General features: G+C 49.6%; 2 protein-coding genes across 2 annotated transcripts; both read left to right on the top strand.

Annotated features, from left to right (window-relative positions):
• Positions 1 to 11,514: 11,514 nt before the first annotated feature.
• On the top strand, positions 11,515 to 12,559 carry LOC133355500 (myb-like protein I; the record flags this gene model as incomplete). The annotated part of the gene is made up of 2 exons (XM_061572824.1): positions 11,515 to 12,199; positions 12,234 to 12,559. Coding segments are annotated over 2 exons (1,011 nt in total), but the record flags the coding sequence as incomplete, so codon positions are not given.
• Positions 12,560 to 43,364: 30,805 nt separating this feature from the next.
• LOC133355488 (caveolin-1-like) lies at positions 43,365 to 61,088 on the top strand. Its single transcript, XM_061572804.1, has 3 exons — positions 43,365 to 44,369; positions 49,902 to 50,090; positions 58,483 to 61,088. The coding sequence occupies exons 1-3, from the start codon at positions 44,358 to 44,360 to the stop codon at positions 58,825 to 58,827; spliced, it is 546 nt and encodes a 181-aa protein (XP_061428788.1). The 5' UTR covers positions 43,365 to 44,357; the 3' UTR covers positions 58,828 to 61,088.
• Positions 61,089 to 72,089: the final 11,001 nt, after the last annotated feature.

Below are 72,089 nucleotides of genomic sequence, written 5' to 3'. Positions count from 1 at the left end.
CGTTTCGGCCACAACGCAAGCAGCCGAAACGTCGTGAGAATTGTATTTTATTATGTTTTATTTATTATTATTTTATTATTTCCCTTCTACGTGACTTTACCGAAAGAACCAAGAAGATGAATCCCTGCAGTCACGAAAGCTTTAATCGAAAGAATCCCTGTAGAGCTCACTGAGTTATATAGGGGGCTATATAGCCCCCCTTTTTTTCAGAAGCGACTTGGCTAACCACCACTCACACACCCACCCACCAACCCACCACCCACCAACCCACCACACACAACCCACCACCCACCCACCAACCCACCAACCCACCACCCACCACACACCACACACCACCCACCAACCCTCCACCCATCACCCACCACCCACCAACCCACCATCCACCAACCCACCCACCACCACCCACCAACCGACCCACCACCCACCCATCAACCCACCACCCACCCACCACCAACCCACCCGCCAACCCAAGCACCCACCCACTACCCACCCACCAACCCACCCACCACCCACCCACCAACCCACCACCCACCCACCAACCCACCCACCACCAACCCACCCACCAACCCACCCACCAACCCAAGCACCCACCCACTACCCACCCACCAACCCACCCACCACCAACCCACCAACCCACCACCCACCCACCAACCCACCCACCAACCCACGCACCCACCCACCAACCCACCCACCACCAACCCACCCACCGCTCCACTCTGGAATTCCCATCCTCCCATCATCATCGCCATCGCTTCTCATCCCGAGCCCTGAACAACGATCATCCCTCGCTCAGCTACAAATGTTCCTGTTCCTCCTCTCTCATCCGCTCCAACATCGATCCCTCGTGCTGTGCCTGTGGTCGGTCCCCATGACTTTAAAGGTCCCTAAAACACAATTCAACCTTAACGACCTTTTCCGAGATGTCGTGGATCGGACCCTAGTCCAGCAGTGGATTAACAAACCCTGGGCCACGTGTGCCCCGCACACCCCGAGGGCAAATCGCACGACCGGCTGTACGCACAAACACAAACATCCCCGTACACAATGAGGCCTCTGTTTTTATTTATGTTTACCGAAGATAAGCATCTGCTGAAGGCACAACACGGCACAAACAAACCAGGGGTGGGACTGGGCCGGAATGAGCCGGTTGGTGGTGATTTTGTTTGATGGTCGGAGTGAAGAATCTGAGCCAGACGAGCCTGTTAGTCCCAGGGTTCGCGAGCGTAGCCAGCGGCGGGTAGTGATCGATTGAAACTGGTGGAGGCCAATCTGTTTCAAAATGTATACTAATCAGGGCATGTTCGCTTGCACGTTCACCACAAGTACGTGCCTTTAATGCAGGCGCGATTCCTTGCAACACCTCTGTGTTGTTGCCAGAAAGTGTAAAGGCAGTGCCGGATTAAGCTCGTGTAGGGCCTGTAACGTATGGTATAAAGGGGCCCTACATCTATATATATAAAATCGTTCATGTCTGTCTGTCTGTGTGTGTGTGTGTGTGGACTTTGGCCCATACGCACTTTCATTGGACGGCGGTTGCCCCTGGCAACGGCTAGCCACGCCTTCGCCGCTTTCATTGGACCTGGCAACGGCTAGCCACGCCTTCGCCAAGGGCTGCAATTTCATTGGACGGCGGTTGCCCCTGCCAACGGCTAGCCACGCCTTCGCCACTTTCATAAGCTCCGTATTTAATTAAATAATAGCCATTACACAGTATTGTTGGAGCGCTAGGGGGGGGGGGGGGGGGGAAGGAACGCCACCCGTACCCTGCCTTTTCCAAGCCGACAATTTTAGGCGAGGCCGCAGGCTTTGCACGCTACTAGGCCTCGACACCCACCACGCCACTCTGAGGTAAATTCATCAAAGTTTTTCCTACTCTTCACTACACCCCCACCACAATGTGTGCTATTAATATTACTTTTAAACCCAACGCGCCAACAATCGATTACTTTAATGTTCACTGTACAAATACTCATTAAGCTGGGTGAGCGTACTGCCAGTCTATCATGTACACTGTAGCCTGCTTATTAAGCTCGGTGAGCGTACTGCCACTCTATCATGTACACTCTAGCCTGCTTATGAAGCTGAGTGCGTGTACTGGCAGTCTATAATGTGGACTCTTGCCTGGTTATTATAATCGATTCTTTATATGTTCTTTGTACAAACAGTCATTAAGCTGCTTGAGTGACCCCAGTTCGATTCCAACTCACGCCCACCACCGCTGACGATTATTTGAAACGGACCTGGCCCTCCCCTAGGTCCACTCAGCCTCAAAAGCGTAACTGCTGTCGTGTGTGAACATCGTCACTGGGGAGACAAAGGCGGCGGGGCATCGTGGATCCAAGTCCCGGGCGAAGCCGGGTCATGTGTATGTGTGTTTGTGTTTATGTGTATGTCTGTGTGTCTCTATGTATGTGTGTATAATTATGTGTATGTATGTGTTTGTGTGTATGTGTGTGTTTATGTATGTGGGTTTTTTTTATGTCTTTATGTGTATGTCTGCGTGTCTCTATGTATGTGTGTATGTACGTGTGTGCATGTGTTTGTGTGTATGTATGTGTGTGTCTATGTATGTGTGTGTATGTGTTTCTGTGTATGTATGTGTGTGTATGTATGTGTGTTACGTGTCTGTCTGTGTGTCTGCATGTATGTGTGTGTGTATTGTGTATGTGTTTGTGTGCATGTATGTGTGTGTTTGTGTGTATGTGTATGTCTGTGTGTGTATGTGTGTATGTGTTTGTGTGTATGTGTGTGTATGTATGTGTGTGTATGTGTTTGTATGTGTTTGTGTGTTTACGCTCGCATTACACAAATGTGTTGCTGGTCTAAGGCGTTCCTCGCACAGCATTGCCGCTTTATTATTTCAGTCGTTTACTGCCTTACGCACCCTGAAAGTCGTGTGTGTTTGCAGCAAGCGCGTGTATGTGTACCTATGGACGCGCGCGCGTGTGTTGTGTAGGGGGAACGGTAGTGTAGTGCTTAGCGTGCTGTCTGTGTCTGTGTGTGTGTCTGTGTGTGTGTCTGTGTGTGTGCGTGTGTGGTGTGTGGGGAGCGGTAGTGTAGTGCTTAACGCTACGCTGCGCTACCAACCCGGCGAACCGAGTTCGATTCCCGCTCACGGCCACCACCGGTGACGATTATTTGAACCTCTCCTAGGTCGACTCAGCCTCAAACGAGTAACTGGTGTGGCGTATTAACATCGGCACTTGGGAGACAAAGGCGGCCGGGCGTGGTGGATCCAAGTCCCGGGCGAAGCCGGGTAGTACAGCTAGTAATACATAAATAAATAACCCATACAATTTAAAACACTACATTTTTAACTTGCACAGTTAATTGCATTTTTTCATTTGCTATACAGCCAGATAATACGACAAATCGCTCACTTTAAACACCCAGTCGTTCATAAAAGTTGAAGGCGGTATAGTACTATAGTAATAGAGCAAGTGCAGCATCACTGAACCGGAATTGACAGCTTGAAAGCATTTAGCGCGGAGCCCTTGAAAGTGCGGGACCCGTAGCTTGTGTAGCTACTTGTGCTACTGGGATAATCCGGCACTGGGTAAGACCTATTCTTATATATTTTTTTATAAATCGATTGCAACTATTAAACTATGTAGCTCTTTTTCGCAAGCGACCTGGCCACATATGATAGCTTAACGAAGCGGCTCATCGTGTGGAAATGCAAAGCAGTGAAATACCCCTAAACACATGTTCATTCTAAACGCTGGAGGGCGGGGGGGAGAAACCGGAAAACCAACGCGACCACGAGGAGAGAGACACCGCAAACTCCAAATACACAGCAGCAGGCATCAGGGTCGGGATCGAACTCACGACCATGTGGGTAACAGGCGAGTGGAGTTAACATCTCCTAGCCACCGCTAGGAGGACGCGTGGTTAGGAGGAACGTTTGGTGTGGTCATATTGTGTGAGGGTTTCCCAAACTCCAGTCCACGCCACCCTCCACCACGGCCACCACGCGCGTTTACCAATGTACTCCTCTCGTTCAAATACAAATGAACTCGCTCCACGCTACGCGCGCCCGATGATTGCTAAACACCTCGCACATGACGCACTAAGCGATTGACGGTGTCTGCAACACGTGGAACGCGTGCGCACATACACTGATCACGTGTTCACACACACTGGTCACGTGTACACACGCGCACTGATCACGTGCGCATACACACTGATCACGTGTTCACACACACTCTGATCACGTGTTCACACACACACTAATCACGTGTTCACATGCACGTTGATCACGTGTACACACATGCACGTTGATCACGTGCTCACACACGCATGTTGATCACGTGCTCACACACGCACTGATCACGTGTTCACACACACTCTGATCACGTGTTCACACACACCGGTCACGTGTTCACACACCGGTTTCCTGCCATCGCTAAAACAACAACAACCCCCTACAGACTGTGACTTGGTGTTGACCAATACCACTTCCACGCTGAAACGGTGACCTCCGAGTTCGTAACGAGGAACGCCGACACTGGCATTCACAATTCTGGCAAATCGCGCGCTGAAGCTGGTTGTGATCACCGGCGAAGCGTCGTCCTCAGATTGTGAGAGTCGTGGGTTTACTCTCCAGCACGCCGATGTGCTGAGATCGTCACTAATTGGCACTTTTTGTTGACGTGACAAACCCTACTAATTGGTAGTGTCGGGTGGTGGTGGTGGGTTAAACACATTGTCCTGCGGAGGGAGCTGGTAGGAACGTTGGGTTGCTCGGTCAATGGCCAGGGTCAACGGCGGCGTGGTGTATTCCGCAAATATGCCCGACTGTGAGGGCGGGCACAAGCCGGTGTGAGTAGGTTAAACGTTGAGTTTTATAAGGGCACCACGGGGTGAGCAGCCCCTCCCCACCCAGCCCCACCCCTCCCTCCCCCCACCCAGCCCCTCCCCACCCTCCCCACTCAGCCCCACCCTCCCCACCCAGCTCCTCCCCACCCTCCCCTCCCCACCCAGCCCCTCCCCACCCTCCCCACCCAGCTCCTCCCCACCCTCCCCACCCAGCCCCTCCCCACCCAGCCCATCCCTGCACGACGGACGGACACAATAATCCCCTGTGGGCTGGTGTAACCAGGAGGTTCCTACCAGTATGATACATTTATATTGACGCGATCATACCCCTCCCCAAACCCCCCCTCCCTTTATTGTGAATAACATTGAACGCGAAAGCCTGCCTACGTGTTCAGCTCATACCTGTCAACCCTGTATCAGTGCCCGACCTTATAACAGACCAACTCAGACCTTCTTGGTCACCCCGTGTCCCTAATACATCTCAACGTTCATCCCGCAATGTCCCATCATCACAAGGGAGAAACACAAACAAATGAACACATTTATATATTTTGCCCGTATTGAAACGGCTGTGCGCCGTATGGACCTGAAAACTCAATTTCCCTGCACAAGCATACGGGCTAAACCGTCTGGCTTGACGCGGTTGTATCGAACGTAATGAGTCCAACGTAGATTTGACATGGGTGGAAAAAACCCGATTTTTCCAGCGGCAGGCATCGGGTTTTTTTTCTTTCATACAATTAAACCCGATTTCGGGGAATTAAAACCTGGTTTAATGAACACGAAACTCTGATCCAAGGCTTAGGCTGCTTCCTCGTCGGTGCTGCTATCGTACTCGGGGGAGGGGCGTGGGGTAGTCGTAGAATGCGGCGGGCAGGTTGGTCTTGATGAACACGAGCTTCTCCTCCACAATCGTGGGCACCGCCAGTGAGTTCCTTAGCTTGGCATGGATTCAAGTTCATGTATTAGGTATAGCCCTGTGAGCCATTCGGCTCTTGAATCGGCTGCAACCGCAACAAACAGAAAACAAAAACATGAACAAGAAAACATCTTAAAGTGGATATGTGCAAACATAAAATCCAAGAAAAGACAGCAAAATGTTGCAGAAAAAGCACCGTACACCAACGCTGTGTTTGCAAAAATCCCAGTGGGATGCAAGTCAAACAACAACAACCACCACAAGACAACTTAGATGAAGCCCATCGTTGATAAGTTCCTCTCGGATGCCGCAATTAAAACCAATTAAACCGGATTTCCCCCAATCTCAGATGATCGGGTTTCATATTAAAAGACAATTAAACTCGATTGTAAAAAACCCGACTGTGCCACCTTTGACATTTGACCTCCTTCTTGCAAGCGACCTCAGCGAATTGCCACGCGCGGTGGCGCCTCCCTGTGGAAAGGACGCGGTACAGCGCCAAGACGAGGCCCCCTGGCCAGAGGTCGCAACCGGGTACCCGATACCCGTACCCTACCCGATACCCGGCTACCCGTACCCGGCCAGGTACGGGTACGGGTATCCGTTTGCGACCCTGGTGCGGCCGGGTAGACCGTGAGTCACTGGTGAGTCACCGTTTGTCACTCATTTCCCAACGTCTTGTCTCTTCTCACAATTCAAGTTCCTAGAATCAACTCACCCGCGCCTGCAACATGGCTTCATCCCAGAGGTCGCAATCAGGTACCCGATACCCGTACCCTACCCGTACCCTGGGTACGGGTAGGGTACGGGTACCCATTTGCGACCCTGGTGCAGCCGGGTACGGGTAAGGAATCAAAACCCGTTTGCGACCTCTGCCACTGGGTCCTGGGTGGGCCCATCTCAGTGGAGGAGGCCCGTGAAGGACGCTACGTGTTGGGGGGGGGAGAGGAGAGGGGGGTGAGTTGGAGGCAGTCGTCCTCCATCAGCAACGGAGGGCGGAGGAGCGACGCTCACAACAGCGAGCGGAACGCCGGGTGGTTTGAAATGCAGCGAGTTGGCACGGTATGGGGCCGTCCATAAATGACGTCACGCACCTGGGGAAGGGGGGGGGTCAGACATTTGTGACGATGTGTGATGAGAGGGGGGGGGGTGAGAAATGTGGCGTCACATCAAAATGCGCAACTTTAAATAAATATAGACAACACGTTCTACTTAATTAAATCGATATTTTAATAAATGTTTTCTCCTACAACATCAGAGTGCAGCGCCACATTAAATACGCACTACAATGACAATAGTGCATACATTATCAAGGACAGTGCATACATTATTAGAGTTGTGTTTTTTGTTTGCATTCCGACCGCAGGTATTGTGATCAATGCAAACATGACTCCTTGTAAAAAAAAGGTGTCAGTTTTGTTGCCAGATAAAAGGGTAAAAAAACAATTATCATATTTTGCTACTGGCAAAGGAGGTTCCAATGGTAGAATGACAATAGTTTAAAGCGATTTGAAGCATGTTTTTGGGGGGGGGCAGAGCTTTGTGACGTCATATTTGAGGGGGAGGGGGGCTGACTTTTTGTGACGCCGTGTGACGAAGGGGGGGGGGGGTCAAAAATCGTCCAAAATCGCGTGACGTCATTTATGGACGGCCCCTATGGGGCACAGGTGTTGATATCTGCCAAGTCGTCTCAGGTCAGTCAACCCACGGGGCACCTGGGTCTGTCCCGTGACCTCCTGTCAGCAACGAGCTTTCGACACTTCACGTGGCCTCAAGGTGCACCTAGCCTGGCACAGGCGCCGTGGGGACGTCACCGCCACTCTGTGGTGGAATGGTGGTCGTTGTTGTTGTGTTTGTCAGCCACTAGAGGCCGCTGTTCAACCACAAGGCGCTTCCTCCTTCCATGAGGGGGAGATAAGCCAGCCAGAGAAACCGCGTGGACTCACTCACACAGAGACTCATAGACTCACACAGAGACTCATAGACTCACACTGAGACTCATAGACTCACACAGAGACTCATAGACTCACACTGAGACTCATAGACTCACACTGAGACTCATAGACTCACACTGAGACTCATAGACTCACATAGATACACAGCCACTCACATAGAGACCCATAGACCTTACATAGTGATCCACAGACTCACAGAGAGACCCATAGACTCACATAGAGACCCATAGACTCACACAGAGACCCACAGACTCACATAGAGACACATAGACTCACATAGAGACCCATAGACTCACACAGAGACCCATAGACTCACATAGAGACACATAGACTCACACAGATCCCCAGAGACTCACATAGAGACCCATATAGACCTTACATAGAAATCAACAGACTCACATATAGACCCAAAGACTCACACAGAGCACAAAGACCCATATACTCACACAGAGACCCACATACTCCCATAGAGACCCATAGACACATATAGAGACCAATATACTCACATAGAGACCCATAGACTCACGTAAAACCCATAGAATCACAGAGACCCATAGACTCATAAAGAGACCCATAGACACACATAGATACCCGTAGACTCACCTATAGAGACTCATAGACTCATACAGAGACCCGTAGACTCACAGAGACCCATCAACTCACACCTCTTTGCAATGTTGCGTTAATCTCTCATTAAATGACTATAAAATGTGCAACGTAATTAAAAGCATTTTCATGAAAACAAATCGATTTAAACCGCGTCTTAAATAAGCGTGTGTTGTCTGTGTGTTGTTCTTTGACACTGTTGTTGAAAACACATTTCCAAAGCTGTCAACCCATACGGTTTACCCCGTATTCTTGTGCAGGAAAATTGAGTTTTCATGTCCTTACGGCGTACAGACGTTTCGATGCGGGGCAACACATTTATTGTCTGTTTGTTTGTGTTTCTCGCTTGAGATGATGGGGCTTTGTAGGATAAACATTGAGCTTTGTTCATAAATGACGTCACGCGATTTTGGACGATTTTTGCCCCCCCCCCCTTCGTCATACGACGTCACAAAAAGTCAGACCCCCCTAAAAATGACGTCACAAAGCTCTGCCCCCCCCAAAATAAAACATGCTTCAAATCGCTTTAAACTATTGATATTGTAGTGCGTATTTAATGTGGCCCTGCACTCTGATGTTGTAGGAGAAAACATTTATTAAAAAGTTTCTTTAATTAAGTAGAACGTGTTAAAGCTTTCGTGACTGCAGTGATTCATCTTCTTGGTTCTTTCGGTAAAGTCACGTAGAAGGGAAATCATAAAATAATAAAAATAAAACATCATAAAATAATTCTCACGACGTTTCGGCCACAACGCAAGCAGCCGTCCTCAGGTGAAGAACAGGTCTGTCGGGAAGACAGAGTCTGAATGACACACCCCAGGCTTGGAGCGTCTATTTAAGCTGGGTTAGAGAAGGGAAGGGCGCCTTGACAAAGGAATTTGCATATCAAGAGGAATTTAGCATATTTATAGGAAATGCAGATATGGGATTAGTCACTACTTGTGGAATGCGTAAGAGGTGGGGGGGTTCAAAGTCATATTATGCCCGTGCATTATGCATTATGTAGGATTAGCAGCATCAAAGGCAGGAAGTAGGGTTAGCAGTAATAGAGGGAAGGAATTTTAATAGTAAGGAGCTGCAGCAGCTAAACCACCACGTAAAAAAACTAAAATATAAACCACATCAGTATCATCAATATACTAAATATCAGAGGTGGGACAAAGTCATTGTTATGCAAGTCCAAGTCGAGTCTGAAGTCATCAAATTCATGACTCGAGTCTGACTCGAGTCCAAGTCACATGACTCGAGTCCACACCTCTGCTAAATATACTCTCCAATAAGCTGAGCTACTAACAGTAAGTCATACATTACAATTCTATGTCGCAAAAAATATCAAATATGCCTCCAGCTAAACTTTTTCCTCTTACATCACACGAGTCTACCCCGTACTATATACTGCGGACGGCTGCTTGCGTTGTGGCCGAAACGTCGTGAGAATTATTTTATGTTTTATTTTTATTATTTAATTATTTCCCTTCTACGTGACTTTACCGAAAGAACCAAGAAGATAAGTAGAACGTTTCGTCTATATTTATTTAAAGGTGCGCATTTTACGTGACGTCACATTTCTCAACCCCCCCCCCCTCATCACACATCGTCACAAATGTCTGACCCCACCCCTAGGTGAGTGACGTCATTTATGGACGGCCCCAAGGGGCACGGGCTGACCAACAAGGTCTGACTTTCTCCGCAGCAAAGGCACCGCTGAAGGTGTTGTCAAAGGGGGGCCTAACTCGTAACAGTAGGGGGGGGGGGGGCAAGGCACCCCTCCCTCGTTACCCCACTGAGCCGTGCCACGTGCTGCGTGTTTGGGGGGGGGTGGTGGTGGTGGTGGCGTTGGGGGTTCAACTCCGGGCGAGGGTTTGGAATGTGCGCCCATGTTCGTGGCGCTGCGATGAGTGGTGGTGGTGGGGTTAGCGATGGTGTCACGGTGGGGTGGGTGGGGGTTGTCTCATGGTGACTGATGGCCTCCGATGGTTGCTGATGAACTCGATATGGGCGTGCGAGTGCGAGCGGTGGCGCAACGGTTAGCACCTATGAAGGCCGGCACGGCACACGAGGTGATGGGTGGCCAACACCACGCCCGGCCGCCTTTGTCTCCCTGAGTGGCGATGTTTTTACACACCGCACCCCAGGTACTCATTTGAGGCTGAGTCCACCCAGGGGAGGCCCCTCACCGCTTTGTAGGTCACCCAGAACGGACCGTAACGACGCGATGGCCCCATCCACAAATACGAAGATGGAGACGTCATCACGGCGATGACGATGTGGTGGGGGGCGGGTGGTGGGGGGCTGGGGGGGGCAGGGTGGTAGGGGGTGGGGGGGGGTGGGAGCGGGGGGGGGCGTGGTGGTGGGGGGCGGGGGGTGGTGGACGGGGGGCGGATGGTGGGGGGTGAGCGGGGTGGGGCGGAACGGGGGGGGGGGCGGGGTAGTGGGGGGCGGGGGGTCTAAGTGGTGGGTGGTGGGGGGGGGGGCGGGGTGGTGTTGGACGGGGGGGCGGGGTAGTGGGGGGCGGGGTGGTGGGGGACGGGGGGGCGGGGTGGTGGGGGCCGGGGGGGGGGGGTCGAAGTGGTGGGTGGGAGGGGGCGAGGTGGTTTTGGACGGGGGGGCCGGGTGGTGGGGGACGGTGGGGGCGGGGTGGTGGGGGGGGGCACGTGGGGGGGGGGGGGGGCACGTGGTGGGGGGGGGGGGCACGTGGGGGGGGGCACGTGGGGGGTAATCACGACGCGAGTTCAATTCGTGATTCTAATCTCCGGCACAGCAGAGCCGACTCAGCTGTGCGCGCGCGTTCGTTTGTTTGGCGTTCCACGACGGGCACGCGGAATGCGCGCGCCCGTGCCGCTATTGTCTCACTGTCGCCTCTGCTGATGCTGCTGATGATGATGCTGATGGTGGTGGTCGTGCTCCCGGTAATGAGGGTGCATTATTATTCAGGATAAACATCAACATCGCCATCAGTGAGTGCGAATTGTTACAGGGATTGTTATTGCAATCTGACATTAATATAAGCATCATCATCACCTTTTTATTCTTTACCATTGTCCATCATCATCAACATCAACACGGCCATACGTATTCATCATAGTAAAGTATTACTATTATCATTACCATTCATTCATCATCATCATCGCAATCATCACCAATAAACTCAACTGCCCGATGATGTTGGTTGTAACTACCCGCGAAACGTCGAACTACCCATCCAGCATCAACAACAACACCAAAAACAACAACACCAACAACAACACCAACAACATCACCAACAACAACAACAACACCAACAACAACATCACCAACAACACCAACAACAACAACACCAACAACAACAACACCAACAACATCAACAACAACAACAACACCAACAACATCACCACCAACAACAACACCAACAACATCACCAACAACAACACCAACATCAACACCAACAACACCAACAACAACAACACCAACAACAACACCAACAACAACAACACCAACAACATCACCAACAACAACACCAACAACAACAACACCAACATCAACACCAACAACAACAACACCAACAACACCAACATCAACAACACCAACAACACCAACAACATTAACACCAACAACACCAACACCAACAACATCAACAACAACAACAACACCAACAACAACAACACCAACAACATCACCAACAACACCAACACCAACAACATCACCAACAACAACAACACCAACAACACCAACAACAACAACACCAACAACATCACCAACAACAACAACACCAACAACAACACCAACAACAACAACTCCAACAACAACAACACCAACATCAACACCAACAACACCAACATCAACAACACCAACAACACCAACAACAACAACACCAACATCAACAACAACAACACCAACAACAACAACACCAACACCAACAACAATAACACCTGAACAACAACAACAACACCAACAACACCAACAACAACAACACCAACAACACCAACACCAACAACATCACCAACAACAACAACACCAACATCAACACCAAAAACACCAACAACAACAACACCAACAACAACACCAACAACACCAACAACACCAACATCAACAACACCAACAACACCAACAACAACAACACCAACACCAACAACAACAACAACACCAACAACAACATCACCAACAACAACAACAACACCAACAACAACACCAACATCAACACCAACAACACCAACATCAACAACACCAACAACACCAACAACACCAACAACAACAACACCAACATCAACAACAACAACACCAACAACAACACCACCACCACCACCACCGCTGCTGCTGCAATAAATTGGCCTTGGTGGCCCACGTGACCACTTCGTTGGTTGTCTTTGTCGGGTGGAGAAGGGCCGTGACGACACACAGTGGCGTACACGAGGGGAGACAAAGGCGGCCGCGCGCGGTTTCTGTCGGCGCCGGCCTTCATGGGTGCGACTCGCTCGCAGCACTTGACCCAACAGTCTGTCGAGGCTACACGGGCAGGGGGGGATCTTTGTCTTTGTAAGAGTGGGGGGGAGCGGTGGTGCAGCGGTTAGCGCTACGCTGCGCTATGAACTTAGCGAACCGGGTTCGATTCTCGCTCACGGCCAACACCCAGTGACGATTATTTGAACCGGTCCTGGGCCTCGCCTAGGTCGACTCAGCCTCAACATGAGTACCTTGTGCGGTGCGTCAACATCGCCACTGGGGAGACAAAGGCGGCCGGGCGTGGCGCTGGCTACCCACCCCCTCATAGGTGCTACTCGCTAACGGCACTTGCCCCTACAGTCTGTTAGGGGTATACGGGGGATCTTTGTCTTTGTGTAACGTGTGTGTGTGGGTGGTGAGCATGGTTTGTGTCTGGTGACACGTGAGTGGGTTGTGGGTTGGGGTCAAGCCACCACCTCGTCACAAACACGTGGCCTCATACCTCACTCACTCACTCACCCCTTGATCCTCACACTCACCCCTCTCCACCACTCACCCCTCTAATCATCACCCTCACTTCTTCGCTCTCTCTCTCTCTCTTTTTGACGATGAGAGAGAACAAGATGATGCTGGGTGTAGTCGGCACTTTGCTTCGTTCATCATTTCGGGTTTTTTGTTTTTCAATGCTTTGCTTTATGTGCCCCCCCCCCCCCCCCCCTGTTTAAACGAAATATTTCACGAAATATTTCACGCTCTGCCATCTCCCTCTCTCTCACAGATGGAGCAGGTGGAGGAACTCGCGTTTGCTGTTGCGCCTCCTCCACGCGTCTCTTCCTCGACATCCACAGGAATGCGCCTATCACATCATCACCACCACCACCATCACCACCACCATCACCACCACCATCCCCACCACCATCACCATCATCATCACCACCACCACCATCACCACCACCATCACCACCACCACCATCACCACCACCACCATCACCACCACCATCCCCACCACCATCACCATCATCATCATCACCACCACCATCACCACCACCATCACCACCACCATCACCATCACCACCACAACCACCACCACCACCATCACCACCACCATCACCACCACCACCATCACCACCACCACCACCATCACCACCACCATCACCACCACCACCATCATCACCACCACCACCATCACCACTACCATCACCACCACCACCACCTTCTGTGCGTGATCCACCAACACTCGCTACTGCCTCAACAGCACCGGGTCGCATTCGTTCATCCCGGGTATTCATCGCAGGTGTTTATAGCGGGTGACATAGCGGGTGACATAGCAGGTGACATAGCAGGTGTTCACATTCTTTGGTTCTTTCGGTAAAGTGACGTAGACAGAAAAATTAGAATAAAAAATTAAGTGAATAAAAATAATAAAAAAATAAATAAATGATACAAATTTTTTTTCTTATTTTCCTACCTATCTATATACGTGACTTTTCCGAAAGAACCAAAGAATATGAACACCTGCAGTCACGAAAGTTTTAAGTCGAGACCTCGCAGATGTTCATGGTAGGTGTTTATCACTGCAGGTGTTCATGGTAGGTGTGTATCACTGCGGGTGTTCATGGTAGGTGTGTATCACTGCAGGTGTTCATGGTAGGTGTGTATCACTGCAGGTGTTCATGGTAGGTGTGTATCACTGCAGGTGTTCATGGTAGGTGTGTATCACTGCAGGTGTTCATGGTAGGTGTGTATCACTGCAGGTGTTCATGGTAGGTGTGTATCACTGCAGGTGTTCATGGTAGGTGTGTATCACTGCAGGTGTTCATGGTAGGTGTGTATCACTGCAGATGTTCATGGTAGGTGTGTATCACTGCAGGTGTTCATGGTAGGTGTGTATCACTGCAGGTGTTCATGGTAGGTGTGTATCACTGCAGATGTTCATCGTAGGTGTGTATCACTGCAGATGTTCATCGTAGGTGTGTATCACTGCAGGTGTTCATGGAAGGTGTGTATCACTGCAGGTGTTCATGGTAGGTGTGTATCACTGGAGATGTTCATGGTCGGTGTGTATCACTGCAGGTGTTCATGGTAGGTGTGTATCACTGCAGGTGTTCATGGTAGGTGTGTATCACTGCAGGTGTTCATGGTAGGTGTGTATCACTGCAGGTGTTCATGGTAGGTGTGTATCACTGCAGGCGTTCATGGTAGGTGTGTATCACTGCAGATGTTCATGGTAGGTGTGTATCACTGCAGGCGTTCATGGTAGGTGTGTATCACTGCAGGTGTTCATGGTAGGTGTGTATCACTGCAGGTGTTCATGGAAGGTGTGTATCACTGCAGGTGTTCATGGTAGGTGTGTATCACTGGAGATGTTCATGGTCGGTGTGTATCACTGCAGGTGTTCATGGTAGGTGTGTATCACTGCAGGTGTTCATGGTAGGTGTGTATCACTGCAGGTGTTCATGGTAGGTGTGTATCACTGCAGGTGTTCATGGTAGGTGTGTATCACTGCAGGTGTTCATGGTAGGTGTGTATCACTGCAGGTGTTCATGGTAGGTGTGTATCACTGCAGGTATTCATGGTAGGTGTGTATCACTGCAGGTGTTCATGGTAGGTGTGTATCACTGCAGGTGTTCCTGGTAGGTGTGTATCACTGCAGATGTTCATGGTAGGTGTGTATCACTGCAGGTGTTCATGGTAGGTGTGTATCACTGCAGGCGTTCATGGTAGGTGTGTATCACTGCAGGTGTTCATGGTAGGTGTGTATCACTGCAGGTGTTCATGGTAGGTGTGTATCACTGCAGGTGTTCATGGTAGGTGTGTATCACTGCAGGTGTTCATGGTAGGTGTGTATCACTGCAGGTGTTCATGGTAGGTGTGTATCACTGCAGGTGTTCATGGTAGGTGTGTATCACTGCAGCTGTTCATGGTAGGTGTGTATCACTGCATGTGTTCATGGAAGGTGTGTATCACTGCAGGTGTTCATGGTAGGTGTGTATCACTGCAGGTGTTCATGGTAGGTGTGTATCACTGCAGATGTTCATGGAAGGTGTGTATCACTGCAGGTGTTCATGGCAGGTGTGTATCACTGCAGGTGTTCATGGTAGGTGTGTATCACTGCAGGTGTTCATGGTAGGTGTGTATCACTGCAGGTGTTCACGGTAGGTGTGTATCACTGCAGGTGTTCATGGTAGGTGTGTATCACTGCAGGTGTTCATGGTAGGTGTGTGTCACTGCAGGTGTTCATGGTAAGTGTGTATCACTGCAGGTGTTCACGGTAGGTGTGTATCACTGCAGGTGTTCATGGTAAGTGTGTATCACTGCAGGTGTTCATGGTAGGTGTGTATCACTGCAGGTGTTCATGGTAGGTGTGTATCACTGCAGGTATTCATAGTAGGTGTGTATCACTGCAGGTGTTCATGGTAGGTGTGTATCACTGCAGGTGTTCATGGAAGGTGTGTATCACTGCAGGTGTTCATGGTAGGTGTGTATCACTGCAGATGTTCATGGTAGGTGTGTATCACTGCAGGTGTTCATGGTAGGTGTGTATCACTGCAGGTGTTCATGGAAGGTGTGTATCACTGCAGGTGTTCATGGTAGGTGTGTATCACTGCAGGTGTTCATGGTAGGTGTGTATCACTGCAGGTATTCATAGTAGGTGTGTATCACTGCAGGTGTTCATGGTAGGTGTGTATCACTGCAGGTGTTCATGGAAGGTGTGTATCACTGCAGGTGTTCATGGTAGGTGTGTATCACTGCAGGTGTTCATGGAAGGTGTGTATCACTGCAGGTGTTCATGGTAGGTGTGTATCACTGCAGATGTTCATGGTAGGTGTGTATCACTGCAGGTGTTCATGGTAGGTGTGTATCACTGCAGGCGTTCATGGTAGGTGTGTATCACTGCAGATGTTCATGGTAGGTGTGTATCACTGCAGGCGTTCATGGTAGGTGTGTATCACTGCAGGTGTTCATGGTAGGTGTGTATCACTGCAGGTGTTCATGGAAGGTGTGTATCACTGCAGGTGTTCATGGTAGGTGTGTATCACTGGAGATGTTCATGGTCGGTGTGTATCACTGCAGGTGTTCATGGTAGGTGTGTATCACTGCAGGTGTTCATGGTAGGTGTGTATCACTGCAGGTGTTCATGGTAGGTGTGTATCACTGCAGGTGTTCATGGTAGGTGTGTATCACTGCAGGTGTTCATGGTAGGTGTGTATCACTGCAGGTGTTCATGGTAGGTGTGTATCACTGCAGGTATTCATGGTAGGTGTGTATCACTGCAGGTGTTCATGGAAGGTGTGTATCACTGCAGGTGTTCATGGTAGGTGTGTATCACTGGAGATGTTCATGGTCGGTGTGTATCACTGCAGGTGTTCATGGTAGGTGTGTATCACTGCAGGTGTTCATGGTAGGTGTGTATCACTGCAGATGTTCATGGAAGGTGTGTATCACTGCAGATGTTCATGGCAGGTGTGTATCACTGCAGGTGTTCATGGTAGGTGTGTATCCCTGCAGGTGTTCATGGTAGGTGTGTATCACTGCAGGTGTTCACGGTAGGTGTGTATCACTGCAGGTGTTCATGGTAGGTGTGTATCACTGCAGGTGTTCATGGTAGGTGTGTGTCACTGCAGGTGTTCATGGTAAGTGTGTATCACTGCAGGTGTTCACGGTAGGTGTGTATCACTGCAGGTGTTCATGGTAAGTGTGTATCACTGCAGGTGTTCATGGTAGGTGTGTATCACTGCAGGTGTTCATGGTAGGTGTGTATCACTGCAGGTATTCATAGTAGGTGTGTATCACTGCAGGTGTTCATGGTAGGTGTGTATCACTGCAGGTGTTCATGTAAGGTGTGTATCACTGCAGGTGTTCATGGTAGGTGTGTATCACTGCAGGTGTTCATGGAAGGTGTGTATCACTGCAGGTGTTCATGGTAGGTGTGTATCACTGCAGATGTTCATGGTAGGTGTGTATCACTGCAGGTGTTCATGGTAGGTGTGTATCACTGCAGGTGTTCATGGAAGGTGTGTATCACTGCAGGTGTTCATGGTAGGCGTGTATCACTGCGGGTGTTCATGGTAGGTGTGTATCACTGCGGGTGTTCATGGAAGGTGTGTATCACTGCGGGTGTTCATGGTAGGTGTGTATCACTGCGGGTGTTCATGGTAGGTGTGTATCACTGCAGATGTTCATGGTAGGTGTGTATCACTGCAGGTGTTCATGGTAGGTGTGTATCACTGCAGGTGTTCATGGTAGGTGTGTATCACTGCAGATGTTCATGGTAGGTGTGTATCACTGCAGATGTTCATGGTAGGTGTGTATCACTGCAGGTGTTCATGGTAGGTGTGTATCACTGCAGGTGTTCATGGTAGGTGTGTATCACTGCAGATGTTCATGGTAGGTGTGTATCACTGCAGGTGTTCATGGTAGGTGTGTATCACTGCAGATGTTCATGGTAGGTGTGTATCACTGCAGGTGTTCATGGTAGGTGTGTATCACTGCGGGTGTTCATGGTAGGTGTGTATCACTGCAGGTGTTCATGGTAGGTGTGTATCACTGCAGATGTTCATGGTAGGTGTGTATCACTGCAGGTGTTCATGGTAGGTGTGTATCACTGCAGATGTTCATGGTAGGTGTGTATCACTGCAGGTGTTCATGGAAGGTGTGTATCACTGCAGGTGTTCATGGTAGGTGTGTATCACTGCAGGTGTTCATGGAAGGTGTGTATCACTGCAGGTGTTCATGGTAGGTGTGTATCACTGCAGGTGTTCATGGAAGGTGTTTATCACTGCAGATGTTCATGGTAGGTGTGTATCACTGCAGGTCTTCATGGTAGTTGTGTATCACTGCAGGTGTTCATGGAAGGTGTGTATCACTGCAGGTGTTCATGGTAGGTGTGTATCACTGCAGGTGTTCATGGTAGGTGTGTATCACTGCAGGTGTTCATTGTAGGTGTGTATCACTGCAGGTGTTCATGGTAGGTGTGTATCACTGCAGGTGTTCATTGTAGTTGTGTATCATTGCAGGTGTTCATTGTAGGTGTGTATCACTGCAGGTGTTCATGGTAGGTGTGTATCACTGCAGGTGTTCATGGAAGGTGTGTATCACTGCAGATGTTCATTGTAGGTGTGTATCACTGCAGGTGTTCATTGTAGGTGTGTATCACTGCAGATGTTCATGGTAGGTGTGTATCACTGCAGGTGTTCATGGTAGGTGTGTATCACTGCAGGTGTTCATTGTAGGTGTGTATCACTGCAGGTGTTCATGGTAGGTGTGTATCACTGCAGGTGTTCATGGTAGGTGTGTATCACTGCAGGTGTTCATGGAAGGTGTGTATCACTGCAGGTGTTCATGGTAGGCGTGTATCACTGCAGGTGTTCATGGAAGGTGTGTATCACTGCGGGTGTTCATGGTAGGTGTGTATCACTGCAGGTGTTCATGGTAGGTGTGTATCACTGCAGGTGCTCATGGTAGGTGTGTATCACTGCAGGTGTTCATGGTAGGTGTGTATCACTGCAGGTGTTCATGGTAGGTGTGTATCACTGCAGGTGTTCATGGTAGGTGTGTATCACTGCAGGTGTTCATGGTAGGTGTGTATCACTGCGGGTGTTCATGGTAGGTGTGTATCACTGCAGATGTTCATGGTAGGTGTGTATCACTGCAGATGTTCATGGTAGGTGTGTATCACTGCAGATGTTCATGGTAGGTGTGTATCACTGCAGGTGTTCATGGTAGGTGTGTATCACTGCAGATGTTCATGGTAGGTGTGTATCACTGCAGGTGTTCATGGAAGGTGTGTATCACTGCAGATGTTCATGGTAGGTGTGTATCACTGCAGGTGTTCATGGTAGGTGTGTATCACTGTAGGTGTTCATGGTAGGTGTTTATCACTGCAGGTGTTCATCGTAGGTGTGTATCACTGCAGGTGTTCATGGTAGGTGTGTATCACTGCAGGTGTTCATGGTAGGTGTGTATCACTGCAGATGTTCATGGTAGGTGTGTATCACTGCAGGTTTTCATGGTAGGTGTGTATCACTGCAGGTGTTCATGGAAGGTGTGTATCACTGCAGGTGTTCATGGTAGGTGTGTATCACTGCAGGTGTTCATGGTAGTTGTGTATCACTGCAGATGTTCATGGTAGGTGTGTATCACTGCAGGTGTTCATGGTAGGTGTGTATCACTGCAGGTGTTCATGGTAGGTGTGTATCACTGCAGGCGTTCATGGTAGGTGTGTATCACTGCGGGTGTTCATGGTAGGTGTGTATCACTGCAGATGTTCATGGTAGGCGTTCATCGCGGGCGTTCATGGTAGGTGTGTATCACTGCAGGTGTTCATGGTAGGTGTGTATCACTGCAGGTGTTCATGGAAGGTGTGTATCACTGCAGGTGTTCATGGAAGGTGTGTATCACTGCAGGTGTTCATGGTAGGTGTGTATCACTGCAGGTGTTCATGGAAGGTGTGTATCACTGCAGGTGTTCATGGTAGGTGTGTATCACTGCAGGTGTTCATGGAAGGTGTGTATCACTGCAGGTGTTCATGGTAGGTGTGTATCACTGCAGATGTTCATGGTAGGTGTGTATCACTGCAGGTGTTCATGGTAGGTGTTCATCATCATCATAGCCACCACTTAAATGCTTCCTCTGCACACTCCTCGGGTGAGAGGGGGGGGTCCGCGTGGCCACGCGAGTCAGTGCGTGCGCGTGGCGAGCGTGGTGGTGGTGAATTCTTCCGTGACACACGGAGAGAGAGGAGAGTGAGGGGAGGGGTTAGAGGTGAGGGAGGGAGGGGGAGAGATGAGAGAGGGGGAGAGGTGATGTGTGTGTGTGTTGATGTGTCTGTGTATGTTGATGTGTGTGTGTGTTGATGTGTGTTGATGTGTGTGTGTATGTTGATGCGTGTGTGTGTGTTGATGTGTGTGTGTGTTGATGTGTGTGTTGATGTGTGTGTATGTTAATGTGTGTGTATGTTGATATATGTGTGTGTATGTTGATGTGTGTATGTGTTGATGTGTGTGTATGTTGATGCGTGTGTTGATGTGTGTGTGTTGATGTGTGTATGTTGATGTGTGTGTATGTTGATGTGTGTGTTGATGTGTGTGTGTTAATGTGTGTGTATGTTGATTTGTGTGTTCATGTGTGTGTATGTTGATGTGTGTGTGTTGATGTGTGTGTTGATGTGTGAATGTATGTTGAACTTCTTTTGCGCCGTACGTAGCCGACCGTGCTAATCGGAGGTGCAGTTCAGACGATCAGTCTGGTAGCACGTGGTGGTGGTGGGGTACAACATCAACAACAACATCAACATCATCAACATCCACGTCTTCCAAGACGCCCTGGCCAGTGTGGAAGAGTAGGCCAAATACCATTTAGAGGCAGCTCTCCAGAGCTCACGGTTTTCCGAACCACGGTGATTAATTCAAATAAATAAAGAAGAAAAAAACCGTGCAAATGCGTGGGATTCTCAAAACCTTTTTCCCCACACGTGTTTCTTGCCCTTGCAAGCACCGTGCACTCCAAATATTCGTGGTATTGTATAACGCGTTGCGTTGTAGCTGCGATGACAGACACAGCGATCGGAGATGGGCGCTCGGAAACACACCGAGACAGAAAGAGGAACACGCGGATTAGAGGGCGCACGCAGGTCCGTGACATGACATCATCGTTGAAACTGTGAGTCAGAATGTTTATTTATACTTCGAGGAATCCGATGAGCGACAAAGCTCTTTGCTACAGATGAGTGAGTGGGGGGGGGGGTTGGGCAGGGACGCGTCACGGCTAGAAGGGGCCCGATGGCCGTGGCCGAGACTCAGCACGGAGTTGGCAGCCGAGGGATGAAACTCGCCCGAGAGAGGAACGTCCACGGAGGGGAGATGGAGCGATGGTTCGATCGGCTTCGTGTGGGCACGGGTGCTGGGTGGATTGATTTTTTTTTCTTTTTACATCGCCGGATCGCGAGAGACGGCGTTTTTTTGTGGGGGTGCCCTTCATCCCAGCAGTGGGATTGATCGTGGTGAGGGTTTAGAATCCGAGGGATGATACCAGAAGGGATTCGTACAGAGGGGGGACGACTCAAGAGGTCGAGCCACAGGCGAGCGTGAGGGCAAGCGGCAGCAGCGGCCACGCGGTGAGGCGACGTTACCAACAACTGCCCGAGCTCTGCACTCCCCTGCATGTGAAGGTGTTCTCGGCCGATTAGATTAGTGTTTGCTGCAGCTCCATACTATTAACATTCCTTCCCTTGATTACTGCTAACCCTACTCCCTCCCTTTGATGCTGCTAATCCTGCATAATGCACGGGCATATGACTTTGAAACCCCCCCGCCCACCTCCTACGCATTCCACAAGTAGTGGATCATCCCATATCTGCATTCCCCATAAATATGCTAAATTCCTCTTGATATGCAAATTCCTTTGTCATGGCGCTCTTCCCCCTCCAACCCAGCTTAAATATACGCTGCCAAGCCTGGGGGTGTTCATTCAGACGCTGTCTTTCCGACAGACCTGTTCTTCACCTGAGGACGGCTGCTTGCGTTGTGGCCGAAACGTCGTGAGAATGATTTTATTATGTTTTATTTTTATTATTTTATTATTTCCCTTCTACGTGACTTTACCGAAAGAACCAAGAAGATGAATCCCTGCAGTCACGAAAGCTTTAAATCGAAATAGTGAGGTTTCATTCAGCTGCGGGAGGGAAGACCCAGACGTTCGCGCGTGCGTGCGAGGGGAGAACCCTCGATCCCGGCGTTCTCCATTGCAAGGCCGCGCGGGCCGCTGGTGGCCCTTTAGTGCGGCCCCTGAGAACACGTGACACGTGACAACACGGAACACGTGACAACACGGAACACGTGACAACGCGCTGCACGTGACAACAGCCCTCATTACCACCATCATCATCATCGTCGTGCTACTGTCAAATCCCACAATGGTTTCAAATGGTGTGGCGCACCTCACAACTGATGATGTCTTGGTCGGCGAAAGTGGAGGCCCCCCTCTGAAAATTATTGAAGATCACTGCTCGATCCCAAACAGACGGAGCAGGTGGAGTCCGAGCCAGTGGTAAAACGGCACCCCCCTAGACTCCCACGGGAAATGAGTTGCAACAGATGGAGATTACACCGTTGGAACCTCATTTGCCAGTCGAAAAATATGATAATTTGTTTTTTACCCTTTTATCTGGCAACAAAACTGACACCTTTTTTTTACAAGCAGTCATGTTTGCATAGAGCATGTGAGACTAGGCTCTAAGGAAAGCTGTCTCGGGTGTGGACCAATCAACTTCAAGGACAGTGCATACATTATCAGAGTTGTGTTTTTGGTTTGCATTACGACTGCAGGTATTGTGGTCTATGCAAACATGACTCCTTGTAAAAAAAGGTGTCAGTTTTGTTGCCAGATAAAAAGGGTAAAAAATCAATTATCATATGTTTTACTGGCAAATGAGGTTCCAATGGTGTAAATTCTTACCCGAGCTCTCACACTCTGATGGTGCATTGTTTTTGAGTTGTGCGCCTTTTGGCGTCATCTGGTCCAACACCATGTGAGACTAGGCTCTAAGGAAAGCTGTCTCGGGTGTGGACCAATAAACTTCAAGGACAGTGCATACATTATCAGAGTTGTGTTTTTGGTTTGCATTACGACCGCAGGTATTGTAGTCTATACAAACATGACTCCTTGTAAAAAAAAAATGCGTCAGTTTTGTTGCCAGATAAAAGGGTAAAAAAACAATTATCAGATGGAGATTAGTTCACACTTTGTTGTACTTCCTTCTCCTGCCGGAGCCAGGGGTAAAGTGGAAACCTTCCCTCGACTATCACCCCCAGGGGAAGGGAGTTTCCACAACATCTGTGCGCTAATCCACCGTCCCACGCTGCCGCATCCACAGTGGCTGGATTATAATTCACGATGTAACACGATTGTTGTTCCTGGGTAGTAAGTGTTATTTTCTAATTGGTTACGCTTCAAAAGTATAGAAATTGGCTGTTATTCCCCACAAACTTTGTTTTTGTGATCAGGACTTTATGTGATAGGAATGACGCAAATGCACACCGCGTTTTCTCATTGAAAATTGGTACATTTCAAAATATCACTGTCCTGGTCACAAAAGCAAAGTTTGTGGGCAATAATAGCCATTTTCTATACTTTTGAGGCGTAAGCAATTAGAAAATAACACTTACTACCCAGGGACAAATTTTTTTTATGTTTTTGTTACACAGTGATAATCACAGCCAGCTACGAGGCAGCAGCGGAACCACCACCAACAACACCACCACCAACAACACCACCACCAACAACACTACCACCACCACTACCACCGCCACTACCACCACCGCCACTGCCACCACCACCACTACCACCACCGCCACTACCACCACCGCCACTACCACCACCACTACCGCCACCACCACTACCACCACCACCGCCACCACTACCACCACCGCCACTACCACTACCACCACCACTACCACCACCACTGCCACCACTACCACCACCACTACCACCACCGCCACCGCCACCACCACCACTGCCACCACCGCCACCACTACCACCACCACCACCACGAGGACGACGAGTATCAATTTCGGTGTGGCGAGTCCAAGAGGGGGACGATGTCATCTTCGTGTGCGGAGCGAGATCAACAATGGGGGGGGGCCTTGTTGTGCAGCCGAGGGCTTTGGGGAGGTTTTAAGGTCGCTTGACATTTCGCGAAAAAATACGAGACCCCAACATTTTTCCTTTTTAGGGGGGGGGGAAATAATATTCTTGGCAAAAAAAAAAGAGTGAAAAGTACCCAGACCCTTAAAATAGACCTTGTGCGAAAAAAATACCAAAATGTAAATCATATAAATAATTCGCTCGTGGTTTTTTTGCCAATTCTTTGGGTACGAACGAAACACGGCAACCGCCAGACTCAGGACGGCGTGGGGCCAGTAAGCAACACACAGCCGTCTTTGTCTCCCCAGCGTTCGTGTTGACACACTCACGTCAACTCGTACTGTACACGCTGCCACACAAAGATAAATGTCCAGGCGTGTTGCCTGTGACTGTAGGGGCAAGTGCTGTTAGCGAGCAGCACGGCACACGAGGTGGTGAGTGGGTGGCCAGAAACCACGCACCGCGGCCGTCTTTGTCTCCCCAGTGGCGATGTTTACTACACACCCACCGCACCAGGTACTCATTTAAGGCTGAGTCGACCTAGGGGAGGCCCACGACCGGTTTATCGTCACTGCTGGTGTTGACCGTCAGCGGGAATGGAACTCGGCTCGCGAGGTTCGTAGCGCGACGCTACCGCACCCCGCAAAGGCAAAGGTCCCCCAGGTAGCCTTATCAGACTCTCACACACACACACAGGTGTGTGTGCAGGTGTGTGTGCAGGTGTGTGTACACACAGGTGTGTGTGTGTGTGTACACACCTGTGTGTGTGTGTGTGTGTACACACAGGTGTGTGTGTGTACACAGGTGTGTGTGTGTGTACACACAGGTGTGAGAACAGGTGTGTGCACAGGTGTGTGTGTACACAGGTGTGTGTGTGTAGAGGTGTGTACACAGGTGTGTGTACAGATGTGTGTGTAGAGGTGTGTGTACACAGGTGTTGTTGATGTTGTTGATGTTGTTGATGATGTTGTTGATGGTGTTCATGCTGTTGATGATGATGTTGATGTTGTTGATGATGTTGTTGTTGATGTTGTTGTTGATATTGTTGATGTTGTTGATGATGTTGTTGATGTTCTTGATGTTGTTGTTGTTGATGTTGTTGTTGATGTTGTTGTTGATGATGTTGTTGTTGATGTTGTTGATGTTGTTGTTGATGTTGTTGATGTTCTTGATGATGTTGTTGTTGATGTTGTTGTTGATATTGTTGATGTTGTTGATGATGTTGTTGATGTTCTTGATGTTGTTGTTGATGTTGTTGTTGATGTTGTTGTTGATGATATTGTTGTTGATGTTGTTGATGTTGTTGTTGATGTTGTTGATGTTCTTGATGATGTTGTTGTTGTTGATGTTGTTTTTGATATTGTTGATGTTGTTGATGATGTTGTTGATGTTCTTGATGTTGTTGTTGTTGATGTTGTTGTTGATGTTGTTGTTGTTGATGTTGTTGTTGATGTTGTTGTTGATGTTGTTGATGTTCTTGATGTTGTTGTTGATGTTGATGTTGTTGATGTTGTTGTTGATGTTGTTGATGTTGTTGTTGATGTTCGCGTTCAACTTTCCACTGCCTCACAGTCGAGGTGGGAGGGAAGCGCGCGCCGCTCGCGCTGCTGCCACGGGGGGCGGATAAACACGCGGGTCGCCATGGAGACGCGGAGAGAGCGGGGGGCGGGGGAGAGGGGGGCAGAAGGAGGGAGAGAGAGAGGTGGGGAGAGGGGGGGCGGGGGGGAGAGAGGGGGGGAGAGGGGGGGCAGGGAGAGTGGGGGGAGAGGGGAGAGGGGGGGAGAGGGGGGCGGGGGGAGAGGGGGGGAGAGGGGGCAGGGAGAGGGGAGAGGGGGGGAGAGGGGGGCGGGGGAAGAGGGGGGGAGAGGGGAGAGGGGGAAGGGAGGGGGAGAGGGGGGAGAGGGGGGAGAGGGGAGAAGGGGGGGAGAGGGGGGGAGAGGGGGGCGGGGGGAGAGGGGGGGAGAGGGGGAAGGGAGGGGGAGAGGGGGGGAGAGGGGGGCGGGGGGAGAGGGGGGGAGAGGGGGAAGGGAGGGGGAGAGGGGGGGAGAGGGGGGAGAGGGGAGGGGAGAGGGGAGAGGGAGGAGAACGGAGGGGGGAGAGGGGAGAGGGGGGACAGGGGAGAGGGGGGAAGAGGGGGGGAGAGGGGAGAGGGGGAAGGAGGGGGAGAGGGGGGGAGAGGGGGGAGAGGGGAGAAGGGGGGGAGAGGGGGGGAGAGGGGGGCGGGGGGAGAGGGGGGAGAGGGGGAAGGGAGGGGGAGAGGGGGGGAGAGGGGGGGAGAGGGGGAGAGGGGAGGGGAGAGGGGGAGAGGGAGGAGAACGGAGGGGGGAGAGGGGAGAGGGGGACAGGGGAGAGGGGGGGAGAGGGGGGGAGAGGGGGAGGGATAGAGGGAGGAGAGAGCGAGGGGGGTGGGGGAGCACGAGGAAAGCGGCTGCCAGGAATTCCCCATCACTCGCCAAGAATGGTGGCACACGCGGAGTGGTGGGGAGGGTTGGAATGGAGGGGTGAGGTGGTGTGAGGGGTGAGGGGTGGGGTGAGGGGCTGGTGAGGGGTTAAGGGGGTGAGGGGTGGGGTGAGGGGTGGGGTGAGGGGTTAAGGGGGTGAGGGGTGGGGTGAGGGGTGGGGTGAGGGGTTAAGGGGGTGAGGTGAGGAGAGCGAAGGGCGACGGGGTTGATGTTGGGAAGGGTGATGAGTGGAGGAGCGAGCGGTGTGGTTGTGGTGGTGGGCAGTGCGGACTACGAGAGCTTGTGCAAGTGGGGTTAGGAGGGGAGATGGGAGGGTGCGGTGATGGGTGTGCAGGGGTTGTGAGCGGAGTGGTGAGCGGAGAGGATGATGGGGCCTGTGGATGTTCAAGAATGGATTCCCCACGTTCCTCGCCATCGCGGATGAGCGAGGAATTTCACGCGAACATTGCGTAATTATAACTCGAACGTGGGTCGCGGCCCTGGCACATTCACACGGTGCACCCATTGAACACAGTGTAGACATTCAACACAGTGTGCCCAATTTAACATAATGCACCCATTTAACACAGTGTAGACATTCAACACAGTGTACCCATTTAACACAGCGCACCCATTTAACACAATACACCCATTTAACACAATACACCCATTTAACACAATACACCCATTTAACACAATACACCCATTTAATACAATGCATCCATTTAACACAATGCACCCATTTAACACAATGCACCCATTTAACACACTGCACCCAATGAACACAGCGCACCCAATGAACACAGCGCACCCAATGAACACAGCGCACCCAATGAACACAGCACACCCATGACCCTACGGCCCGTTACCAAATCGCCCAGGACATTCACTCGATCTCTCAGATACTCGAAGCTACGCGAAGGCTTGAGCCGGGTTGGCTCGAGGCTGGAATGTGAAGATCGTCACCCAGCAGTCGATAAAGAGTTATCCACACACCATTCATAATTGGGTTTTTTACCCTTCTATCTGGCAACAAAACTGACACCTTTTTACAAGGAGTCATGTTTGCATAGACCGCAATACCTGCAGTCATAATGCAAACAAAAAACACAACTCTGATAATGTATGCACTGTCCTTGAAGTTGATTGGTCCACACCCGAGACAGCTTTCCTTAGAGCCTAGTCTCACATGGGTTGGACCAGATGACGCCAAAAGGCGCACAACTCAAAGACAATGCACCATCAGAGTATGAGAGCTCGGGGTAAGCATTTACACCATGGGAACCTCATTTGCCAGTAAAAATATGATAATTGGTTTTTTACCCTTCTATCTGGCAACAAAACTGACACCTTTTTCAAGGAGTCATGTTTGCATAGACCACAATACCTGCAGTCATAATGCAAACAAAAAACACAACTCTGATACTGTATGCACTGTCCTTGAAGTTGATTGGTCCACACCCGAGACAGCTTTCCTTAGAGCCTAGTCTCACATGGTGTTGGACCAGATGACGCCAAAAGGAGCACACACCCACCATTCACTTACAAACCGCGACCAACATCCCACGCAAGCCATGCTCGTCCCGAGACACGGGAACGTACAGCCACTTTGGCAATCCACTGCTGGATGGAGCAGGAGGAGGGGGAGGGGGGAGGGGGGGGGTTGTTTGACCATACTTCACCACTCTCGTCTCCGTGCAAGGCAGATGCATCAATCGCCGCCAGCGCGTTCCGTGGCCGGAATTGCCACCGTTACGTTGTTTTAATCGATTCTAGATTTGAAGCTTTCGTGACTGCAAGGATTCATACTCTTAGGCTTTTTCGTTCTCTTCTAGCATGTGCACCTTTAGCATGTGCACCTGTTGTTCTCTTTTAGTCCCGCCCACCCCCCCCAGTACATTCCATTCATTGGCTACCACATTCAGATAAGCCCCTCCCCCCCTCCTCCCCCCTTAACTTGTATTTAAGAACTTGTATCTTGGAATTTTTGGCTCACTTGATACAGTAAATCTGGCTGTGACGGTCCCTTCTGATGACGGAGACTTGTGTTGCCTCCGAAACGTCGTGATTTATTTTTTTATTTCTATTATTAATTTAAATTTTATTTTTGACCTACGTGACTTTACCGAAAAAAAAAACCTAAGAGTATAGATATCCACGAACTCGTGCTGAATTCTCACACATCTTGGGTGTGAGAAGCGTGGGGGGGGGGGGGGCAGTGGTTCGTACACCATTCTGCGATGCCATCGCGCCTGACTTGAGCTCGACTTTCTCGCACCCGGCTGACATCAGTGGCGAGTTTACTGGACGTCTGTGGAACAAACAAACAAACACAAAAAGAGAATAATAGGTTTGCAGCTCATCGGATTCCTCGGGTGTCAATGAATATGCCGACTGCTGAGTTTGCATCGGAACGCGACCACGACCGACACGGCGTGCCGGAAGCCTTTCATTCCAGCGGCGGATTGACAAAGGTGGACGTGAAGGCTACACGGGGGTGCTTTATCTTTGTGCGTCACAGTGGGTTCAGCAGCACTGCGACTACGAACCTGGCTAACAGCAGTGGCCAGTGATGTCGGGAGTCGGTCTTTGGGTGATCCCACCTAGGTAGACTCGGCCATTGAAGATATATATTATATAGCCGCGCGTGTATTTGATAACACTGGTCAACACACTTTTTTTGGCATAAGGCAGCGGTCGGGAACCTATGGCTCGCGAGCCATATATGGCTCTTCCGGTGACGGCATATGGCTCCCAGACAATTTTGAGTTGAAAAAATAAATAAATAAATAAGAATCCGGTTTGGAACTGATTTTAAAATACTTGTGATATTGCTTAATAATACTGTGTCATTTTAAAGTAAACAGAAATTAGTTTTGAAGATAAATTTCACGGGTCACGCCTGCATGAAGCTCAACCTCACCACGTATGAACCAGACTACAAGGCCATCAGCAAAACCATGTAGCACCAGAAGTCGCATTAAAAGTAAGACATATTTAATTTATTATACGTTAAAAATACTATATGGCTCTCAATGAAATATATTTAGAAATATTTGGCTTTTATGGCTCTCCCAGTCAAAAAGGTTCCCGACCCCTGGCATAAGGTATTCCAACGGTTTGAAGGTAATTTTGGGGTGCTGATTCCAAATCTGGCATCAGTTTTTGAGATATCAAATATTGCATTTTCAATACAAACTGCAGAAGAAAAATATTAAATAAATGTGGATATCTACATTACAATTATATTATAAACGCACTATCCTAAAAATACAGCACCATATTTTAACACTAAAGCAGTCACTGACTCGCAACAACTTGCAATCATAAGTGACGGAGTTAATTTCGGGTAAAATCAATGAAAATGGGGTATGCCGATAGCATTAAAATGAGATGTGATAGAGCAAATCTGAGATCAGATTAGGAATCAGCACCCTGAAATTAGTCTAAAACAGCTGCAAAAGTCCAGGCCAGAAAAAAAAGTTTTTTTTGTTGACCAGTGTAATCACTTACGTTGGCAAACCCCCACCCCCTCTCACCCCAGACACGCACAAAACCGCCGTGCGATGTGGCTCTAGAGAAGTGGCGGCGCTTGGCAGTAGCAAGTCCAGCAACAGCGGAGGGGGACCCAAATAGCACAAAGTCGGGGTATCGGATGAAATCGTGAACAAAAAATAAAACCACAACAACAGGGCACGTCACTTGAACTGCAGAGCTCAAGCATCCCGTCAATCACGTGACTTCCCTGTAGCCACACCCACTCTGAACCCCTCCCCTCCCCACGTGACTCCCTGTAGCCACACCCACTCTGAACCCCTCCCCACGTGACTCCCTGTAGCCACGCCCACTCTGAACCCCTCCCCTCCCCACGTGACTCCCTGTAGCCACACCCACTCTGAACCCCTCCCCACGTGACTCCCTGTAGCCACACCCACTCTGAGCCCCTCCCCACGTGACTCCCTGTAGCCACACCCACTCTGAACCCCTCCCCACGTGACTCCCTGTAGCCACGCCCACTCTGAACCCCCCTCCCCACGTGACTTCCTGTAGCCACACCCACTCTGAACCCCTGTCCCGCCCGCTGTGAAAACAGACGCCGATCCCGCTCCGTGCAGCAGCAGCGTCAATCCTCTGACGCAGCCTCTCCCTCCTGCACCCTCTCACATCTCTCCTCACCCCTCTGCTCACGTTTCTCCGTTCCTTCTCCACCCCTCTCCCACTGAGCTCACATTCACTCCAATTCTCTCTTCCCTCTCCCGTTCTTCTTTCTCTCCCCCCCCCACCACCACGCGTTACATCCTTGACTCAACTCCCTTCCCAGTGGTGCAACCACTACGGGTACAGTGGTTGCGCTAAAAGCATTTCTTTTTACGCGACCCATTAGCCACACGGCCTTCTGGGGAGTGGCATCATTTCAGCAGCATCGGTTCAACACAAGCAATCTCTGGACCGGCTTTAAACATCCACAGTCTCATCAGCAGGGGCAGGCTTTTGCTTGAACCATTGTTTCAACGCGGGCAAAACTCCAGGTGGGTTTCGACACTCGCTGCATCATCAGCAGCGCGAGGCTCGAATCGGACCTGAAACCGGCGAACTGCCCAGATGCGTTTGTAATGTGAGGATATATCCGGCTCACTGACGTATCACAACTCGTCATGGTGATTGGCTCTGCCGGTCCTGGTTTACAGCCAATGAGGGGAAGCCTGGGGGCGTGGCCCTGACGTGATGGAAGGGTGACAGCTGTAAGGATTGGTTCTGCTGGCTGTGGCCTCAGCCAATGGGGAGATGAGTCAGGGGCGTGGTCCCGGGAGCTGACGAGGGAGCCTGGAAGTTTCCATGCAGGCTAACGAGGATTGGCGGAAACGTACCACGTGACCCGGGTATTAAATAGGGGTGGAGACGAACGACACGTGGTCAGTACGGGAACGAACAGAGGAAGGGGGCCACGCGGGAGCGGGGCTCCGAGTTGCCACGTGGCAGTCCGTCTCTCTCTCTCTCTGTCTATCTGTCCCTCTCACGCTGCCTGTCAGCAGCGTGAAGTAACTGTAACATAAGTTGAATAAAAGACGAATTCCAGAAGTCGGACTCAACGAGCCTTATTACACGTTCACGGGCAAAGGCCGCTGTTGGGCGTGGGTCCACCAACACCCACAGCAGCAGAGCGGCGGGTCCGTTGTGTTCACGGTGCGAGTCTGGAAACAATGAGAGAGAAGGGAACAGTTGAGGCATAGGAAGTCGGGGAAAAAGCCTTTTAATTATTACGCACGCACAAAGACAAAGATCGCCCGTATAGCCTTAGCAGGCTGTTTGGGGGCAAGTGGTTTTAGCTAGGAGCACCTATGAAGACCGGCACGGCACACGAGGGGGTGGGTGGCCAGCACCGGGCCCGACCGCCTTTGTCTCCCCAGTGGCCGATGTCTATTCACCGCACAAGGTACTCATTTGAGGCTGAGTCGACCTAGGGGAGGCCCAGTAGCGGTTTAGATAATCGTCACTGGGTGTTGGCCGCGAGCGGGAATAGAACTCGATGCGCTGGGTTTATACCGCAGCGTAGCGCTAACCGCTGCACCACCGCTCCCCTTACGCGTGCACACACGTGGTGTGTGTGTACACGCGTGTGTGTGTGTACACACGTGTGTGTGTGTACGCTGTGTGTGTGCACGCGTGTGTGTGTGTGCACACTGTGTGTGTACACACACACACGTGTGTGTGTGTGTACACACACACACGTGTGTGCGAACCTGGCGATCCGGGTTCGATTCCCGCTCACGACCAACACCGGCGACGATTATCTGAACCGGTCCCGGGCGTCCCCTAGGTTGACTCAGCCTCAAATGAGTACCTGGTGCGGTGTGTAGTAAACATTGCCACTGGGGGAGACAAAGGCGGTCGGACGTGGTTCTGGCCACACCACGCACTCACTCGCCGTCTGTGAGGATGAGTCTGAGCTGAAGATGTCACGTCTCCACCCACGGCTCACAACAACGAGCAGAGCGCCGTGGCAGATAAAAACAACACACCACGTTGACGCGATGGTAAACCTATACCAATCATTTATTACTTGATACAGCTGTCGTGGTTGTGACGGTACCACCTGATGACGGAAGCTTGTGTTGCCTCCGAAACGTCGTGATTTTATTTTATTTTACTTTTTAATGTTTTTTACCTACGTGACTTTACCGAAAAAACCTAAGAATACTATACCAATCCATTTCCAGTCATCGCCATCATCGAGAGCCATCGTCAATCCACTGCTGGATCAATAATCGTGGTCGCCACCAGTTCATGGATTTCTACCAGCATCGAGGCAGTCTTCACCACGTCTACGCGACCTCAAGCTAGGCGAACCTAGCCTGGCACAGTCAGTGGGGCAACAACGGCATCGAGGGGGTGGGGGGAGGTTTAGCCATGTTTGTTTGTTGTAGTACAGAGTTAGACTGATGGCCTTAATCTAAGTTGTCTTGTGGTTGTTGTTGTTGTTTGACTTTTATGGCTTTATTTTGGTGATTTTTTATACGTTTTTTGGTTTAGCCATGTTTGTTTGTTGTAGTACAGAGTTAGACTGATGGCCTTAATCTAAGTTGTCTTGTGGTTGTTGTTGTTGTTGTTGTTTGACTTGCATCCCACTGGGATTTTTGCACACAGCGTTGGTGTACGGTGCTTTTTCTGCAATATTTTGCTGTCTTTTCTTGGATTTTCTGTTTGCACTTAGTCACATATTCACTTTAAGATGTTTTTTGTTAATTTGTTTGTTTGTTGTTCTTGCACCCGATTCAAGAGCCGAATGGCTCACAGGGCTATCCCTAATACATGAACTTGAAATTGAACCTCCGCGGATTTCTGTGACCACACGTGGTTTGTGTCAGTGTTGGGGGCATCGGCCTGCGGCTTGACACGTGGCCCCCTCTCACTGTAGTCTTATGGGGCTGATTAATCCCACTGATGGCTCTCTGTCTGTGCAGGGCTGTGTACAATTCGCTCCGTCTGGCGACCACATCACAGGGTTTCGTGACCGTCTCTCATATTTCCTCGAGCTGAACTAAAGCTATATTCTCAACGACGTACGATTTTGTAGTTTTTTTTTACCAGGTAAGAAATAGAAAAAAATATATCCCACAAATGATAGCTCAACGAAATGGCTTATCATCATGTGGACATTTACAGCAGGCAAATATCCTAAACGCGTGATGTTCATTCTAAACGTGGATGACCCGGAGGAAACCCCACGCAACCACGGTTGTGGAGGGGGTGGAGAACACACAAACTCCAAATATACAGCAGCGGGCGTCAGGCAGAGGTCGCAAACCGCTGCGCCACCGCTCCTCGCAAGGATCTCACCACCACCGGCTTGGCTGCGAGGTGGCCGGGAGCAGATTCATGGATCCATCTGTGTGGACACTTGAGCGCTGCCCGGCTCCGTTTAGCCCGGTTGGCTCCGTACGGTGCGATAGCAGTTCAGCGTGCGTACAAATAACAACCGCGCTCATTGTGCTGCTGCTGCTGCTAAATGTGGAATTGGTCAAACATCAGCAGTAGCAGGCAACGACCCTCCTGCCAAATACAGTCGCAGAATACTGATGTGCACTGGATAAAATCCGATGAGCTGTAAAGCTCTTTTTAAAATCGTCTCGAGACTCAGTGAGGCTTGTTGCTATTAGTTGTTTTGTGGCGAATTGAGATTGTCGTATCTGGCGGTAACGGACACATGTAGGTGCTTCCGCGGATCTCTACCAGTCCGAAGCATGCACGTTGTAAGGCGGAGGAAACATGCTGTCGCTTCCTCGGATTTCTACCGGCGGGGTCGCTGTGCTTTATTTCATATTAAGAAGAATGGACAACGCAAGTGCTTCCGCGGATTTCTAAACTTCCGAAACACGCTCTCTCTTCGTGAGAGCTTCCGCGGATGTCTGCACAGCCTGCGCGTGTTCACTCGCAAGTGCTTCCGCAGATTTCTAAATTTCCGAGACACGCTCGCTGTTTGAGTGAGAGCTTCCGCTGATTTCTAAACTTCCGAGGCACGCTCTCTGTCTTCGTGAGAGCTTCCGCGGATGTCTGCACAGCCTTCGCGTGTTCACTCATACGTGCTTCCGCCGATTTCTAAACTTCCGAGGCACGCTCGCAGTTTGAGTGAGAGCTTCCGCGGATTTCTAAACTTCCGAGGCACGCTCGCTGTGTGAGTGAGAGCTTCCGCGGATTTCTAAACTTCCTAGGCACGCTCGCTGTTGAGTGAGAGCTTCCGCCGATTTCTAAACTTCCGAGGCACGCTCGCTGTTTGAGTGAGAGCTTCCGCGGATTTCTAAACTTCCGAGGCACGCTCGCTGTTTGAGTAAGAGCTTCCGCCGATTTCTAAACTTCCGAGGCACGCTCGCTGTGTGAGTGAGAGCTTCCGCGGATTTCTAAACTTCCGAGGCACGCTCGCTATGTGAGTGAGAGCTTCCGCGGATTTCTAAACTTCCGAGGCACGCTCGCTGTTTGAGTGAGAGCTTCCGCGGATTTCTAAACTTCCGAGGCACGCTCGCTGTTTGAGTAAGAGCTTCCGCCGATTTCTAAGCTTCCGAGGCACGCTCGCTGTGTGAGTGAGAGCTTCCTCGGATGTCTGCACATCAATGCTCACTAATTGGCACGACCGCGGGGGTCGATTACTCGTTATGAGCGGGCGAGTGCGAGTCGGGGGTGGGGGGCGCAACAGACGATGATCTGAACCGATCCTGGGGACTCCCCTAGATTGACTCAGCCATAAGTCAGTAGTACTCTTGTGCGATGTGGAAAAAAACATCGCCACCGGGGAGACAAAGGCGGATGGATGGGCGTGGTGTTGGTCACCCACTCCCATCGAGTGCCTTCCTGGCCTTAATAGGTGCTCGCTAACAGCACTGCCCCCCCCCCCCCCCCCCAGAATATGTTAAGGCTATAGAGGAGATTTTTGTCGATGGTGGTGGTGAAGTTTGTTTGAGTGGTGGTAAGCCGGTGACAGCGGACAAGAACAACTTGGTGGGGGGGGGGGGGAGCATGGGAGTAGAGTACAACAGTGAGTTGGCTGGGGGGGTGTGGGGCAGAGTCGCTTCAAGAGGCGGGTGACGGACGGCGAGAGGGCTGACGCAGTACGCGGGTCACGTGGCCGCATTCCGACTCACACACACTCATCACACACACACATCACACACACACATACACATCACACACATACACACAAACATACACACACATACACACAGGCATCACACACACACATACACACACACATACACACACATACACACACATATACATACACACACACACATACACACACACATACACACACATACACATACACACATCACACACACACTCATCACCCACATACACACACATACACACATACACACACATACACACACATACACATACACACATCACACACACACTCATCACCCACATACACACACATACACACATACATACACACATCACACACACATCACACACACATCACACATACACACACATTACACACACACACATCACACACACACATCACACACATACACACACATACACACACATATACATACACACACACATCACACACATACACACATACATACACATACACACACATACACACACACATACACACACACATACACACACATACACATACACACACACACTCATCACCCACATACACACACATACACACATACATACACACATCACACATCACACACACATACACACACACATACACACATACATCACACATACACACACATACACACACATACACACACATCACACATCACACACACATACACACACACACACATACACACATACACACACATACACACATACACACACATACACACACATACACACACATACACATCACACACACATACACACACGCATCACACACATACACACACACATACACACATCACACACACACTCATCACCCACATACACACACATACACACACATACACACACACACATCACACACACATACACACACACGCATCACACACATACACACACACGCATCACACACACATCACACACACACACATCACACACACACAACACACACACATACACACACACGCATCACACATACACACACATCACACACACATCACACGCACACATACACACATCACACACATACACACATACACACACACATATCACACACACATCACACACACACACACACGCATCACACACACACTCATCACCCACATACACACACACATACACACATACATACATACACACATCACACACACGCATCACACACATACACACACACATACACACATCACACACACACTCATCACCCACATACACACACATACACACACATACACACACACACATCACACACACATACACACACACGCATCACACACATACACACACACATACACACATCACACACACGCATCACACACACATCACACACACACACATCACACACACACAACACACACACATACACACACACGCATCACACATACACACACATCACACACACATCACACGCACACATACACACATCACACACATACACACATACACACACACACACATCACACACACATCACACACACACATACACACACACGCATCACACACACACTCATCACCCACATACACACACATACACACATACATACATACACACATCACACACACGCATCACACACACATCACACACACATCACACACACACACATACACATCACACACACGCATCACACACATACACACAGGCATCACACACATACACACACACATCACACACACACATCACACACACACGCATCACACACACACACGGGAGATGTTGAAAACATCGACGCACATAGACACACAACAAGGACAAAGATCCCCCGTATAGCTTTCACAGACTGTAGGGGCAAGTGCTGTTAGCGAGCACCTATGAAGGCCGGCACGGCACACGAGGGGGTGGGTGGCCGGCACTACGCACACACACAACGTACACACACATATATACACACACATACACATTACGTACACACTTACATATATATACACACACAGACAGACACTACGTACACTTACACATACAGACACACTACGTACACACTTACACACTTACACACACACAGACACACTACATACACACTTACACACACATACACACACTACATACACACTTACACACACACACCTAGACACACATTTTTCCGATCTTTGAAGGTCTGGGAACGGAAAATATAAAAAAGCAAATCTCCGAAAAACACTTACAGACGCATACAAAGACAAAAACCCCCGTATAGCCTACAGAGGCTGTTGGGGCAAGCCCATGTGAGGGTGGTGTTGCCAACGCCACGCCCGGCCGCATGTATCTCCCCAGTACTGATATTTTATACACCGCATCAGACACTAGTTTAAGGCTGAGTCGACGTAGGGAAGGCCCAGTAACTGTTCAATTATTCGCAGCTGTGATTGGAGATGTTAACTACCTCGCCTGGTATACAGGAGGTCGTGGGTTCGATCCCGACTCTGATGCCTGCTGCTGTATATTTGGAGTTTGTGTGTCTCTCTCATCATCATCACGGTGGCTAGGAGATGTTAACTACCTCGTCTGGTATACAGGAGGTCGTGAGTTCGATCCCGACCCTGACGCCTGCTGCTGTATATTTGGAGTTTGCGTGTCTCTCTCATCATCATCACGGTGGCTAGGAGATGTTAACTACCTCGTCTGGTGTACAGGAGGTCGTGGGTTCGATCCCGACCCTGACGCCTGCTGCTGTATATTTGGAGTTTGCGTGTCTCTCTCTCATCATCATCACGGTGGCTAGGAGATGTTAACTACCTCGCCTGGTATACAGGAGGTCGTGGGTTCTATCCCGACTCTGACGCCTGCTGCTGTACATTTGGAGTTTGCGTGTCTCTCTCCCTGTGGTCGTGTTGATTTTTTCTCCGGAACCTCCGATTTTCCCCCTCCACATAAAATAAAAATCACCACGCGTTCACAGTATTTGGATGCTACAAACACCCACGTTACAATCCATTTCGTTGAGCTATCAAACAAATAGCTACACAGCTCAGCAGTGGGCCCTTACCTGGTCAAAAAAAGTCTCGTTTTAGTTATCGTATGGAGTGACGGACCAGGCAGTTCGACCGGCCGATGAAAAGATAATGCCGCTCCACTGATTAGAAGCGAAACCGCTGCTGTGCCAAGACCCCGAGATGAGCACGAACGCACCCTTGCCCCAGGTAAAGTGAAACCCTCTCCACCTCCACTCCACAAGTGCCCCATCACTCACGCGGAGCCGACGGGATGTCGTGGTGGCGGTGGTAGTAGTGGTGGTGGTAGTGGTAGTGGTGGTAGTAGTGGTGGTGGTAGTAGTGGTAGTGGTGGTGGTAGTGGTGGTGGTAGTAGTGGTGGTAGTGGTGGTGGTAGTGGTGGTGGTAGTAGTGGTGGTGGTGGTAGTAGTGGTAGTGGTGGTGGTAGTGGTGGTGGTGGTAGTGGTGGTGGTGGTGGTAGTAGTGGTGGTAGTGGTGGTGGTGGCGGTAGTGGCGGTGGTGGCGGTAGTAGTGGTGGTGGTGGTGGTAGTAGTGGTAGTGATGGTGGTAGTGGTGGTGGTGGTAGTGGTGGTGGTGGTAGTAGTGGTAGTGGTGGTAATGGTGGTGGTGGTAGTAGTGGTAGTGGTGGTGGTAATGGTGGTGGTAGTAGTGGTGGTGGTAGTAGTGGTGGTGGTAGTGGTGGTGGTAGTGGTGGTGGTAGTAGTGGTGGTGGTAGTGGTGGTGGTAGTGGTAGTAGTGGTAGTGGTGGTGGTAGTAGTGGTGGTGGTAGTGGTGGTGGTAGTAGTGGTGGTGGTAGTGGTGGTGGTAGTAGTGGTGGTGGTGGTAGTGGTGGTGGTGGTGGTAGTGATGGTGGTGGTGGTAGTAGTGGTGGTGGTGGTCTTGACGACACATCATGCCGAAGGGGGGTCCTTTGTTTTGGTTTGGGGGCCGATGGTCAGCCCCCCCCCCCTCTCTCTCGCCTCTTCGTGGCACGCTCCAACTTCTCCCCCCCCCCGACTCCGGCAAGTAGCAGATCCGTCAGCGCAAATCACGCGGTTTCACACGGAGGCGGCTTTCGCGACCAATATAATACTGGTCAACAAAATAAATAAATTCTGGCCTGGACTTTTGCAGCTGTTTTAGACTAATTTCAGGGTGCTGATTCCAAATCTGATCTCAGATTTGCTCTATCACATCTCATTTTTATGCTATCGGCATACCCCATTTTCATTGATTTTACCCGAAATTTACTCTGTCACTTATGATTGCCAGTTGTTGCGAGTCAGTGACTGCTTTAGTGTTAAAATATGGTGCTGTATTTTTAGGATAGTGTGTTTATAATATAATTTTATGTAGATATCCACATTTATTTAATATTTTTCTTCTGCAGTTTTTTATTGAAAATGCAATATTTGATATCTCAAAAACCTGATGTGATAGACAAAAACTGATGCCAGATTTGGAATCAGCACCCCAAATTTACCTTACAACCGTTGTTATACCTTATGCCAAAAAACGTGTATTGACCAGTGTAATAGAGGGTTTTTTTTGTGGGTTAGATCGCGTAAATATATAAATGTGTCGTTAAAACCCGCCACCACCCGACACAGCCAACTAGTAAGGGTTGTCACGTGAACAAACGTGGCCAATTCGTCACTAGTACAGCACTAGTGTATAGTGTAGTGTATAGTAGTGTAGTGTATAGTGTAGTGTATAATGTAGTGTATAGTGTAGTGTATAGTGTAGTGTATCGTGTAGTGATATAGTGTAGTGTATAGTAGTGTAGTGTATCATGTAGTGTAGAGTGTAGTGTATAGTAGTGTAGTGTATAATGTAGTGTATAGTGTAGTGTATCATGTAGTGTAGAGTGTATTATACTAGTCCGGCACTAACCGGTGTGTTGGAGAGCCAAGCCACAACACTTACAATCTGAGTCCGACGTTTCGCCAGTAATTACAACCAGCTTCATCAGGCGACCGATAAGGGGAGGCCGTCCCACTTGACTGCACCCCGCGCACGCCTCTCCCGCTCGCAGCGGTGACCAGATGGACATTCCGCTGCTCACAGACACGCAGAGGTGTACGCGCATACACGCACATACATACATATACACACACATACACACACATACATATACATACACACACACATACACACAGACACACACACACTCACATACACACACATACATACACATATACACACACATATATACACACACACATACACACACATACACACACATACATATACATACACACACACATACACACAGACACACACAGACACACACATACACACACACGTACACACACATACATATAGATACACACACATGTACACACATACATACACACATACACACACACACCACATACACACACATACACACACACATACACACACATACACACACATACACACATACACACACATACACACACACATACACACATACACACACATACATACACACACACATACACACATACACACACACATACACACACACACATACACACACATACACACACATACACACACATACACATACACACATACACACACACACATACACACACATACACACACACATACACACACATACACACACATACACACATACACACACACATACACACACATACACATCACACACACACACATCACACACCCACGCATACACACACATACACACACATACACACACACACATACACACACATACACACATACACACACACATACACACACACATACACAAACACATACATACACACATACACACACACATACACCGCTGCACCACCGCTCCCCCCCCCCCCCGCTCCCCCCCACGCGCACACATCACGCACATTCCCTCACTCACAAGCATCCATACCTAAACACACCATGACACGTGGTTACACACACACACTGACTCTACTTGTATGAGACACACAAAGATCACAAAGATCCCCCGTGTAGCCTTAACAGACTCTAGGGGCAAGTGCTGTTAGCGAGCACCACCTATGAAGGCCGGAACGGTACACGAGGGGGTGGGTGGCCAGCACCACGCCCGACCGCCTTTATGAGACACACACATACGTGACACACACACACAGATAAATACACATCCTGGATTGACACGCTTACACACGCACACTCACACACTCTTACACACACACACTTACATAAACACACATTAACACCGTTACACATGCACACTCACGCATTCTTACACACACAGACACTCTTACACACACTCACATACTTACATAAACACACATTAACACCGTTACACATGCACACTCACGCACGTTTACACACACACACTTACATAAACACACATTAACACCCTTACACACGCACTCTTCTACACACTCACGCATTCATAGACACAAATTCATACACACACGCACACTCACACACGCTTACACACACACGCTTACATAAACACACATTCCCACACTTACACACGCACACTCTCTGTCTTTTACACACACACACACGCTCTCATCCCTAAACACACACACGCACACTCTCTAACACACACTCCTTGTTTCACACACGCTCTCACTTACACACACACCCATCCACTAAACATAAACATACACACACGTACACAAACTCTCTCACACACTCACACACACTCACCCACACACTCACACACACACTCACACACTCACACACACTCACACACACTCACACACACACTCACATACACCCACACACTCACACACACTCACACACACAGTCACACACTCACACACACACTCTCATCCCGAAACACACACGCGCACACTCTCTAACACACACTCCTTGTTTCACACACGCTCTCACTTACACACACCCACCCACTAAACATAAACATACACACACGTACACAAACTCTCTCACACACTCACTCTTTGTCTCTCACACACACACTCTCACACACTCTCACACAAATATAACAAAGACCCCCTCTACAGCACCACGCCCGGCCGCCTTTGTCTCCCCAGTGGCAATGTTTACACGTCGCACCAGGTACTCATTTGAGGCTGAGTCGACCTAGGGGAGGCCCGAGACCGGTTCAGATAATCGTCACTGGTGTTGGCCGTGAGCGGGAATCGAACCCGGGTCGCCGGGTTCGTAGCGCAGCGTAGCGCTGACCGCTACACACGCACACACAATAACACGCACACACACACACAATAACACACACACAATAACACACACACACAATAACACACACACAATAACACACACACAATAACACACACACACAATAACACACACACAATAACACACACAATAACACACACACAATAACACACACACAATAACACACACACAATAACACACACACAATAACACACACACACAATAACACACACACAATAACACACACACAATAACACACACACAATAACACACACACACACACTATAACACACACACAATAACACAAACACAATAACACACACAATAACACACACACAATAACACACACACAATAACACACACACAATAACACACACACGCACACACAATAACACACACACTGACACGCTTACACTAACACACACGCACACGCTTACACTAACACACACACTGACACTGACACGCACAAACACTCCACCCCCCACCCCCTGCCCACCACTGGGAGTGGTCAGAGACACGGGGAGAGGCACACAGACTCGAGCCAGAGACGCGGAGACTCGAACAGAGACACGCAGATACAGAGACACACACACAGAGACAGAGACTCACACACAGACAGAGACACAGACAGAAACTCACACACACACACAGAGACAGAGACACAGAGACATAGACTCACACACAGAGACAGACACAGAGACACACACACAGACACTCACACACAGACACAGAGACAGAGACACATAGACACAGACAGAGACAGAGACAGAGACTCACACACAGAGACAGACACAGAGACTCACACACAGAGACTCACACACAGAGACTCACACACAGACAGAGACTCACACACAGAGACTCACACAACACACAGATACAGAGACTCACACACAGACACAGAGACTCACACACAGAGACTCACACACAGACACAGAGACAGAGACACAGAGACACAGACAGAGACACAGAGACAGAGACACAGACAGAGACACAGAGACACAGAGACAGAGACACAGAGACACGCAGACAGAGACACACACACAGACAGAGATACAGAGAGAGAGACACACAGACACACACAGAGACTCACACACAGAAACTCACACACAGACAGAGACTCACACACAGACACACAGAGACTCACACACAGAGACTCACACACAGAGACTCACACACAGAGACTCACACACAAACATAGACTCACACACAGAGACTCACACACAGACAGAGACTCACACACAGAGACACACACAAACAGAGACTCACACACAGAGACTCACACACAGAGACACACACAGAGACACACACAGAGACTCGCACACACACAGAGAGAGAGAGAGAGACAGAATCACAGGCTCAGAGAGACAACAGCAGAGAGACAGGCGGAGTCGTTACCCCCAGGACGCAATGGATGCACAGGTACGCGGGTACGTCGGTTCGGATCAGACGGGATCTGATTGAATGAAATGGGATCGTGTATCGGATCTGATCAGTTGGGATCGGATTGAATGAAATGGGATCGTGTATCGGATCTGATCAGTTGGGATCGGATTGAATGAAATGGGACCGTGTATCGGATCGGATCAGATGGGATCGGATTGAATGAAATGGGATCGTGTATCGGATCTGATCAGATGGGATCGGATTGAATGAAATGGGATCGTGTATCGGATCTGATCAGATGGGATCGGATTGAATGAAATGGGATCGTGTATCGGATCTGATCAGTTGGGATCGGATTGAATGAAATGGGATCGTGTATCGGATCTGATCAGTTGGGATCGGATTGAATGAAATGGGACCGTGTATCGGATCTGATCAGATGGGATCGGATTGAATGAAATGGGATCGTGTATCGGATCTGATCAGTTGGGATCGGATTGAATGAAATGGGATCGTGTATCGGATCTGATCAGTTGGGATCGGATTGAATGAAATGGGATCGTGTATCGGATCTGATCAGATGGGATCGGATTGAATGAAATGGGATCGTGTATCGGATCTGATCAGTTGGGATCGGATTGAATGAAATGGGACCGTGTATCGGATCGGATCAGATGGGATCTGATTGAATGAAATGGGATCGTGTATCGGATCTGATCAGATGGGATCGGATTGAATGAAATGGGATCGTGTATCGGATCTGATCAGATGGGATCGGATTCGTCCACAGTGGAGGCGAACCCCGAGTCGCCTCGCCACCGTTACGCCCCAGAGGTCTTAACGCGGCGGTGGACGCGAGCTCGGTAAGAAGCGGCAATTCCACGTTTCTATGGACGAGGCCAAGTTCGTTGATCCGTAAGACGAGCCCTGTTGACATCGCACGAAGTGGTACGGATTAGGAATTTTGTCGGTCGCGAAGGGATCGTGGTGATGATGGTGTCGGTGGTGATGATGGTGGTGATGGTGACGATGGTGGTGGTGATGATGGTGGTGGTGGTGATGATGGTGGTGGTGACGATGGTGGTGGTTGTGATGATGATGGTGGTGGTGGTGACGATGGTGGTAGTAGTGATGATGGTGGTGGTGGTAGTGATGATGATGATGGTGGTGATGGTGGTAAAGATGGTGGTGGTGGTGATGATGGTGGTGGTGACGATGGTGGTGGTTGTGATGATGATGGTGGTGGTGGTGACGATGGTGGTGGTAGTGATGATGGTGGTGGTGGTAGTGATGATGATGATGGTGGTGGTGATGATGGTGGTGGCGGTGACGATGGTGGTGGTAGTGATGATGATGGTGGTGATGATGGTGGTGGTGACGATGGTGGTGGTGGTGATGATGGTGGTGGTGACGATGGTGGTTGTGATGATGATGGTGGTGGTGGTGACGATGGTGGTGGTAGTGATGATGATGGTGGTGGTAGTGATGATGATGGTGGAGATGATGGTGGTGGTGATGGTGGTGGTAGTGACGATGGTGGTGGTAGTGACGATGGTGGTGGTGGTGATGATGATGGTGGTGGTAGTGATGATGATGGCGGTGGTAGTGATGATGATGATGGTGATGATGGTGGTGATGATGGTGGTATTGACGATGGTGATGGTGGAGATGATGGCGGTGGTGGTGCTGATGACAATGGTGGATCATCATGATGATGATGGTGGTGAAAGTGACGATGGCCACAATGAATGGAACACCGCCGTGATCAGCAGCAGCAGCGCTCGGCTTGAGTCAGCCAGTCAGTCAGTCCAGAGTGCCACCAGCTGAGTCCAACTCCCGGCACAACAGAGTTCGAACAATGGGACCCAAATTGTCTCCAACCTTCAAAGTTCAAGTTCATGTATTAGGTATATAGCCCTGTGAGCCATTCGGCTCTTGAATCGGGTGCAACCGCAACAAACAAACAAAAAAACATGAACAAGAAAACATCTTAAAGTGACGTAGATATATATGCTCCAAGCTCGTGTGCTGTTTCATTCAGACGCTGTCTCCCCGACAGACCTGGTTTTCACCTGAGGACGGCTGCTTGCGTTGTGGCCGAAACGTCGTGAGAATTATTTTATTGTCTTTTATTTTTATTATTTTATTATTACCCTTCTACGTGACTTTACCGAAAGAACCAAGAAGATGAATCCCTGCAGTCACGAAAGCTTTAAATCGAAATCTATGTAGCTCTTTTTCAGAAGCTACCTGGCTATTACAAATGATAGCTCAACGAAGTGGCTTATCATCAAAGTGACTGAGTGCAAACAGAAAATCCAAGAAAAGACGGCAAAATATTTCAGGAAAAAATCACCGTACACCAACGCGTTGCGTGCAAATATCCCCGTCTCATATTCTTAGGTTTTTTCGGTAAAGTCACGTAGGTAAAACATCAAAATTAATGAAAATAAAATAAAAATCACGACGTTTCGGAGGCAACACAAGTCTCCGTCATCAGGTGGGACCGGCTGAGACTTGTGTTGCCTCCGAAACGTCGTGATTTTTCTTTTATTTTATTTTCATTAATTTTGATGTTTTACCTACGTGACTTTACCGAAAAAACCTAAGAATATGAATCCTTGCAGTCACGAAAGCTTCAAATCTAGAATCCCCGTCTCAGTCCGCCCAGCATCGGTCTGTTACAGCGGTAACAGATCGTGTGGCCAGCCCTTACATCGCCGGCGTCCATAAATGACGTCACGCGATTTTGGACGATTTTTGACCCCCCGCCCCCCCCGCCCAGCCTGGTCACACGGCGTCACAAAAAGTCAGACCCCCCCCCACCCCTCAAATATGACGTCACAAAGCTCTGCCCCACCCCCCCCCCCCCCTATTTTTTTTTAAAAACATGCTTCGAATCGCTTTAAACTATTGTCTTTGTAGTGCGTATTTAATGTGCCGCTGCACTCTGATGTTGTAGGAGAACACATTTATTAAAAAGTCTATTTAATTAAGTAGAACGCGTTGTCTATATTTATTTAAAGTTGCGCATTTTGATGCGACGTCACATTTCTCAAACCCCCCCCCCCCCTCGTCACACATCGTCACAAATGTCTGACCCCCCCCCTCACCTAAGTGCGTGACGTCATTTATGGACGGCCCCTTACACAACACAGTACCTGTACTGTAGCACAAACGGCACGTGTTGTTGTTGTGTGTCGTTACGCGTGGGGGAGCGGTAGCCTAGTGGGTAGCGCGCTGCGCTGCTAACCCGGCCACCCGAGTTCGATTCGCGCTCACGGCCACCAGCAGCGGTGACGATCATCATCTGAACCGGTCCCGGGTTCAGATGATTATCGACTCAAATGAGAACCCGAGACGCCGTGGTGTGGTCAACATCGCCGCTGGGGAGACAAAGGCGGTCGAGCGTGGTGCTGGCCACCCACCCCCTCGTGTGCTAACAGCACTTGCCCCAACAGTCTGTTGAGGCTACACGGGGGTATCTTTGTCTTTGTAATGTTGTCCACTGAACTACTTAGCCGGGGAGCGGTGGGAGCGGTGGGAGTGGTGGTGGCAGCATCGCTGCTGCAACGTGTGGGTCTAAGTCTGTGTGTGTCTGTGTGTGTCTGTCTGTGTCTGTGTGTGTCTGTGTCTGTGGGTGTTTGTGTGTGTGTTTGTGTCTGTGTGTGTCTGTGTCTATGGGTGTCTAAGTCTGTGTGTGTCTGTGTCTGTGTGTGTCTGTGTGTGTCTGTCTGTGTCTGTGTGTGTCTGTGTCTGTGGGTGTATCTGTCTGTGTGTGTCTGTGTCTGTGGGTGTATGTGTGTGTCTGTGAGTGTCTGTGTCTGTGTGTGTCTGTGTATGTCTATGTCTGTGTGTGTCTATGTCTGTGTGTGTGTGTGTCTGTGTGTGTGTGTCTGTGTGTGTCTATGTCTGTGTGTGTCTGTGTATGTCTATGTCTGTGTCTGTGTGTGTCTATGTCTGTGTGTGTCTATGTCTGTGTGTGTGTGTCTGTGTGTGTTTGTGTGCGTCTGTGTCTGTGTGTGTCTATGTCTGTGTGTGTCTATGTCTGTGGGTGTCTGTGTCTGTGTGTGTCTGTGTCTGTGTGTGTCTATGTCTGTGTGTCTGTGTGTGTGTCTGTGGGTGTCTGTGTGTGTTTGTGTCTGTGTGTGTCTGTGTGTGTCTGTGTGTGTTTGTGTCTGTGTCTGTGTGTGTGTGTCTGTGGGTTTCTATGTATGTGGGTTTCTATGTCTGTGGGTTTCTACGTGAGTCTGTGGGTTTCTATGTGAGCCTGTAGGGTTTTATCTAAATCTGTGGGTTTCTATGTGAGCCTGTGGGTTTCTATGTGAGCCTGTGGGTTTCTATATGACCCTGTGGGTTTCTGAGTCTGTTGCTTTCTACGTGACCCTGTGGGTTTCTGAGTCTGTGCGTGTATATCCGAGCCTGTGGGGTTTTTCTAATTTTCCGTGAAACCTGTGGGTCTCAACTGCACGTGGGTTTCGAGGAGGTGCCATATAGCATCCTGGCTCGCCCGGAGAAGGCGGCACAGCAACAAACCGTATGCACCATCCGCTCGTCTGCCTGGGATAGAGCGTTGTCCCCTCGCACGGACGCACACGCGCGCGTGGGTTTTCCGCGGGCGCTCCGGTTTTTCTCCCGCTTCGGGCGACGCCCCCCATACGTGGAGGAGCGCCAGAGCTCGGGCAAATTGCTGTCGCCGGCTTCTCACCACGTGGCTCCTGATGCTGCCCTTCCCGCTCCCTCGCCCGCGGTTTAGTTCCAACAGGGAGCCACAGCCATGTGTTCACCTTTGCGTTCGCTTCGCACTGCTCGTCGTGTTTTTGCATTGTTTGTTTGTTGGTTGTTGTTGTTGTTGTCACGTTCTGACCCCGTGCCGCGACTGGACGTCTGCGACAAAGAGCTTCGTGGCTCGTCAGATTTCCCCCCCCCTCCCCGTCCCCCCCCCCCCGTGCACTGCAGATAAACACTCCGAGTGGTTCTCTCTGGGCGAGAGCGAGGCAGCGTCGGCCTGTCACAAGTTTACGTTAGTGGGGGGATCCTTGTCTTAGTCGTGCGAACACGCACGCGCGTCTTCGCCCGCGTGGGTTCACGCGAGCGTGCGCGTACACCCGTCCACCCGCGTGTCCACCCGCGTGTCCACTCACGTGTCCACCCGCGTGTCCACCCACGCGTCCACTCACGTGTTCACCCGCGTGTTCACCCGCGTGTCCACCCGCGTGTCCGCCCGCGTGTTTACCCGCGTGTCCACCCACGTGTTCACCCGCGTGTCCGCCCGCGTGTCCACCCACGTGTCCACCCGCGTGTCCACCCACGCGTCCACTCACGTGTTCACCCGCGTGTCCGCCCCCATGTCCACCCACGTGTTCACCCGCGTGTCCGCCCCCGTGTCCACCCACGTGTCCACCCACGCGTCCACTCACGCATTCGCCCGCGTGTTCGCCCGCGTGTCCGCCCGCATGTCCACCCGCGTGTCCGCCCCCGTGTCCACCCACGTGTTCACCCACGTGTCCGCCCCCGTGTCCACCCCCGTGTCCACCCCGCGTGTCCACCCCGCGTGTCCGCCCACAGACCACCACCCCGCTACGCGATGAGGGCAACATCTACCGACCGCAGAACCGCGGCGTCACCACGCTGGAGGACGTGAGCCCCACGGCGGCGCTGAACGGCGACACGGCGGGCCGCGTGGTGGACGCCCACACGCGGGAGATCGACCTCGTGCAGAGGGACCCCCGCGACCTCAACCGCGACGTCGTCCGGGTGCGGTGCTGGCCTCACCTCGCGCGACCGCAGATTACCTCGGCTGATCTCGCGTGACCTCGCTTGACCTTTGCTGATCTCGCTTGACCTCGCTGGACCTCGCCTGACCCCGCCCGCCATATCACCTTGACCTCACCGGACCGCACCTGATTTGTCACCTGACCTCACCTGACCCCACTTGACCTTGTCTGAACCCCGCACCTGACCCCACTTGACCCCAGCACGCCTATAATCCAGCACTGCGGAGGCGGCGAGGGTTGTCGGATCGCACTCAGATGTTTGTGTTCCTCTCGAAACTCCCGTGCCCGTGGGCGTAGAGGAGTGTGGACTAATCTCCATCTACACTATGGGACATCTCCTTTACCAGTGGCAACATATAGTGATAGGTTTTTACCCTTTCAACTGGTACAAAAACTGACACCTTTATACAAGGCGTCATGTTCGCAATAACCACAACACAAGCAGTCAAAATGCAAACAAAAAGAAACAACTCTGATAATGATATTCACTGTCCTTGAAGTTGATTGGTCCACACCCGAGACAGCTTTTCTTAGAGCCTAGTCTCCATTGGTGTTGGACCAGCTGACGCCAAAAGGCGTACACCTCAAAGACAACGTACTATTAGAGTATTGAGAGCTCGGGGTAAGCATTTACACTATGAGACATCTCCTTTATCTCCAAACATGATGCCTTGTATAAAGGTGTCAGTTTTTGTACCAGTTGAAAGGGTTAAAACCTATTACTGTAATCTCCATCTGTCCCATCTGTACGGGAGTAGAGTTGTTGCGTGGGTTTCCTTCGAGTGCTCCGGTTTACTCTCAGACGTATTCACTCCTTAATTGGGCTGAAAGCATCACGATGGTGAGACGTTAACTACCTCGCCTGGTGTACAGGAGGTCGTGGGTTCAATCCCGACCCTGACGCCTGCTGCTATGTATTTGGAGTTTGCGTCTCTCTCTCATCATCATCATCACGGTGGCTATGAGATGTTAACTACCTCGCCTGGTGTACAGGATGTCGTGGGTTCGATCCCGACCCTGATGCCTGCTGTATATTTGGAGTTTGCGTGTCTCTCTCATCATCATCATCATCACGGTGGCTAGGAGATGTTAACTGCCTCGCCTGGTGTACAGGATGTCGTGGGTTCGATCCCGACCCTGACGCCTGCTGCTATATATTTGGAGTTTGCGTGTCTCTCTCTCATCATCATCACGGTGGCTAGGAGATGTTAACTACCTCGCCTAGTGTACAGGAGGTCGTGGGTTCAATCCCGACCCTGACGCCTGCTGCTGTATATTTGGAGTTTGCGTGTCTCTCTCTCATCATCACGGTGGCTAGGAGATGTTAACTACCTCGCCTGGTGTACAGGATGTCGTGGGTTCGATCCCGACCCTGACGCCTGCTGTATATTTGGAGTTTGCGTGTCTCTCTCATCATCATCATCACGGTGGCTAGGAGATGTTAACTACCTCGCCTGGTGTACAGGATGTCGTGGGTTCGATCCCGACCCTGACGCCTGCTGCTGTATATTTGGAGTTTGCGTGTCTCTCTCATCATCATCACGGTGGCTAGGAGATGTTAACTACCTCGCCTAGTGTACAGGAGGTCGTGGGTTCAATCCCGACCCTGACGCCTGCTGTACATTTGGAGTTTGCGTGTCTCTCTCATCATCACTGTAGCTAGGAGATGTTAACTACCTCGCCTGGTATACAGGATGTCGTGGGTTAAATCCCGACCCTCACGCCTGCTGCTGCTGTATATTTGGAGTTTGCGTGTCTCTCTCTCTCCCCGTGGTCGCGTGGATTTTTCTCCGGGTCCTCCGGTTTTCCCCCTCCACGTTTAGAATCAACGTTACGTGTTTAGAGTTATTTGGCCGCTCTAAATGTCCACGCGACGATCAGCCACTTTGTTGAGCCGTCGTTTGTGGTAGCCAGGTCGCTTCTGAAAAAAGAGCTGGTATAAAAATATGAAGAGAAACGCAGAGCTCGGGCAATTGTTGCGTGTGCCGGCTACCCGCCTGGCTGCTGCTGCTGCTGCCTCGCGGATCGTGTCTGTGATTCCTCAACGATTGCGGGAGATGCACTTTGCATGAACGTGGCATATGATAATAACATCATATAACTAAATCAACATTCAACTTGATCTGCCTCTACCCTATCCACATTAACAACACATGACCTCGCTTGACCTGACCTAAACGAATCCAATCTGACCTAGCTGGACTCCATCTGACTCACTCTCTTATGTTGCTGGGCTATTGATGTGGTTCATAATGGCCAGCCCCACCAACATAATCACCACCACCACCACAACCACCACCACCAAATACACCACCACCAAAACACGATCACAACCACCACCACAACCACCACCACAACTATCACCACCACCAAAGGCAGCACTAGCACAGCCACCAAAAACACCACCACCATTAAAAACACCACCACCACCACCACTACAAACATCACCACCACCACTAAAAACTCCATCACCACCACTACAAACATCACCACCACCATTACAAACATCACCACCACCACCACCACCACTAAAAACACCACCACCACTAACATCACCACCACCACTACAAACATCACCACTAAAAATATCATCACCACCACCACCACTAAAACACCATCATCATCACCACCACTACTAAAAACATCACCACCACTACAAACATCACCACCACCACAAACATCATCACCACCACCACCACCACCACTAAAAACACCATCACCACCACTTTAAAACACCATCACCACCACTACAAACATCACCAAAAACACCCCCACCACCAAAAACACCACCACCACCAAAAACACCACCACCACCAAAAACACCACCAACAACAACATCCCCACCACCACTACAAACACCACCACCACTACCATCACCACCAACAACATCACCATCACCAACCACTACCATCACCACCACCACCACCACACCCATGCACGGTGCCGCTACCGCCCGCCCGTGTGGAGTGGTCGCGTGAGCGCGACCGCCGGGTCGAGCGCGCAGGAAGTTTGGGAAATCCCGGCGCGGAATTCCTGATCCGCGGATTCCGGAACGATCAATGAGACGAGGACCCCTCTCCCCATCCCCGTATGGGAGAGGAGGATTTGAGGGGGGGGGGGGGGTAGAGGGAGTGGTGGTTGGGGGGAGTCATTAATCCAGAACAAAGCTCGGAGCAAGCGTCAAAATGTGGAAAGTTTGAATAATGTTGTGCATGTGGAGGGTGGGGGGTGTGGGGGGTGTGGGAAGGAGCGGTGGTGCAGTGGTTAGCGCACTGCGCTATGAACCCGGCCACCCGAGTTCAAGTCCCGCTCACGGCCACCAGTGACGATTATTTGAACCGGTGCTGGGCGTCCCCTAGGTCGGCTCAGCCTCAAATGAGTACCTGGTGCGGTGTGTAAGCATCGCCACTGGGGAGACAAAGGCGGCCGGGCGTGGTGCTGTCCACCCACCCCCGGCACTTGCCCCAACAGTCTGTTCAGGCTATAGGGGGACCTTTGTCTTTGTGTATTGTGTGTGTGTGTCTAAGTTAAACAAATGCAGCACTGGACACTACAAAGGGGCAAATCATGTAACGGAAATCTGGCGTGGCCCGATAAAAAAAGGTTACAGGAGGCCTTGGAAAATGAAGGCAGCTGTCAAAATAATAACAACAGCAATAGCCACAATGGCGTTTATTCATCCACTAAAACCCTCACTGAGTCTCGAGACTGCTCTTCAGGTGGGTCCTGCCATGGTACGCACGGCCGGCTCCTGCTGCTGCTGCGATGGTCATCAACATCTACCCGGCGCGGCATTTGAAGCCATTGGCAGGTTTCTTAAATCGCATCCCACTGATGGATGCGATTTAAGTTCGGGCGTGGTGGGGTAAAGTGCGGGTACTCTTATCAAGGACGTTGGATGATGGGGCTACGCACGGCAGCTCCCTCGAGTCGAGGCCCTCTTCCGCCAGCGGTGGCGTGAGCAGGACATTGCGGGGCTGCGCTTTCATCGCTCTCTAATTTTTTTTGGCTTTCACTTGCTTGCGTGAGAGCAACACACTCGAGGGGAGGGTGGGGAGGAGCTGGGTGGGGAGGGTGGGTAGGGGCTGGGTGGGGAAGGGCTGGGTGGGGAGGGTGGGGAAGGGCTGGGTGGGGATGGTGGGGAGGGGCTGGGTGGGGAGGGTGGGGAGGGGCTGGGTGGGGAGGGTGGGGAAGGGCTGGGTGGGGATGGTGGGGAGGGGCTGGGTGGGGAGGGTGGGGAGGGTGGGGAGGGTAGGGAGGGGAGGGTGGGGAGGGGCTGTGTGGGGCGGATGGGACTAGTTGGATGGAGGGAGGGGTGGGGCTGGGTGGGGAGGGGCTGGGTAGGGAGGGGAGGGTGGTGGGAGGGGTGGGGCTGGGTGGGGAGGGGCTGGTCACCCCGTGGTGCCCTTATAAAACTCAACGTTTAACCTACTCACGCCGGCTTGTGCCCGCCCTCACAGTCGAGCATATTTGCGGAATACACCACGCCGCCGTTGACCCTGGCAATTGACCGAGCAACCCAACGTTCCTACCAGCTCCCTCCGCAGGAATGCGTTAATTAGGATTTTCTTAATGTGTTCTTTTTATCATGTCTTTGCTACAAATTTGTTACAACGTGATTTAATTTGGCCTACAATTTCACTTCTATTGTTCGTGACTTTAAAAGCACTACGTATTGCATTTTTGTTGCACAAATAGTACGGTAGATTGTGGGTGTCCATCACCACGCCCGGCCGCCTTTGTCTCCCCAGTGGCGACCTTTACACATTGAGGCTGAGTCGACCCAGGCGAGGGAGATGGGCGAGGGGATTGCAGAGAACCGATTCAGATAAATCACCACTCGATGCAACCTCGTGCACGGCGCGGACAGCACCAGGCGCGCCTGCGTAGCCTCATGTCGCCCCCTCGTGGAGCGATGGGTGACTGTCGACACGACGGCCGCCACGTGTCGACTCATTTGAAGTGGAATTCGCGCGGGTCCTCCACCAAGTGTTCAGCTCAGTTCATCCAAGTGGCCTGCAGCTTCTCTCTCCTGCACACGAAGCGTCTCGGTCTCAACCGGTGATTCTTCTTCTTCTTAGCCTGGGGCAGTGTCGGATTGAGCCAAGTGCGGGATCTGTAGCATATGTTGTTATAAAGAGGCCCTTACATTTTTTTTTAAAAACACATCAATTTTTGATTTGAAGCTTTCGTGACTGCAGGGATTCATATTATTGGTTCTTTCGGTAAAGTCACGTAGAAGGGAAATCATAATTTAAAGGTTAGAATCCCTTGTTCATCAATTGTTTTATATTTGTATTATTTCATTATTTCCCTTCTACGTGACTTTACCGAAAGAACCAAGAATATAAACACACCAATGTTAAAAAAAAAACTATTTTTAACTTGCACAGTACAGTAATTGTGTTTTTTCATTTGCTATACAGCCCAGATAATACGACAAATCGCTAACCTTAAACACCCAGTCGTTCATAAAAGTCGAAGGCGGTATAGTACTATAGTGATAGAGCAAGTGCAGAATCACTGAAGCGGAATTGATGGCTTGAAAGCATTTAGCGCGGGGCCCTTGAAAGTGCGGGGCCCGTAGCTTCTACATATGTAGTAGTACTATACGTGTAGTAGTAGTAGCTACTACACGTGTAGTAGCTACTACACGTGTATGTAGTAGTAGCTACTATACGTGTAGTAGTAGTAGCTACTACACGTGTAGTAGCTACTACACGTGTATGTAGTAGTAGCTACTATACGTGTAGTAGTAGTAGCTACTACACGTGTAGTAGCTACTACACGTGTATGTAGTAGTAGCTACTATACGTGTAGTAGTAGTAGCTACTACACGTGTAGTAGCTACTACACGTGTATGTAGTAGTAGCTACTATACGTGTAGTAGTAGTAGCTACTACACGTGTAGTAGCTACTACTACTACACGTGTAGTAGCTACTACAGCTACTACACGTGTAGTAGCTGTAGTAGCTACTACACGTGTAGTAGCTACTACTACTACACGTGTAGTAGTAGTAGCTACTACACGTGTAGTAGCTGTAGTAGCTACTACACGTGTAGTAGTAGTAGCTACTACACGTGTAATAGTACTACACGTGTAGTAGTACTAGTAGTAGCTACTAGTAACCTACTACTACTAGTAGTACTAGTAGTAGTAGCTACTACACGTGTAGTAGTAGCACGTGTAGTAGCTACTACATATGTGTAGCTATGTAGTAGTAGCTACTACACATATGTAGCTACTACACGTGTCGTAGCTGCTTGTGCATGAGGGTAATCCGGCTCTGGCCTGGGGTGCACACACAACTGCACTGGGGGTGCGAGACATGTCCAGATTGCGTGTTATTTTTTTTAGAAGGTAACTCATCAAAACGCAAATTAAACACGGGGGCACGTAAGTTACAACTTTGTTTCATCAACCCCCGATGTATTTATTAACATTGTAAACAAAACGTTTACGATTTAGAATCGAAGGGGTTCAAAGTCTGCACTAAAGTTGAAGAACCACTGATCTAGAGACTCACAACACGAAGCATCATCACAGCGATTAGCGCTGTCGAATACGTACGGTGCGAAAGAAGTCCAACATCCATCCATACATGATGCACCGCTCCTGACTGCCAAATCATCGCACCCGAGACCCGACCTGCCTGCAGAACGATTGCAGAGTAAACACAATGCGTCTTAACTCAAGTGATCTTAAAAGACAAACCACTGCTACACTAAATAGCACGGTCGGCTACGTACGGTGCGAAAGAAGTTCAACGTACGTACATCAACGTAGGACACGGGGGGGATGGGGGGGTCGTCAGGATTGTATAACGCAACCGCGAGAGAGCGATGATCCGAGACTTAACCCCATCGGCGTTTCCAGATGTCTCGAATTTCTCAAATTGTTTCAATTCCAAGGGCAGAAGTGGGGGGGGGGGGGGGGTGATTCCAGGGTTGTTTTGATGGTGGTGGGGTATAAGGGGGGGGCCGTGGGGGGATTATCTTGGTATGGGGAGCGGTGGCGTAGCGGTTAGATAGTGTGTGTTGCATTTCTCTCGAGCATGTAAGTTTTTTTTTATAGAGAGAGCTGTTTTCAAGTGAGTGTGTGCTTTCCACGTGTTTCTTGAGAGTGTGTGTGTTGAAGAGTGTGTGGCACGTATGTCAACGGCCACCAACACCAATGGCGATAATCTGAACCGGTCCTGGGCCTCCCTTGGGTCGACTCAGCCTCAAACCAGTACCTTGGGTGCGGTGCGTAAAAACATCACCACTGGGGGGAGACAAAGGCGCGCGGGCGTGGTGCTGGCCACACCCATCCCCCTCGTGTGACCGTTGCGGCCTTCATAGGTGCTGCCGGCTCACCGCACTTGCCCCAGCAGTGTGTCAAGGCTATACGGGGGATCTTTGTCTGTTTTTTTTTTAAAGATTGTCTCGGTGAATCAAAGCGCCGTCTGGAAATTCCACCGTTTCATCCTCCGTACCGCACCACTCTCCTCCTCCACCCCTTCCACAATCGCTCAGTTCGTAGCACCGACCACGAAAACCCATCGCTTGGAACCGCGTCACCCAGAGGTGCGCCAGGGACCATCTCTCCTGGCGTGAGTGGCGACGCTTCTCCGTAGCTGCTGCTTGCTGCTGCTGCTACACTCCTGGCAGCAGCAGCAGCAGCCGTCTGGAACTCTCTCTCCCTCTCTCTGTGTGTGTTTTTTATTTCACCAGGTCAGGCCCACTGAGCTATCCGGCTCTTTGTCAGAAGCCACGAATGACACCGCTCAGCGGAAGTGGCTTCTCAACGTGGGACATTCATAGCAGCAGCTAAATATTATATAATTACTCGCCTTTTGCCCGTCCAAGGACAGGCGTATTGCAGTAAATCTGAAACGTGCAATCAAAAAGCAGCCCGCGACGTGATAGTCATCGCATCAGTGCGTGTGCAATTTGTAAGGGCGCGGTGACACAGACCTATTCAATTTAAAGGTTATAATCCCTTATTCATCGTGACGTCCTTTTTACTTTGATGTCTCAACAGCGCTACGGAGATCGCGTGATGACGTGAGGGTTCTGCCCTTGCAGTGAGGGTTGTGAGTTGACGCTGAGGAGGGGGGAGGAGCCGCCTCGCCCCCCCCCCATGTGGAGTGACGTCACCAGCTAATTATTATTAATGAGGGGGAGTGTCCATTTGGAGGACGTCACCTGCTCATGAATATTAATGAGGGGTCTGTTCGATGTGGAGTGATGTCACGAGCGTTAAGGACAGACATTCCTGGGTGATTATAGTAGGTAGACCCACCTCCTCCTCCTCACCACCACCACCTCCTCCTTCTCCTCGCCCCTAACCCTCGCTCCTTCTCCTCGTCCGCGCACCTGCGTCCGGCAGGTGGAGTTCGAGGACGTGATCGCAGAGCCGGACAGCGCCCACAGCTTCGACGGCGTGTGGAAGGCCAGCTTCACGGCCTTCACCGTCTCCAAGTACTGGAGCTACCGCATCCTCACGGCGCTCGTCGGCGTGCCCCTGGCGCTGGCCTGGGGCGTCGTGTTCGCGCTGCTCACATTCCTGCACATCTGGGCCGTGGTGCCCTTCGTGAGGAGCTTCCTCATCGAGATCCAGGCCGTGAGCCGCGTGTACGGCGTGTGCGTGCGCGCCTTCCTCGATCCGCTCTTCCAGGCCGTCGGCAAGGTCCTCTCGGGCATACACGTCGTCCGCCGCAAGGAGGTCGAGTGACCACCTCCCCCCACCACCCCCCCCGACGGACCCATGACGACCGCCCACCCGCCCTCCCGCCATAGCGATGCCGGAGTCGATGGGAGGGGGACGTCCTGCTCACTCGGTCGCTCGCTCGGTCGATTGATTGGTTGAGCGATTGGATTGCTCCGATCAACTGACTGACCCGCTCGATGGACAACCCCGATCGCTCGCGCACCTTCAGTCCGGGACATCTTGCCGCATGGCCGCCACCATTCATGCGACCGAGCGAGCGAGCGAGCGACCTTCGGTGGAGTTGACCGCCCCACCCGCCCGCTCGCCCGCTCGCTCGCTCCGTCAACCAACCACTCGCCCGTTCTGTCCATTCCCTGCCCAGTTGACCCTCCGCACCCACGAATGACGATACTCCTTCACTCACTCACCCGCTCGCTCGCTCACTCGCTCGATCGCTTCACCAAGCAGCTACTTAACCTCGCTCACCGCTGGCCCACTCGCTCGCTCTTACTCAGCAAAGTGTGGTACAGCGAGTGACAGCTTACTCGTCAGAGTGTTCTTTGATTTGCTGTTTGCCCGCCCGCCTGATCAACTGCACCGCTTGTGCGGGTTGACAGAATCACCCGTGCGGTCGACCGCTCGTTTGAATGCTCGCTCGATTGATTGACGAGTCGACCGACCACTCACTCAGTCAACCACCGGCTCAGTTGCTCGACTCAACCATTCAACCGCTCAATTGATCATGCATTCAGTGAAACGCTCGACAATTTCAGCCGCTCGCTCAGTCAACCACTCGCTCAGCCACTCGATCAACCACTCACTCAACGGCTCGTCCATTCAACCACTCGCTCAGCCACTCACTCAGCCACTCACTCAATGGTGCGTTCATTCAACCACTCGCTCAGCCACTCAATCAAACCACTTAACAGATAATTTACTCAACCACGCGCTCAGCTAATCAATCAACCACTCACTCAACGACTCGTTCATTCAACCACTCGCTCAGCCACTCAATCAACCACTCACTCAACGGCTAATTTACTCCACCACTCTCTCAGCCACTCAATTAACCACTCACTCAACGGCTCGTCCATTCAACCACTCGCTCAGCCACTCAATCAACCACTCACTCAACAGCTCATCTATTCAACCACTCGCTCAGCCACTCAATCAACCACTCACTCAACGGCTCATCTATTCAACCACTCGCTCAGCCACTCAATGAACCCCCACACTTAACAGCTCAACTCAATCACCATACTCAAGCAACCGACTGCTCACTTAACCAATCGTTCCAACTACCGCTCACTCACCCAACCCACTCGCCCGACTGCTCAACGCTCAACTACGCAGCCAGCTTCACGGCTGGGGAGGAGGGGGGGGTCTTGGTTTGCTTTGGGAGCGACGTCGTTTGGGACCTGACGTGATGTAGCCCAGCGCTTAGTTAACGCGTGCACAGATAATCACGCGAGGCCTTTGGGAAACGCATCGAGATATTCGCCACGTGGAGTCAATTGAGTGTCATTACAGAGTAAACGCAACGCCGTCTTGACTAAAGTGAGCTTGAAAGACGCACAACTGTATACCAACGCAATGTCGTGTGTTAGCCATGCAGCTGCCCTGCTCACTCCTCGATGTCAGCGTTGTGGACGACTCTGAACCTAAAAAAAAATCCGCTGATGGAAATTCCACATTCCTAGGCCGAGGGCCAGTACATCCACATAGCAAAAACAAATATATGTAACGTTTTACTTCACTCACAAGTGGTGCTAGCACAACACTCGAATCCACAGAGGGACGATGTCGATGCCGACGATGACGCTCGTGATGGTGGTGATAATGGTTTCGGGTTACAAAAAAATAAGTAATATTAAAAAAAAAAATTTTTAAAAGACACGCTTTAATGAAATGTACTAGTAATGGAAGAACTCCACGACTCCAGAAGTGGCCCCGAAGCTTGCCACAACGTAAGGGCTCCGTGGCCAATTACAGCCAACGTTAGTTGACCATGGACAATTCGAGCCAAGCCGAAACATAACATATAAAAAATAATGTTTAAAAATATATATATATTTTATGATAGAATATAGTATTGTCATCGGTATACCAAGTTTGCAGTCGATACCACATTGGGAAGTGGGTTAAAATTGAGTTCCAAGATTTGAGGATACGACAACAACAACCGAGTGAGTGAATAGAAAGCGTGTAGTAGTAATACTAATGATGGTGATGTCAAAGACGAGGATTAGGGGGCCCCCAGGGTCGAGGGTTAGGGGGCCCGTGGGGTCGAGGGTTAGGGGGGTCGTGGGGTCGAGGGTTAGAGGGCCCGTGGGGTCGAAGGTTAGGGGGGTCGTGGGGTCGAGGGTTAGGGGGCCCCCAGGGTCGAGGGTTAGGGGGCCCGTGGGGTCGAGGGTTAGGGGGGTCGTGGGGTCGAGGGTTAGAGGGCCCGTGGGGTCGAAGGTTAGGGGGGTCGTGGGGTCGAGGGTTAGAGGGCCCGTGGGGTCGAGGGTTAGGGGGCCCGTGGGGTCGAGGGTTAGGGGGCCCGTGGGGTCGAGGGTTAGGGCGCCCGTGGGGTCGAGGGTTAGGGGGGTCGTGGGGTCGAGGGTTAGGGGGGTCGTGGGGTCGAGGGTTAGGGCGCCCGTGGGGTCGAGGGTTAGGGCGCCCGTGGGGTCGAGGGTTAGGGGGGTCGTGGGGTCGAGGGTTAGGGGGGTCGTGGGGTCGAGGATTAGGGGGCCCGTGGGGTCGAGGGTTAGGGGGGTCGTGGGGTCGAGGGTTAGGGGGGTCGTGGGGTCGAGGGTTAGGGGGCCCGTGGGGTCGAGGGTTAGGGCGCCCGTGGGGTCGAGGGTTAGGGGGGTCGTGGGGTCGAGGGTTAGGGGGGTCGTGGGGTCGAGGGTTAGGGCGCCCGTGGGGTCGAGGGTTAGGGCGCCCGTGGGGTCGAGGGTTAGGGGGGTCGTGGGGTCGAGGGTTAGGGGGGTCGTGGGGTCGAGGATTAGGGGGCCCGTGGGGTCGAGGGTTAGGGGGGTCGTGGGGTCGAGGGTTAGGGGGGTCGTGGGGTCGAGGGTTAGGGGGGTCGTGGGGCAGGTGTCTCGCGGTAGAAACGAGATCTCCGCCTCCACGTGCTATTTGACAATAATTGCATCTCTACTGTAGGTTCAACAGGAGTGGATGTTGAGCACTGACCTTTAATTGCAGAATTATGTTTGCTTATTAGATACGTAAATATACATATATATACGCGCACCTGCGAGACAATGCATGCATTCACAGTTGTACACGTTTCACTTTAAAGACAAAGATCTCCCGTATAGCCTCTGCAGACTGTTGGGGCAAGGGGCCGTCCATAAATGACGTCACGCACCTGGGGGGGGGGGGGGGTCAGACGTTTGTGACGATGTGTGACGAGGGGGTGGGGTAAGAAATGTGACGGCACATCAAAATGCGCAACTTTAAATAAATATAGACAACAAGTTCTACTGAATTAAAGAGACTTTTTAATAAATGTTTTATCCTACAACATCAGAATGCAGCGCCACATTAAATACGCACTACAATGACAATAGTTTAAAGCGATTTGAAGCATGTTTTATTTTCAAAATGGAAATATGGTTTTGGGGGGGGGGGCAGAGCTTTGTGACGTCATATTTGAGGGGGGGTCTGACTTTTTGTGACGCCGTGTGACGAGGGGGGGGGGGGGGGTCAAAAATCGTCCAAAATCGCGTGACGTCATTTATGGACGGCCCCAAAGTGCTTCGCACGATATCTTGACCTGACATCCTGTCAGGGCTATCGAGGGGGACTTTTATGTCGAGCCAGTCTTAAATGAGTGCTTGCTCTGGTGTGTATAACTTACACTGGTCAACAAATTAAAAAACATTTTTTTCTGGCCTGGACTTTTGCAGCTGTTCTAGACTAATTTCAGGGTACCGATTCCAAATCTGATCTCAGATTTGCTCTATCACATCTCATTTTTATGCTATCGGCATACCCCATTTTTATTGATTTTACCCGAAATTAACTCTGTCACTTATGATTGCAAGTTGTTGCGAGTCAGTGACTACTTTAGTGTTAAAATATGGTGCTGTATTTTTAGGATAGTGTGTTTATAATATGATTTTAATGTAGATATCCACATTTATTTAATATTTTTCTTCTGCAGTTTTTATTGAAAATGCACTATTTTATATCTCAAAAACCTGATGTGATAGACAAAAACTGATGCCAGATTTGGAATCAGCACCCCAAAATTACCTTAAACCCATTGGAATACCTTATGCCAGAAAAATTGTGTTGACCAGTGTAATCAGCACTGGGGAGACAAAGGCGTTCGGGGCTTTGTTCTGGCCCCACCACCAACCCATCGTGCGCTGTGACGCCCTTAATAGGTGCTCGCTAACAACAATGCAACAACAACAATCGCCGTTCGCCACTCAGTGGCCGTGACATCAGCACGGCGCTTGTGCCAGGCTAGGTGCATCTTGAGGTCTCACACACACACACACAAGACCATACCGCATTACAAATACGAACACACACGTACCGTGCGATTGACACCTCTTATAGATGATTACATGACGACAACATGTCTGCATTAAGCCTGACAACTCCTTATCAATGTAGCATACATAGATATATATATGTACACAGTCGTGCTATCTGCAATGGCATTCTGAATTTAGTGGCATTTGTTTTCGATATGTAAATCCACGTACAGCCTTTATAAAGTCAATCCACTGCCGGACGAAGGCAAATCCCGTGCCGTGCGGATCATAGGGGATGTTTTGACCATACTTCACCACCCGGGTCAGTGCGTCGTTGGTGAAGGCAGGGAGCACAGAACGTGGCATCACGGTACAGTACAACAATTTACATTTCTCTTATTGGTTCTTTCGGTAAAGTCACGTAGAATGGAAGTAATACAATAATAAAAATAAAACATAATAAAATAATTATCACGACGTTTCGGCCACAACGCAAGCAGCCGTCCTCAGGTGGAGAACAGGTCTGTCGAGAAGACAGAGTCTGACTCTGTCTTCTCGACAGACCTGTTTTATTTTTATTATTGTATTATTTCCATTCGACGTGACTTTACCGAAAGAACCAAGAAGATGAATCCCTGCAGTCACGAAAGAAGCTTTAAATCGAAATTTACATTTCATAATTGGTTTTTTACCCTTCTATCTGGCAACAAAACTGACACCTTTTTTTTTTACAAGGAGTCATGTTTGCATAGACCACAATACCTGCAGCCATAATGTAAACAAAAAACACAACTCTGATAATGTATGCACTGTCCTTGAAGTTGATTGGTCCACACCCGAGACAGAGTTCCTTAGAGCCTAGTCTCACATGGTGTTGGACCAGACGGTTAAAGTCACGTGGGTATCAAATAAAATAAATGACGACGTTTCAAGGCGCAATACGTGCTTCCCCACCTGATGATGGACGCTGGTGTTGCGCCCGAAACGTCGTCATTTATTTTATTTTATACCCACGTGACTTTACCGAAAGAACCAAAGAGCATGCATTCCTGCAGTCACGAAAGCTTCACATCAATTTCAATTTCGCTGCACTGCCCTCTACAGCCCTCTACTGCCCACAGCGTAGCGCGGGCTGCAGCCTATAACACCTGGTGTGCATGGCGGTCACCCCAAGGCCGTAATTATAATATAAATATTGGGGGAGACACGTCCCAATATTAAAATATGCTAAAAATGCTATACAAAAATAATCGCTATGCTATGTAAATAAAAACAACAATTTGCTAAACCTTGGCCACAATATCTGGACTCGTCTTCATATAAATCAATGCATAGATTTCTGTTGATATGATTGTGGTTATGATTGTACTTTATTCATCACTAATCTCTGCCATCACATACAATGAAACAAGAAATGGTAAAAAAAAAGTAAAAACAGAGCAATATAATACAATACACTATTAGGCATTGTTGTAAAACATAAATGAAAAGTCCATCCAATGTGTTAGTGAATTTTTAAATATTTTCAGCAGGAAATGAGTTTTAAAATTCAGATATTTTTCTGGGTTGGGACCCCCAGACACCCTGGAAGATTTGATCCCCCCCAATGTTGACTCCATGTCTACGGCCTTGGGTCACCCCATCCACGCACTAACCAGGCCCAATTCTGCTTAGCTTTCGAGATCGAGCCCATTCCGCGTTATTTAGAGATTAAGTTACAAGCTTACATTTTAATGGCTGGGAGCTGATATTTGACCAAAGCACTAGCTTTTATTAACTAATTTTGCAGAACGATGAACTTAACAGATGTAGATTACACACATTGTACTACTCTGTGTGTGTGCGTGTAAATATATGAAATGCTATTCATTGGTCATTAGTCAATTTGTGCAGTGGAAATTCCACGTTCATATGGCCCGAGCCAGTCCATCCGTAGGACAACTGCCATTCATTGACTCCCTCCCCCCCATCCCTCCTCATTGAGTGGCACATTCCTGCCAACTGTGTGCTCATTTTATCCACCCGAGATGATGATGGTGATGATGCTTTACAAAATGCCATTTCACTCTTAACCATCGTCAAAAAATGCTTCTGTAAATTAAAATGTGCTTGTGTTCTCCCTACGATGGTTAAATAAAGGATTTTTTGAATGCCATCATCATTTTGTTGTTGCTGTGCTTTCAAAGCACCTCGTGTGCTGGTTGTGAAGGCCAGGCTCACAGCGGATTGCAACCCGATTGCGTGCTACCAGGTGGCGTGCAACTGATTGCAACCCGATTGCGTGCAACTGAATCGCAATCGGTTGCACGCAACCGAATCGCAATCAGTTGCGTGCAACTAAGTTGCGTGCAACATAACCGCAACCGGTTGCGTGCAACTGAGTAGCAATCGGTCGCTCGGTTTCGCGAACAGCTGACAACTGGCTTCTAATCCAGTGTTCAGTAGCCTGTGATCAAACCGGATTCTCGAGTGCGGTGAAAGTCGATGGTCTCAGCCAAAGCACCAAAATCAAACTTCAAAGTTATCCATTTGGTCCTGCACTTAAATCCCGTGTTGGCTAAGAGGGGACGCGCTTACCAATAGCGTCTGGTAGTACAATGGGTACCGTAACTGCAGGCTTCATACCGCACTTGCAAGCCTGGGACGAGGCATTTATCCAGCAGTGGATTGACGGAAGGGTTCGTGAAAACCATGGGTGGAAAAAACCTGATTTTTCTAGCGGCAGGCATCGGGTTTTTTCTTTAATATAATGAATACGAAACTCTGATCCAAGGCTTAGGCTGCTTCCTCGTCGGTGCTGCTATCGTACTCAGGGGGGCCGTCGGGCACGGGGTAGTCGTAAAATGCGGCGGGCAGGTTGGTCTTGATGAACACGAGCTTCTACACAATCGTGGGCACCGCCAGTGAGTTCCTTAGCTTGGCATGGATTCAAGTTCATGTATTAGGTATAGCCCTGTGAGCCATTCGGCTCTTGAATCGGGTGCAACCGCAACAAACAAAAAACAAAAACATGAAGTGAATATGTGCAAACATAAAATCCAAGAAAAGACAGCAAAATATTGCAGAAAAAGCACCGTACACCAACGCTGTGTTTGCAAAAATCCCAGTGGAATGCAAGTCAAACAACAACAACAACCACAAGACAACTTAGATGAAGCCCATCGTTGAGAAGTTCCGCTCGGATGCCGCAATTAGAACCAATTAAACCGGATTTCTCCCAATCTCAGATGATCGGGTTTAATATAATAAGTATAACCCGTAAAAACAAAGTTTTTCACTCTAAATCCTTTATATGCGTGGCGGCTAGAGTCCTCTCGTCCTCTGGCTTGAGATGGCTGCTACCTATGGGTCAGATGATTGTCTGCAGTATTAAACAATTGGTAATTAAATATTTATATTGTTTTCCCTAAACAGTGTAAAATTTTGGAAAAAAATTTTCTCGAACATTAATTGTCTCGCACAACGAGTCTGTGTGCAAAATGTCAACTCGATTGGATCATGGGAAGTGGGTTAAAAAACGACCGAAAGATTTGCACGGTCGTAAGCAAGCAAGCAAGCAAGCACGCAAGCAAGCAAGCGAACTTAATATAAAGGATTTAAAAAGACAATTAAACCCGATTGTAAAAAACCCGCCTGTGCCACCCTTGGTGCAAACTGACTGTACGTGTACAACAATCTCGTTTACGGGGTGGCAAGCCTTAGCTGACGTATCTCGGGTTAAAGTTCAACTTTCAGGTTAATGATTAAACACGTTGCTAACTAACGAGGTCAGACTGTACACGCTACGTATCATATACATGAGACAGAACTCTGCTTTTTAAATCCTTATATTAAGTTTGCTTGCTTGCGTGCTTGCGTGCTTGCTTGCTTGCTTACGACCGTGCAAACCTTTCGGTCGTTTTTTAACCCACTTCCCGTGATCCAATCGAGCTGACATTTTGCACACAGACTCGTTGTGCGAGGCAATTAATGTTCGTGAAAAATTTTTTTCCAAAATTTTACACTGTTTAGGGAAAACAATATAAATATTTAATTACCAATTGTTTAATACTGCAGACAATCATCTGACCTATAGGTGGCAGCCATCTCAAGCCAGAGGACGAGAGGACTCTAGCCGCCACGCATATAAAGGATTTAGAGTGAAAAACTTTGTTTTTACGGGTTATACTTATTTTGTATATCCACATATAATAAGAATTAAACAATATATTTCATTTTCAATCTCATACTTTTTGACGACTGAAGAAGGGTTTGTTTGTTACCCAAGAGCTCATCTTGACGAAACAATTCGTACGCCCTATTTACAAAAAATCCGCTCGTCAGAAAACATTTCTCAACTGTAACGAACAACCCCAATATTCAAATATGCTCAAAATGTCCCCCCGCAATATATTGCTATAAAATAGATTCATGTTGATATGATTGTGGTTATGGTTGTACTTTATGAATCCCTAATCTCTGCCATTACATACAATGAAACAAGAAAAGGTAAAAAAGAAAAAAACAGAGCAAAGTAATACAATACACTATTAGACATTTTTGTAAAACATAAATAAAAAGTCCATCCCATGTGTTAGTGATTTTTTTTAAATATCTTAGGCAGGAAATGGCATGAAATTCGTTTTAAAGTTTAGATTTGGTTCAATCTTAATCTTGGTGATATCTGTCTGCTTATATGTCTGTCTATAGTTTTCTGGTTAGATTTTTTTGTTGCTATTTCATTATACCTGATGATGATTGCTTGTGTTGCAATCGAAACGTCGTATGCTATTATTTAATTTATTATTTTATCTTTATACGTCACTTTACCGAAAGAACCAAATAATTTAGATTTGGTCCCCCCCACAATTTTGACTCCATGGCTACGGCCTTGGAACAACCCCACACGTGCTTTAAAACGTGACCGTCCATCTCTCTTGTCTCCATGCAGCCACCCCATGTTATTACAATACACGAGTGTCCCTCGCTTTATGCGGTAGTAGTAGATGCGTTCCACAAACAGGCCGCACAAAGCGAAACCGCACGGGGAGACGACTGCCTGCCTAGAGGCGCACGAAACACACAAATACAATGTTGTCACACGTCCCAACGTATAGCCTCGTGTCGAGTGAATTCACACTTCTCAGAGCGAAATGTGGGGAGAAATAGGTAGAAATAGAATTTGATTTAAAGCTTTCGTGACTGCAGGGATTCATATATAATAAAAAAAATATTAAAAAAGGTATTGTTTGATTATTTCCCTTCTACGTGACTTTACCGAAAGAACCAAGAAGATGAACCAAATAGGTTAGCAGCGTTTACGCGAAATCGCACAAACCGAACCCGCATAAAGCGAGGGAAACCTGTATAATATGATTCTGATCAGGCCCCACGGCATAAACATATAGTCTCCAACTCGTGTTATTTGCTCTTTCTCTCTCATCTACTGGCCTCTCTGTGCTATGAAGGACCATTGCCTAAAACGTCGCCTATTATATATATGTACACTAGCCTGTAGCCCGTTCAAGGACGGGCGTATTGCAGCGTCATAAAAAGTCAGACCCCCCTCAAATATGACGTCACAAAGCTCTGCCCCCCCCCAAATAAAACATGCTTCAAATCGCTTAAAACTATTGTCATTGTAGTGCGTATTTAATGTGGCGCTGCACTCTGATGTTGTAGGAGAAAACATTTATTAAAAAGTATATTTAATTAAGTAGAACGTGTTGCCCATATTTATTTAAAGTTGCGCATTTTGATGTGACGTCACATTTCTCAACCCCCCCCCCCCTCGTCACACATCGTCACAAATGTCTGACCCCCCCCCCCTCTAGGTGCGTGACGTCATTTATGGACGACCCCTAATCTGTCTGTCTGTTATCTCCTTGTGTGTTCGTTCCCCCTTTGTCGCACGACACCAAGGGTGGCACAGTCGGGTTTTTTACAATCGGGTTTAATTGTCTTTTTATATTAAACCCGATCATCTGAGATTGGGAGAAATCCGGTTTAATTGGTTCTAATTGCGGCATCCGAGCGGAACTTCTCAACGATGGGCTTAATCTAAGTTGTCTTGTGGTTGTTGTTGTTTGACTTGCATCCCACTGGGATTTTTGCAAACACAGCGTTGGTGTGCGGTGCTGTTTCTGCAATATTTTGCTGTCTTTTCTTGGATTTTCTGTTTGCACATATTCACTTTAGGATGTTTTCTTGTTCATGTTTTTGTTTTTTGTTTGTTGCGGTTGCACCCGATTCAAAAACCGAATGGCTCACAGGGATATACCTAATACACGAACTTGAATCCATTCCAAGCTAAGGAACTCACTGGCGCCCACGATTGTGGAGGAGAAGCTCGTGTTCATCAAGACCAACCTGCCCGCCGCATTCTACGACTACCCCGTGCCCGACGGCCCCCTCGAGTACGATAGCAGCACCGACGAGGAAGCAGCCTAAGCCTTGGATCAGAGTTTCGTATTCATTAAACCAGGTTTTAATTCCCCGACATCGGGTTTAATTGTATTAAAGAAAAACCCCGATGCCTGCCGCTGGAAAAATCGTTTTTTTTTTCACCCATGCGACAAAGCGAGCTCGATCGAGACCTCGAACGACCACGAGGGGCCGCAATTCGCCCTCGATGTCGAGCGAGCGGTGAGAATTCCACGTTCTCATGGCGGCGACAAGTCCGTTGGTTGTCTTCAGCACCCCCCCACCTCCCCTAAATCGTCCAGAACGAGCCGTGTGCGGAATGGAACCGCGAGTAAGTGGCGAGGTTAGGAAGAAACAAACGTTGTCATCACCCAGCCAATACCACATCACCATCCATCCCTTCTGTCACCATCGCTATGAACACCACCAAACACCACCACCACGGTCTACGTCGTCATCATCATCATCACTATCACATTCACCATCATAGTTTACATTCCAAGCATTGCATTAACATCGCCAACATCACCGTCAACCACACCGTTTGCATTAACATAATTTATATAAAACATTACGCAATGCCTACCTATCTCCTCAATCATCTCGATTATACAGGGTGGTCCAGATGTCTTATAACACCTCTAAGATGTGTTTTTCATTTACATATGAATGTCTTTTTAAAATAAACCTTACTTTAAAACTATTAAGGTTTAGAGATTTAATGGGGGTCACGCCCGACCGCCTTTGTCTCCCCAGTGGCGATGTTTACTACACACCGCAGCGGGGACTCATTTGAGGCCGAGTCGACCTAGGGGAGGCCCGGGACCCGTATCACACAATATCGTCACTGGGTGTTGGCCGTGAGCGGGAAATCGAACTCGGGTCGCCAGGTTCGTAGCGCCTGAATCGGTCTGCGTTCAGGTATGGGGCCGTCCATAAATGACGTCACGCACCTAGAGGGGGGGGGGGGGTCAGACATTTGTGACGATGTGTGGCAATGGGGGGGGGCGTTGAGAAATGTGACGTCACATCAAAATGCGCAACTTTAAATCAATATAGACAACACGTTCTACTTAATTAAATAGACTTCTTAATAAATTCTAGATTTGAAGCTTTCGTGACTGCAAGGATTCATATTCTTAGGTTTTTTCGGTAAAGTCACGTGGGTAAAACATCAAAATTAATACAAATATTAATTTTGTGTCTGTCGTGATCTTTATTTTATTTTATTTTTCTAAGTAAAAGTTTTCTCCTACAACATCAGAGTGCAGCGGCACATTAAACACGCACTACAATTACAATAGTTTAAAGCGATTTCAAGCATGTTTTAAAAAAAAAATTTGGGGGGGGGGGGGGGGGCAGAGCTTTGTGACGTCATATTCGAGGGGGGGTTCTGACTTTTTGTGACGTCACGTGACGAGGAGGGGGGTCAAAAATCGCTCATAATCGCGTGACGTCATTTATGGACGGCCCCTTTGCCGCTTCCTAAGAAGGCGGCGGCTGCTGAACCGGGTTACGAAACGTCACATTATACCAGCAAAAGGTCAACAACTCTGCTGCTGTTTAATCTCCCTCCCCCTTCTCATACTCTTTTTCGGTAAAGTCACGTAGGTAAAAAAAAATTAATTAATAAAAGTAAAATAATTTTTTTTAAAACAAATTCACGACGTTTCGGAGGCAACACAATCCCTCCGTCTTCAGGTGGAACCATCACAGCCTACGACAGCTGTATCAAGTAAATGAGAGATTACAAGAGCTACCACTCCGTTTATATAATGGTTGGAGAGGGTGGGGAAGGGCCAAGTACGGCACACTTTTTATTAAATCCTTTATATTAAGTTCGCTTGCTTGCTTGCGTGCTTGCTTGCTTGCTTACGACCGTGCAAATCTTTCGGTCGTTTTTTAACCCACTTCCCGTGATCCAATCGAGCTGACATTTTGCACACAGACTCGTTGTGCGAGACAATTAATGTTCGTGAAAAAAAAATTCCAAAATTTTACACTGTTTAGGGAAAACAAATTAAATATTTAATTACCAATTGCTTAATACTGGCAGACAATCATCTGACCCATAGGTGGCAGCCATCTCAAGCCAGAGGACGAGAGGACTCTAGCCGCCACGCATATAAAGCATTTATAGTGAAAAACTTTGTTTTTACGGGTTATACTTGTTATTAAATCCTTTATATTAAGTTCGCTTGCTTGCTTAGGACCATGCAAATCTTTCGCTCGTTTTTTAACCCACTTCCCGTGATCCAATCGAGCTGACATTTTGCACACAGACTCGTTGTGCCAGACAATTAATGTTCGTGAATTTTTTTTCTCCAAAATTTTACACTGTTTATGGAAAACAAATTCAATATTTAATTACCAATTGCTTAATACTGGCAGGCAATCATCTGACCC

This window comes from Lethenteron reissneri, chromosome 51, assembly GCF_015708825.2.
Source record: "Lethenteron reissneri isolate LAM-NWPU_2019-01 chromosome 51, ASM1570882v1, whole genome shotgun sequence".
Lineage (NCBI taxonomy): Eukaryota > Metazoa > Chordata > Hyperoartia > Petromyzontiformes > Petromyzontidae > Lethenteron > Lethenteron reissneri.
This window is presented reverse-complemented; position numbering and strand designations above follow the sequence as displayed.

Coding starts and splice junctions, on each gene's coding strand:
- LOC133355488 (XM_061572804.1), top strand. Junction 50,091..58,482: donor TCAACCGCGACGTCGTCCGG/GTGCGGTGCTGG, acceptor TGCGTCCGGCAG/GTGGAGTTCGAGGACGTGAT.